General features: G+C 40.2%; 3 protein-coding genes and 2 long non-coding RNA genes across 10 annotated transcripts; 1 reads left to right on the top strand and 4 right to left on the bottom strand.

The window, feature by feature from the left end:
• Window positions 1–12,685: 12,685 nt before the first annotated feature.
• rrp36 (ribosomal RNA processing 36) lies at window positions 12,686–18,843 on the bottom strand. The gene is made up of 8 exons (XM_088610547.1): window positions 18,715–18,843; window positions 17,463–17,871; window positions 15,952–16,087; window positions 15,564–15,630; window positions 15,139–15,243; window positions 14,632–14,706; window positions 14,229–14,346; window positions 12,686–13,490 (listed from the first exon to the last, which is right to left on the bottom strand). Exons 2-8 carry the CDS (start codon window positions 17,863–17,865, stop codon window positions 13,339–13,341), a joined length of 1,056 nt encoding a protein of 351 aa, XP_088466673.1. The 5' UTR covers window positions 17,866–17,871; window positions 18,715–18,843; the 3' UTR covers window positions 12,686–13,338.
• A 1,133-nt stretch (window positions 18,844–19,976) lies between these two features.
• Window positions 19,977–28,639, bottom strand: npas4l (neuronal PAS domain protein 4 like). The gene is made up of 10 exons (XM_088610539.1): window positions 27,346–28,639; window positions 26,847–26,992; window positions 25,496–25,659; window positions 25,238–25,383; window positions 24,451–24,550; window positions 23,669–23,909; window positions 23,150–23,259; window positions 22,749–22,884; window positions 21,102–22,402; window positions 19,977–20,606 (listed from the first exon to the last, which is right to left on the bottom strand). Exons 2-10 carry the CDS (start codon window positions 26,969–26,971, stop codon window positions 20,578–20,580), a joined length of 2,352 nt encoding a protein of 783 aa, XP_088466665.1. The 5' UTR covers window positions 26,972–26,992; window positions 27,346–28,639; the 3' UTR covers window positions 19,977–20,577.
• Window positions 28,640–30,586: 1,947 nt separating this feature from the next.
• LOC148646099 (uncharacterized) lies at window positions 30,587–46,298 on the top strand. Its single transcript, XR_015927994.1, has 4 exons — window positions 30,587–30,752; window positions 39,533–39,705; window positions 40,111–40,194; window positions 45,982–46,298. It is a non-coding gene; the product is annotated as an uncharacterized LOC148646099 (long non-coding RNA).
• klhdc3 (kelch domain containing 3) lies at window positions 31,921–70,881 on the bottom strand. Of its 6 annotated transcripts, XM_088610542.1 has the most exons (12): window positions 70,826–70,857; window positions 70,582–70,665; window positions 65,161–65,403; window positions 64,015–64,191; window positions 62,903–63,018; window positions 62,186–62,257; window positions 59,072–59,285; window positions 57,250–57,336; window positions 56,093–56,201; window positions 38,854–38,927; window positions 37,774–37,852; window positions 31,921–35,501 (listed from the first exon to the last, which is right to left on the bottom strand). In XM_088610542.1, exons 3-12 carry the CDS (start codon window positions 65,312–65,314, stop codon window positions 35,435–35,437), a joined length of 1,149 nt encoding a protein of 382 aa, XP_088466668.1. In that variant the 5' UTR covers window positions 65,315–65,403; window positions 70,582–70,665; window positions 70,826–70,857; the 3' UTR covers window positions 31,921–35,434. The 6 variants fall into 6 exon arrangements, with proteins under 6 accessions (XP_088466668.1, XP_088466666.1, XP_088466667.1 ...); XM_088610540.1 differs by having other exon boundaries at window positions 70,582–70,881; XM_088610541.1 differs by having other exon boundaries at window positions 70,602–70,881.
• LOC148646098 (uncharacterized) lies at window positions 42,978–54,758 on the bottom strand. Its single transcript, XR_015927995.1, has 2 exons — window positions 50,669–54,758; window positions 42,978–50,126 (listed from the first exon to the last, which is right to left on the bottom strand). It is a non-coding gene; the product is annotated as an uncharacterized LOC148646098 (long non-coding RNA).
• Window positions 70,882–71,866: the final 985 nt, after the last annotated feature.

Raw genomic sequence — 71,866 nt, 5'->3', positions numbered from 1 at the left:
AAAAGGGGCCTCATTACCCAAATTACCATTCAAATGTGTGCTTTATTGATTTTGATCATTTCTCATTGGGCAGCACTTCAATCATTTATGTGTGATCCATTGCCTCTTTTTGAATAAGGTAATAATTATTACATTGGATGTCCAGTCATTATTGCCTGAAGAGGTCTAAAGATGGACAATAACAGTACTTAGTTAAGCAATCAAACAAACCCCCAGACTTAGTTACAGTTATCCAACCTGTACAGCATTTCATTCTTTAAAATTCAAGACCGCTACTGTGCCTAATGCACTGAAATCCCACTGTTCCACAACAATTTGAAAAAGCATAAAAATGGACAAATAGTTGAAAATAGTGAATTTCAACAAGGCATTGAAATGATGCAGCCCCAGATAGGAGTTGGTAATGGTAAGTCTTCTAAACCACAAAAACCTTCAGCCCATTCCAGACTTACTGTGAAGGAAAAGGTGCTTGTTAGAGGCTCTTAATGTCATGTTTTGAGGGAAATACTGTAAGAACATGCCTTAGGTTCACCTCTGTTGGTTTGGCTATATCAATTTGCTCTTGCATGTCCCGTCTGTGTACACTTAAAAGTGGATTCAGCTCTTCGGAGTTACAGCTCTTGCCCGCTCATATTACTGCGACAACAGTAAACACAGTGGACTGCCAAAATGATTTAGTATTGCTAACCCCGTTATGCTGGAACTGCAGATATTTGCGGCTCTGTGCTGCAGAGCCTCTGGGCTAAGTATAGTGCTGTCACACAGGCTGATTTCTTTCCTCTCCTGACTCAGTTTTACGAATGCCGAAGAAAATATCGCATAGTTTGGTTTTCAAATTCAGCATTGCCAGTTATTTTATCGTTTCCCAGTTTGGAAACTTTCAGATTGCATCTTTAAATCTTGGTTCTTGGCGACAGTCTGTATGCCTGTATGGGCACAGACACACTGCAAACCCTGCAGCAACATGCAGGAGAGTCACTGTCTGGGGGAGGAGGTGGACGTCACCGTCACCTCCCCCACCCCACATCACCTTGACCTAACTACAACCCTGCCCTCAGGCCCTGGGTGACGAGAGCTGTTGCTTGGGGAATCCATCTGGCTGGTGGCATGACTCCCAACATCTGGAGTTCCAAATAAGCCCAAGTTAGTTGTGACCCTCACAATGCTGAAAATGTTTTGGTCTCCCTTGAAAGTGCTGTATGCTATTTTCATAAAGGATAATTGTGCCTCTATTTCCCCTCTACCATATACACAGATGTTATATGGATATAGGGTCACACAAGTTGGTAGAAATACTCAGAGATGGAGGGCGAACCTTCAGGCATTTTCATTCACAAATACAGTCAAGTGCTGAAAATGATCCTTGCAACACTTAGAAAGTGAGCCAAGATCTGCATCACTCAATGCATACGGTAAGAACGCTTTGGGTTGCCAATAAGCTCAGATGACAGAAACACTCTCTCTCGCACCAAGTGTATCCTTTATGGACAATGACCATCCTTTGACAAGTTCTACCCAATGGTATACAGTTCAATCAAGAAAATGCTGGTCTCTCTTTACAGGTTTTTGCATTAGACAAGAAACAGTTCTAAAATACTACACAAAGACTATTTTAACATGAACACCAGAGCCAGTGTTAACAAAAGTAAGATCCAAATTTTCTGTTCACTTACAAAACTGAAGAGTTAAAATACAAGATCAATACACTACAAGGAAACTGCCCAATTGCTAAGGATCTGCGCCTGTGACTGGAAGGTTGCCGGTTCAAATCCCGCAGCTGTCAGAGGAATCCTACTCCGTTGGGCCCCTGAGCAAGGCCCTTAACGCTAACTGCTCCAGGGGCGCAGACAATGGCAGACCCTGCGCTCTGACCCCAAGCTTCTCTCCCCGTCTGTGTGTCTGTGTCTCCATGGAGAAAAAACAAATTCCTAATGCAAGAAATTCTATAGGGCTAATAAAGAAACATTATTATATATGATAAAATTGACACTTTTCAAAATGTCAATCTAATTAAAAGCATGTTTGCCAAGTGCAGGAAAATATAGTGGGATTGAAACCTTGATACTGTAGGTCAAGGTCTACAGCTGTTGGAGCACTAGGGAAAGAATGTGCAGATATTACAGGAACGGCAGGCAATTGCATATTATACAATATAATCAGTGTACAGTTTTCTGAAATGAACATTTCAATTTAGGTTCAGATTTCAACTAGCAGTCCAAATCGCTCAAGTCAAACTACAAATTATTCCATATTTCTATATTCAAAACAGGTGATGAGCACCTCGACTTAGAAGTGCAGTTTTCCCATCTGTTTGGAAGATGAGCTGCATGAAGAAACCTGTGCAAGAGAGCTTTTTAAAGTAGGAAAGCCATTGCACTGGGGCAGTCCCACTCACTCGACCTCAGAAGCCTGGGTACAACGGTACGAGTAGTCATCACGACTGGAGGCTTCCTTAGTTACAGTGGAAAGCCATGACGCCTTTCTGTCCCTTGTCATGCCCTTCGCTTTCCACGGAGCTTTGCAACAGTATAGTGTCTCATCACTGTACTGGGGCATTAGGACCCACACAAACTGCAGGGTGAGCGCCCCCTGCTGGCCCCACTAACACCTCTTCCAGCAGCAGCCTTAGTTTTTCCCAGGAGGTTTCATCCAGGTACTGACCAGACTCACACCTGCTTAGCTGCAGTGGGCTGCCAGTGAAGCTCTGTACATTGGTAGTTCATAAAAAACATTCAGTTACAATGCACACAAAGAGGGACAGTAATTTAACTATAAAAATAAATTACACAGTGGTTACATAATCGGTGACTATAGAGGAAAAAAAACTTGTATCCTGAATTGCAAATGGATGGGTTTTCAACATACCCCATTCAAGATGATTCAGATCACAGGATGTGTTCCAAATATCTGCCCCCTCCTCTATTGCAAGAGAATTAGATAAAAAAAATTAAATATTTAAACCTTGCTGACACACAGAAGATGCAAGCACTGCATTCTGAAAAGGAAGGGAAAAAAAAGTTAATTTGCTTAAGAATCATGAGGGTTTACAAAAAATTTAAAGCCTATATTTCTCATACAGCAACTTTCTACTTCATTTGCTGGGTGAGTCACCATCTTTCCTAGCAGCTTCACGCATTTAAATGACACATATAGCCAAGCAGAGTCATTGGTCCAAACAGCATGAACCCACAGCATCGATTACGTTGTGATAAATCTCTCATTTCACTGCTTATTGTTCACCATATTAAACCCCGACTGAATTCCGAACCTGTTCCATCACATTTGGAAACAGAATGGTTTATTTGAAATTATTCTATTGTGATCTTCATCTCTCTCGGGTTAGAGTTACACAGCAGCTGAACAAAGCTTGACCAGCTTTGACTGTTTAAAAGGTGCACTGTTCCTTGCTTGGCTGTGCCATACTGTTGGAATATAAATTACTATTGCTTCAGTGAATGAGGGAGCTTGTGACCTTGTTATAACATTTAGGTGACATCACTTTAGCATTTTGAACATTTTTAAAATGGCATATCAAGATCTTAATGGTCTTTGTGCCTGAAAAGCTGGGTTTCAACTCCTCTTAAAGTTTATGCATATCTATATGCCTTTCCTTTGCTTATTTTTTTTGTACTCTTTGCCCCAGTACCTACACAGAATATTTTTTTGCACATTAAAATTTGGTGGCTATATCCTTTGAGACAATGCCTAAGAGAATTTAATTTGGTTTTCAAATTAGATCTTGTTAAAAACAAAATGCACGCTTTCCTGAAAGAGCTTTCCTTTTAAGTGGGAAATGCAGTGATTAAACAAGTGCCAGTAAGGCAAGGTCACATGGAGGGTTTTCTACTTTTTTTTAAATAGCTTACCAGAAAGCACAACACAAAAAACGACCGTGTAATGAGTACCAGGAGTCCTAGTGGGGGAAAAAAAATAAAAACAACTGCATTCATCTTGCTTTTAAAAGGTTATGTTTGTATCAAATGATGTATTAAATGTAACCTATTCAGTGTGGGGGGAAAAGGAGGGGATTCTATCCATTTTTAAACATGATTGTGTTCATAAAATCTCTTCACAGGGCACAGCCCAGTAAACCTCCGGGCTATTGGATTTCTATCACGAGCGATTCGGACTGAAATTTATATTTTTTTCTAATCTATTTCAGAAAGGATGCAAGAAAATTGTGGAGCAACACAATTTTACACTTGTTAGCTGCTACTGTGGAGGAACTGACTTTTCCAGTGAATTTAAAATGAGGGTTATCATGCAGAGATACCGCATGGAAATACAACAATTATAAGTCTTGTGTGCACAAACAGTCTCTAAACATACTTAAATATACTAAGACAGTGTTTAGATGCTGCAAATGTATTGGAAGTATCTAAATGTAATGAATACATGGCAAGACAGTTCATAAGCAAAGATAATATGCAAAGTCATCTTTTCAGGAACTCTAAGCAATTGTTCTTTCACATTCTGTCAGATGTTCCCCAGCCATCAAAAGCCAAAGCTGAAGTGGAAAAAATGTTGATATTCATACAGACTAGAGCAAGTATAAAACAATGTTTTTTTCTTTTTGGAATGATCGTAATGCCCTCTCACAGAGCAGACATTCCATCTATCACTCCTGCAATTCTTAAATCACAACAGGCAGGTTTGCTGTATTTCATACAGCCTCCCGAGTGTTGAGCAGAACGCCAATAGCAAGAGAAAAAAAAACAATGCTTCATAAGGAAAGCATCTCTGAAACAAGTTCAGATGCAATACACTTTGTTATTTTTCATCTTTTCAGAACTTTTCTTATTAAAAGCGCACAGCAATAGCTGCAGTACGCGGCAGGTATTATATTGATCTGTGTTACAGTAAGGAAAAGGTCTGCTTCCTAAAATCTTTGCAAGTACTGTATATTGGCTTTGAGTTACTTAAGTGTTTCAACTGGTCATTAATAACCTGCTATAGAACAGCTCCCATGACGGGAAGAAGCCTTAAAAAGAAATAGAACAGCTGAAATTTTGGCAAGTCTGTTGAGACCAATACAAAAATCCTAAGGCAGGTTAAGAATGTTTTGGAATAGAGAGCAGAGAAAAGGGAGAACACTCAGACTGGAGAACAGTATCACAGGGCTCTGTATTAGGACTGCTGCTTATTCTAATTTATATAAATGATCTAAATTCAGGCATGTTAGAAAACTAGTGAATCTGGTAGATTAGGAGGATTAGCAAATACAGTATTTTAGACGCTGCAAAGGACATTTAAAGGAACTTTGAATTCTAACTAGGTAAACACCTGACAGAAATTTAATGCAGACAAGTGCAGAGTATTAAATGCAGATGGCAGAAACGAACTACTGTATGATAAAGAAGGGACACACAGAGCTCGATGAGTCTACTTCATCTTCTAGATAAAGAGGAGAAAAAGTAAAAGGTTGCTTTGAACGACATATCCTAATGCAGAAAGGAAATTCAGGGATGTTCTGTTAAAATCGTAGAAATGTATTTGAGACATTTAGAGACAATATCATGTACACTACAAAACAAAAAAGAAAATGGCCGATATCAATCCTGGACTCCAAAGAATTTTCTCCTTTGGAACAATTCCAGTGTTGAATATACTCAAAAGAACTGGGAAAGTTAACCCAATTGATGCCTTGCGAATTAACAGAAAAGCAAATGAAAACCATGTGGAACTCCATTAAAAACAAAGAACAAGATGCACTTCTTTAGCAAAGGGTTGTGGGAGACTGGCTTCAACAACCTGGGCATCTTCCGATACCACTGCTTCTTTATGGACTGTCTGTATGAGATTCTCTGAGCAATTAGCCATTAAAAAAGTGAGCTAGTTGAGTTATTAAGCTCTTCCCATTTGCAGTATGTTCTTATACTCATGAAGATAGAACTCATGAAAGGGTCATACTCAGCAGAATATCCATATTCATTCTGATTTGCAACTTTGAATTGGACTCTGATGCACTCAAATCAGAATGACTATTATTGAAATAAAAATTAAGGGACATAAAATATTAACCAGCATGTTGCGTTTACACATGGCTTTTGCTTAATCTGCAAGGGATGTTAATATAAAAGGATGTCTAGCCTACCAACTGCACTTTTACATTTATAAAGAAACATTACGAGTTTCTTTTTCACAAAGTATAAAAACAAAGGCATGAGTAATTCATCACAACTGAATGAATAAGACCTGAAATACAAGGTCAGAACCACAGTAACATTTGCAAAAAAAATGTTTTTCACTCTTCAGAATAATACAATCAGCTATGACTTAAAATTCTCTTCCAATTTCCTGAACTCAAGGAACTTTGCATCATGTTACACTGAGTCACACCAAGTCTCCTGTTATGAGAATCTCATTACATAGCAAAAGTCAGATAAAATGCTCAGGACTCCATGATTGCTGCTATCAGCTGGTGTAATGAATGTGCATCTCATTAAGGAGGGCAGCCCTGTATAATCCTCGAAACAATTATCCTGTCCAGGAAATCCAATTAGAATCACAATGACAACATAAGTTCAGTTGAGGGGGGGAGAGAGAGATTTCAGTTTAATTCGTCTCTTATTTTAATACTGGCCAAATACAGGGGATGTCAAGTAAGATCATGCAAGATAACACTTTACAAAAAAGGCCTCTTTTCACAAATCACACTGGACTAATGCTTCCAGTTCCTCTCTGAAGCCTCCCATGTAGTTTGTTGGACATGAAGAACGTTGCCTACAAGCTAAATCTGAATTGCAGAAATGGTTTCTTTGGATTTCCCATCCTACTACTTTCCACCTGCTTGTTTTCGCTAGGACACCATTCCGTTAAAAAATGGATTGATCTGAGGGGGCAGGTGGATTCAGTCAAAGATTTTATTGAAACCTGAAAATCTGCAGGTAAAACATATGTTTAAGCAAAACCCCCACTGAATGGTTTCCAAAGGACTTTACACGAGCCATTTTTTTTTTTTGCTGGAAAAGTCAACTTGCCTGAGCAAAAGCAATGGAAGACACAAAACACGAATTGTGCAGCGCTCACTTGCAGTGATGGAGCACGTTAATTAAAAATGACTTCATTTGCCTTATACTTCCCATGCCAAAGGATCCTAAAGCGTGTCACAGTAAGAAGGGACTCACTTCAGCCACCACTAAAGTGCAGCCCCGGTCTGGGCCATGGTCCGAACACAGTTATTATTGTGCCAGCAGTCCCACTCAAAGGATCAGGGGGAGAAGTGAGAAATGACCCCAGTAAACAAGTAAAAGACAGGACTCAAATGGAGAAAGCAGACATTGTATTTCTTTATGAGACACTATTTTGGTTTATTGTTTAACAGAAAAATATAGAAAAGCGAATACTAAATTTTGACAATGTTCCTTTAACATTCATGCTAGGTTACACTTCTCAAGTGATCTTGCCTTGGAAAACTTCTGAAAAGTCTTCAGCAGAAAAGAGCAGCCTTCATTGAAATGCAATCCTTGACAGAGAGAGAGAGATTATGGCATCTGTTTTTGAAGAACATAAATTGTCTATTGTTTATTCTGTGACAACTTCACTTAAGGAAAATAGACAGCACGACACCTCCAACACCTTTCAGATGACTCACTGTCATCCATTATTTCAAATGCTCATGCTTTAAAACAAAATCTACAAGAACTGCTAAAAGGATCCATCTGAGACACCAGAAGAAAGCAGCCAACAGTGGGAATTGTAAACTACTGTATTCATTTATTTACTGGTTTTAACAGGCGTATTTGAAGCAACACACTGAAGTAGGTCTAAAGAATTTAAACCTATCCACACAGAGATGCATACCTCAACCACTGTCAGCTTGAAACCACACAATACACAACATGTAATTGACGAGATGCAAATACTCAATGAATACTCATGTGCAAGCAGTCAAAGCTGGCAAAACTAGTCCATAATGGATTGAATACCTTTCTGCACCCACCTGAGTGCATTATCTCCTTGTAAAAGCAGCTAGATAGATGATTTTGTAATACAGTGCTGCACTGTACCTAATATAAAACATTCCAGTTTCTTGCTGATGTAGGCAGTTTGGCTTCACGGGCCCTTAGCACTACAGTTTATGAGCTTTTTGACACCAGGTTGGATTTTGCTGGCTTAGCTTCCACCTGGACTTTCATCCCAGGATTTACAGTCCTTTCGGGATGGGGGATCTGGAAAACAATTCATGCTGTGCTGTTGTAATCCAGTAAATACCTCCCCATCATTGCCCTTATGGAGAATCATGTACACCACAGCAACATGCTGGGAAGCCATCATTTTCTTTAGCTCCTTTGATCTAGCAGATTGTATTCAGGTCTGTTCATGCGGACGTGAAAAGGTCTTTTTCTGGATCTTTTCTTGGAGAAGAGGCCTAGCAAGCCTTCTGCTCCCCTTGTAACACTGAGTCCGTTACTCAGCAAACTGCATCACTACTTCCCGGATGGATATTTGCCAAAAGCATATTGACACTGCCATCAGCTCCAAAGCTGCAACAAGACTTTTTGAAAAAACAGATTTCTGTGTATTTTTCTCCGGCAGAAGGAGGTTTCGGTTTCGTTTCCTTTCCAACCCATTTCTTCCAATGCAGAAAGCGTGTCTGGTTCCATATGGGCTTAATGCAAAGCTGTAAATTTGCTAGCGATTATGAGAAGCTTTATTTTTTTATTTTAAAAACGAACATTTTGTATCTGCCTTCTTAGAACTTTGTTCATTCTGGTTATGCCATGAGTGCAGAGTTTCTGGAATGCAATGCATGCACAGAAATGATAAACCTGACAATCAGATTGGACTGTAACAATCTGCATCCCAAAGAACTTCTTTACCGCAGTACTGGAACATTCAAGAACAGTTCAATAAGGATATCTTGGATGCTTTTTCTGGACCAAGGATGCCTGTTCTTTGCAGGCAAGTGCATCCGAGACACAACCTGGCAACAAATACAGTCCTGCATCTGTTCCTCTGAAAACCATTTTGAAACAAAAGTTTTTAAAAATAACTTAGTAAAAACCCTGTATGCTCTAGTGCACAAGCAAGAAATTGCACAACTAATAAACTAAAGTAGTGCATTTCCAGATGGGACCCCATTGTCTTAAATCAGCAATATCAATTCCGGGCTCTTTCTCTTGCTAAAGAAGTAATTATCTGAAAAATAACGCTCATAGGACAGAATATCACAGCATCAATCTGGCTTACTTTAAAGGTGGGGAGGGCTGTGAAAGATCACATCTCTTCCAGATGACATTCATTTTAATGAAATTGATGCAGCATTTTCCTGAAGAATACGCTTTCCTGCCTCTATTATGATTGTGGTTATAAAAGCAAACAGGACAGCAATGTCCATCTTCAAGTCAAAATGTAAAATTACTATTGGAAAAATCTTCCCATGTAAATGGAAGATATCTTCATATTAAATATGAAAATAGACTTCCCAGATAACTAACTAGTATTTTTTTTTACTTTTATTGTACATTATGCATAAGGTGCTTGCTATAACCAAAAAACAAGAAAAAATAACAGCACAAAATGTACAGATGCATGCCCAAGTTCTTAAGTGGGGGGAAAAAGTATGAAAGTACATGTCATAACCAAGATGGAGAACTAAACTCATACCCATCCTCCTAGCAATTTAACAACTTAGAAACCTTCTATTGTAAGCTGGACACATTGCATGATCTTTCAAGAAAAATATTGCGCAAACGTTATTTCATACATTTTTCAATTAAGTCTTTGACAGAGTATTACACATCTAGACACCCTGCAGAAAAAGTCTCGAACTTTGCATCACTGTATACATGCTGGGGAGCTGGGGTTAAGATTTTCTCCATCAGCTTTCCACCCAACATCACAGCCCTGCCACTGGAGTTAATGCACTCTGCATGTAAACAGGCTGAACATTCTGCTCCTTTATCCCATGATGAAGGATTCCTCACTGTCTGAATTGTGGCCGTCACTGAGCCCTAGGGAAATTATCGCAGCTCTGGGTGACAGGCGGTGATGCAGAAAGATTTCCCTGTAACAGCTGCTTCCACTGGCTTATCAGTGAAGATATGTCAGACACCTTATTTTACTGCCTCTCTTTTCAACCATCATAACTCCTAATTAAAGCTCCCGGATGTCAAGCCTTCTGGGCTATTTATACATTGAGATCATTTGCAGCATGCCATTGTTAAAACTATATTATTTAAATGAAACAAATATATATATAAAAAACAAGAGAACAACTCTCAAAAAATAATACAGACGCTTGGTCTAATAATTACTAGTGTAATGCCAATTTATATGAAACTACAAGGCATTAGGTTTCCAAGTACTGGACTATGCAGTCGATTCCCATGCTGTTTTCTGGCACAACCAGGCCTTTAATTATTAAGTTGATTGATAATTAATTCAGTGACTTTATAAAACAACTGGCAGCAAAGGTCTTGACTGGCACATAACGAGGGAGAGAGAGAGATCACAATTAACGAGGCAAAAGACATCTTTAGCTTGCCTGCGTGTAGAGAAGCATCCCTCTGAAACACGACTACTAACCAGCATCCCCAGTCAGCCTGTACCGTGACCGTTAACCCGAGCAATTTAAAGCCACTTTAAAATCGATACAGGTCCCCATTTAGAGTGCAGAGAAAAAAATAATTACCAGCGCTGTCTCTAGAGATGTCCCTTTGAGAAATGCTCATCTTAGGTTTAGTTTGCGGGGGGGGGGGGGGCATGTCAGCGCCATGGCCAGCAGATCAGCCAAACTTACTGTACCGAGTTTCAGAAGACTAATTCTAATGCACTGGAGAAGTGAAGGGCAATTATTCCTCAACTAACCCAATGAGGCTGTCAGGGTTAGGAGATTTGAGGGTCCCAACCATGCTACAAGACACATCACAGGAAAACATTCCTTCTCAAATGCACTCGCACAAACACCCACACGATTACTCGGAAGCCATCAGATAACCACGCTCTATTTTGACAGCATCGTCATTAAACGTAAATTAAACGATTGATTATTCTCCCCCATCATATTAAGAATGTTAATGCTATGAATGTAATAAGGGGTGAAGTGATTTTCTCACAAATCAATCTCACGATATCCAAAGTCCTCCACTTTTGATTAATCAAGCTATTCAAAAATCCAAAATGGAGTAAATGAATGAAGTGTTAAAAAAAATACCAATCGTCTGCACCACAGATAAATTTCAATTATTTTCAATGCAGAAATATTGAAATGCACCGTTCTAATATAAGCAGGCTTTCGGACACTTACAACATTTATTTCATTCTTAGCCACACATTTTCCTGCTTATGCAACTGAAATTTATTAAGTGCACAGTAGAAGACAAAGACCTAAATGTGCAGTAATAGCGAGAGAATGGAACAGAACACCGTCAAGTTAATCTCCAGTTGGTTCAAACCTTCACGGTTCTGATCGAAAAACCGCCGTGCGTTTTCGTAAACCTAACCAATAGCTCCCTCTGGTGGTGATAGATTTTAAAACAAGCTTAGTTAAGGCCAATACATTTTTCACTCTTTATGGCACATATACTGTACAATTAATGTCACAAATAAACCAGTGTCTCGAGAAAGCACAAGTTTATTTGTATTCCTAGACCAAATTCTCTTTTTTGAAGATCTCAGGTATTGGAGTGGCACTCCACTACAAAGTTCCAATTCTAACGTTATGCGAACTTTAATACATGAATATTTTATTTCATAGTGTGAAGATCAAACCTTACGTAATTTCTCATTTTTTAAAAAAAATCACTCGATTGCACCAATTACTGCAATGGTCTTGCTCAGTTCTTGAGCACAGCACGTCTGAATTGGTTTGTACCGTTTACTTTCATTACTTTGAAAACCTTGCCCCCACTACACAGCAGCAGTGACCAGCTCCTCCCGACAGTCTTTTCAATGATAAGTGGGTTGTTCTTACCTCGCTTTTCTCTTGGTTTTACTGGAGCACATCCGAATTAGCACTTGAAGTCACGAACAGCGCACGCATACAGTTTAAAAATGTACGGGCAGTGTTTTGTGTGTGTGTGTTAATTTCTTCTTGTGCGCTCTTTGCGGCATTTTTAAAGGATTTGATACGACACGTACAAATAAAAAAGAACAAAACCATCCACAGACTACCTCCAACCTCGTATATAAGCACAGAACTAACGCGCCCCACATTCGAATGCTGTCTCTAGAAGCATCTCTTCGTGTTCCAGGTCCCACACCTGAGGAACAGCCCCTCTCAAAAACACCTGTTGCAAGAAATTGATTAGTCACTCCAATTAAAGGGTTTATCGGGTCCTGGTGTCCTCATTAAGAACTGAAAATCCAAAAATCAATTGTGCACTGTGAAGAGGCATGTATATTGATGTCCCATGCAACTGTAGGTCTCAATCTCATGTCTGATCTAAACACAGCGATTTATTTTGTAGTCATTTATACTGCACAGGAATGCTAATCAATACAATGACAGTTTCATACTCTGAATGGGTTCCACTAATGCAGTAAAATAAACACTGTATTAAGAGGATGATGTTCAAGTACTCCTCCAGCACACTGGGCCAGTGTATATTTGTGTATTAAGTACTGTACATTCACTGCTCTAACACAGTACACAAAAAAGTACCATCATCCCGTGTGGCACATTTTTTTCAATTCCAATTTGAATTCATGTTTGAAATAATAACATTCATAAATACAATCATGACCACACATTAAGCATTCATTTTTAATCAATTGATTTATAAATTTAAAATCCTGTTTTGGAAATACAAAAGTTGACAGTAGTACACTGATTCTCCAAGCTATTTTAAAGATTCAGCATCACACTTTAACAGTACATAAACGTGTAATAGAAAGAACAATATGTAATGGTACAAAAAAGGTCTTTGGTGATCCAAATGAAATCCTCACTATTACAATGACTGTCACTGTTACTTTAAGCAGGACTATAGTCTGGTGTTTCTTGTATATCCTTGTTAGTGGCACCACTAATTGGTCATTGGTTTCCGATAGACACAGGTGGGAATGGCAATGTATCACTCTCGCAATCCGTTTTTTCCCCTGTTTCACAAAGGTCCAGGGAGCTGCAGTACATTGTGTGCAGCACACCTGTGTGAGCACAGATCTGAAACTCTAAAATCGGTACAGGGATGGTATCAATTACAAATCCCATTCAACTCGCTAAGAGCAGAAAGCAAATTTAATATTTCCTAAATGGAAAAACTGAGACCAAGCAGCCACTGATCAAGAATGTGGCTGGCGCAAAATCCAGCAGACAAGACAGGTTCCCAATGGAGGACTATCTCTAACTGCAAGGCCCTCGATAGAGACCAATCAAATCGGAAATCAGCCTCGTTAATAGCTTGCATGGGGTTTCTGTTGAAATGGCAGTTTTTTCCGATCCTTGATGGCATTCCTCTTCCTCTTCTTACTCAGGAAGCTCTCCAGCTTGCCACTCTTTTTCAGCTCGTTGTATTTCTCTGCCAGCTCCAGCTTACGTATGCCAGCTGTGAAAAGGGAAGTTGAAATTGTGAGAAAAGAAAAACAGGTGTTACCCACATCGGGCATCCCGTGAAAGAACAGCGCTGTGCTTGGCAATAGCAGAGCAGCATCTTTCAGAACTTACACACGCTTATGAAAAGGGCAGCGAACTTCAGTTTTAAATAGGACCAAACACCATCAGGAGCAAAGATAGATCTGAGCCTTCCTAGTAGCATGAGGCTCTATCACATAGTTAATTTGCTGAGCAATGGCGAGCTACTGTGTGCGTGAAGTTTCGCAAACCACCCTTCACTCCAGTGCTGGTACAGAGGTCATACAGGAGCAAGAATTATACATCCATCTATTTTCAAATATTGAACCTTTTTCTAACTGATGCAGGGTTGCAGAAGAGCCAGAGCCTATCCCAGCAAGCAACTGGCGCAAGGCAGGATATAGCCTGGAAGGGACACACACAAACACAAACAAACACGCACACCCTCACACCAGGGTCAATTTTCCCAGAAGCCTTTAACTAACTTCAGTATGTCTTCGGACAGTGGTGGGAAACTGGAGCACCCAGAGGAACCCCACATGAACACTGGGAGAACATGCAAACTCGACAAATGTTGCACCTAAGGAACTGAATAGAGCCCCAGCTCTGCGAGGCACCAATGCTAACCATTGTACCACTGTGCTGCCCATGAGTACCATTAATATAAAAGGAAAAATTGTCCTAAATGTTTTTTTAAAATATAATAGCATACATTTCTTCAGGAAGAAGGGCCTCTTGCCCTGTTGCACGAGCTCCCTCTGCTTCCGCTTGAATTCCAGTTCCCTCTCTCTCTGAATCTGCTTCCTCTTCTGTGCCTCCTCTTGATTAACCTGCAAAGAATCAACCAAAGTGATTTTCTAAGTCATCTGTGCTGTGGATCCTATTTTGGATCGTGTGCTGGGAAAACCAGATCCTGGGTTTCTCTGTAAAAAAAACTAAAAAAAGAAGTTTAAAAAAAGTCTTCTCAATGACTCGGTTATTCTACCCTCTCAAAAAGTTCACTAACTCTCTGGAGCTCAGATTTACAACCGCAATACAATCTCAGCATCTGGGAACCATTAAAAAGAAAACAGGAGGGAGGATGTAAACGTGAATGACTGATAAGAAGAACCTACCATTCTCTTTAATAGCAGCTGCAGTCTCTCTTTTTTCTTTGGCTCTTTAACTTTCTTCAGCTTTTTCTGGATCAGCTAAAACGCAATTAGAAAGTGTTAAAAAGTAGTCTGTTAACACTGAAAACCTTTACTTACAGAGCTGACATTCTACATGGGTAATACATTCTTCTTACACCATCATAAACTCTTAAACACCTTGTGAATTACCTGTAACAAACTGCTACACAATTCCTAGAGATATAGACACATCAGAATTACCTTTTAAGAAGAAAATGTATTCCTAGCTGTTCAAATGATTTTTTTTTCTGCTTATTGCTATGCCAAGTACTTTTCCGCAATGTAAAGAAAGTCATCTATAAAACCGTGTCTAATATGGCTGTTCTGAGCATTCAATTTTAAAAGCATTCACTACTATTTTCAAACAAACACATTATAACAATGAGTTCTAATTGCATTTTATGACAATGACAACAGCAAATAAGCCTTAATTTCTAAAGATGATCATACCTCTTTTTCTTTTTTCTTAATGTCTCCTATGAACTTGTGAGTCTTTTCAAATACCTCCGGGTTGTACTCTCCTGACAAATCATCAAAACGAGGATCTCTGAATACCTGGAAAAATAAATCGTAGTTACTTGCAACATATATTCCAAAACCAGAAAATGCCCCCCAAACTCACAGGTTAAAAAAAGAAAAAATACAGAAGGAGAAATGTTTGATTTTTCATGCATTTTAAGATGATACTCATTGAAAGGACACCAGCAAATAACTTTACAGGGTGGGAAAGCAGTATTTCCTCTTGGAAAAAGGGAAATCTATTCGGTAAAATTTTAAAGGACAGATAACAGTGGCAGTCAATTGACACTATGACACAATGACTTCACACACAGCTCAAGTCTGAAATTTCCTACGAGGAGGGTTTTTTTTTTTACCGGTTTTTTGACTGGCACCACCCGCCTGAGAAAAGGAACAGGCTGCTTGGCTGATATCTCCATGGGCCTGACAAGAAAGAAAGAAGAAACTGCAATCTTTCTAAAAATGGATAAAGCAAAGCTGGCTTGGTTATCGGGGAGAATGCTGGGAGGACCTGCCTTGATTAGGAGCCTTCCGTGATTCCACACAGAAGGATTTCATAATCGCTCTGCTGCAAATGAACCTCCCAATAATCGCAAGATAAAGACTGCTCTATCCAAAATAAATGAATAAACAGCTCCCCAATGCTCCTCCTTCATGAGAAGCTTTTTGAAAAACCCTACATTCCCACTAATTTCACAACCCTTCCCAGAACAGTAAAAACCAGAAGGAAAAAGATTCTTTTACCTGTTCTTGTTCAGGCGCTTCATTCCTTTCTCCGATGAAGACTTTCTTTTTGACCCGTAAGCCACTTCATTGTAGATTTTAGTTCCAACCTTATTCTGCAGCTGCATTATCTCCTCAAAGGACATTGCGGAAAGTTCTGTACCAAGGAGGAAAAGAAATCTATTAATTGCCATCTTTCAGCAGAACAACAATACACCACACTCCACATCCAACGCATTCTCTTTTAGCGCACTATCTGAAACATCCCCTTTATGCACTTTTAACAGCTGGTTTGACCATCCTTTGGTAACAATGCACTTCTCCTGGGTTTGGTGATAAAGATTAGTTAAGCTCTTCATACGTATGGCTTGCCGGTTTCACCACTGTGAAAAAAACATATTGTCCACATTTTTTTATTTTTGACACTGAAATACAACAGATAGTTTTATTTTGTTTGTGCAGCTTTAGAAAATCATGTCGAAACTAATAACCACCCTCACTGGCCATGTAGCTTTTAAAGGGAGACCGACTCCTGTGGATGAAAAAGCAGAGCAGGAGAATCCGATATAAGGACCTTAACTGATCACAAACTCATGCGAGGATTACTGGGAATGCCTAAAATAAATTTAAATATATTTATTGCCATTCTGATAACGACACACATTTCACCTGGAATGTTTAGCTTTTGCTTATTAAAACATTGCTAAAGATGTTCATATAGTTTTATGTGAGAGCTAGGGTTTGCATGTTCTTTTCTTTTGCTCACGAAGCATTTAGTAATCAAAACTGCTCTTGCAATTCTCAAGGACTACAGCTGCCCTGTTGTCTGGGTTATTGCATTAAGAAGGAAAATGGATCAAGACCAGCACTTTTTTTCTCTGGCCTTGGGATGAGATTAGGTTTAAAGTTCCATTTTAGTGATAATGCTGCCAGGCAAGACTAAACCGCTGCTATTGTTTTGACAAGTGAGACACTAACACCTTTCCTAATCTCCCTGCAGACAGGTTTTCTTCCACTACAATGGTAAACATACTGAACAACACAAAAAAAAAAAACTGACTGCAAAGACATTTCTACTAGCTGACTTTAATCTTTAATTAAAAAAAAAAATCATCCTAATAGAGTTTCCTGTGCCTTCTCATTACAATTCAGAAGTTACCTTCAATCGCATGGATACTGGAATATCAACAACACACTTGCCTGCCTGCCTGCGTGCAATTTTACAGATATGTTAATGCATTTAGATTAAAAAGATAACCCCTGGTGAGAATTATGGAAAGACCAAGCTATTTAATAGCCATTTTTAGGATTTTTTATATAATATAAAAAAATATAATTATATAATTTGTATAATTAACAGGTAATTCAAACAAATCATAATAACGACCTGGATACCCGTTTATACAGCAGGGCCTTAACTGGAGCAAAGAGACTGAAGTATTTGGCTCAAGAGTACAGCTTCCCACTTGGGATTCGAACCCAGGACCCTCCGGTCCCAATCCACCACTCCAAGCTGCTGCCAAATACTATACCTCTCTGGATTTCTTCTCTAGTTTCCATTTTCCCACCAGTGTTTTTTAATTTTCCCAGGCCAGGCTGCTGATCCCCCGAGTCTCCATCTTCAGTATCGCAGTCGGACTCCTCGGACCCGTCGCTGGCGTCGCTCTCCCCGGTGTCTTCGCCTCCCTCGCCGCCGCACCTCGAGTCCTCCTCTGCCCCGGAGTCTTCCCCCTCTCTTGCCTCGCTGGAGTCCGGGGCTCCCTGGGGTCCCGGCGCCGCGAAGCGCTTTCTGATCAGAGAGAAGTTCCTCTCCAGCTCCTCCTGATCCGAGTCCTCGCTGTCGGAGCCCCCGGCTTTCTGATCCAGACCCGGGCGCACCGGAGCTGCCTCCCGGCCTTTACCTTTCCGAATCCCCCCCTTGGCCTTCGATGCCATCGTGAGCTGAAAGGAGAAAAAAAAACTAATCCAGACACCGAGCAGCTGCTTTACGTCAACCTACTGTACTTTCACTCTCTTGCAGTCTTTAGCAGAAAATAGCACATGCATGTAGCTCGTACACAATGCAAAATTAAAAATTACCGCGTTCTGCGCAAAAAAATGCAGTAACAACAACCTAATAATACGCATTTTAACAGGACTTTTTGTCAGATTCCCCACAATACGCAAATAATAACTACAGCAGTGTACTGTATGACTGTACTGTATGTTCCGTATATATACTGTACATAAGACTTCGTTTACTTTTCCAAACTTAACAGAGGCTGTCACTACCGGGAGGTACTATAGTAATTTCTCAGTAATTTCTAACACCGATAAAGGTCTACACTAAAAGGTAAACACTATAATACACTATAAACACTATAATAATAAAGACATTGTAATGCTTTTCTGTACTATTCTGCATTCTTCACTGTAAAACTGGAGTGAAATATTTCCGGGAATATCCGGAAAATATTGAGAGAGAAACCGGTGAACTATAAACAACATTGCGCAAAACAAGAAAGGGGACAAATGTGTGCCTTCTGACTTAAAATCTTTTATTATTACTACATCCGCAGGGAACCGCAGGGTTAATCTTGTGTTAAGCTGAGGCTCATGCGCTGCTTTCCGGGATGGCAAACTCACTCCAGTCCCCGGCTCGACTGAGGCCTTTTGTTTACACACACATACAACATGAGCTCAACATCACCGAGTTCCCCGCGAAGCGGATTGACGCTTCGTAACAGAAACTCCGCATTTTCCTTCTGTTCACCAAATACACAACATTAAAAGACAGATGCTTACTTTAATAAACACGCCGGACAACCTCAGAAACTCATCCCTCGCTGTGCACGTGGATGCCCCACTTCAATCCACTTCTATCACCAACGTGCTGAGACGGAGGCGGTGATACAGCGGCCTGGCTGCAGGGGGCGCTGTTGTTTATAAGAATGTGCAGTAGTTTGGTGCTGTCTAGTGCTGAAAGTGAGCAAGTAGAGAAGCTAATTTTGTAGAACAAGGGACCTGCCAATGAGTGCTTGCGTAAAAAAAAACTATTTGAATCATAATGTAATTTATTGTGTCATTATATGAAACAGAAGTGAGCTGCAGGGTGGCACAGTGGCTAGCAGTGCTGCCTCACAGCCCTGAGGCCTTCGGTTCAATTCCAGACCTGGGGTGCTGTCTGTGAGGAGTTTGTAGGTTCTCCCCCTGTTCGTGTGGGTTTCTGCTGGGGGCTCCAGTTTCCTCTGTCCGTCTGAAAATATACTGGTAGGTTAATTGGCTTCTGTGAAGTTTGGCCCTGGTGTGAGTATGTGCCCTACAATGGGCTGGTGTCCTGTCCAGGGTGTATCCTGCCTTGCTTGCTGGGATAGACTCTGGCTCCCCCATGACCCTGAATTGGAAGATTTATAACTGTTTGCAATACCACAGTATGTAAAATCTGGCTTGTCTATATGTTGTCAGTCATGGCAGACACTTGTAAGCATGGGCAAATCAAACAACAAGTGTTTGACTGAGCTTAAAATCCATCCCCATTCAAAACTAGTGCATTCAGTCAGTTTAGATCTTTCACTTTATTTGCAATACAAAAATACAAAATAAAATCCTAAAATATTTTTTCAGATTTACACCTATGTTACATTTTGGCACAAAATAAATGTACTTTTTAGCTACAAGAAAGGATAACTTCATTAATATTGCCAGAGGAGCAAGACTAATTTGTCAATGGCAAAACAGCATGAGTTTAAATAATTACATCTCAGTACCATGTTGCACAACACTTTTAATATGCTTTGTAATACAGCTGGTGTTTCTCTAACACAAATTCTTTTTAAAAGGCACACGTCTCCAAGTATGTTCACAATACTTAACTCTGAACATTAAGTTCTGTACTAATTCAGAAGCACTGGGCTCACATTTGTAGAAGCTTACCAGCCAATCAGACTGGTATAATACACAATGTTCTATAAGAAGCTCCTGTACTGGTTTTAATGTGCCACACAGAGGTACATACAGAGGTAGTTCAGTTTAAGTCAAGGTAAACAAGTTTTTTTGTTGTTTTTACAGGAAATGTTAAAGGATGGTTTTGCATTCTTGTTTCATATTGGTGATTGACTGTTTAATACTGCAGATGGGCTTTTCTTTTCTCACTGCCTTTATCATTTTCCTCAAATCTGCACATGTAATTAAGTGCTCAGGAGAAGTTATGCATACAGCAATATAGCAAGACTCTCAGTAACTGGTGTTGTGTACAATGAGATTTGTGGTTTGTGGTTTTGCAAATTATTGTTTTAAAACAGTACCATATGTTTGTAGAGCACTATAAGCAATACTAGTGCAGCACAGTGAACAATCAACAATCTAAAAAATAATACTTAATGCTCATACAAATTTGGCTACGCCTACTTGTTTGGTCCATCAAATATACATTTTAACAATCTTTAAATTAAATGACGTTCCATTTTTGGAAAATTTCTTTGTTTTTTTGAAGTAACAATTGCTTTTTGAGGCACTGGACCCCTCTGTTGATACAGTCTTTTGGACACAAGACAAAGAAAGTCCCCATAACAAATGCCTTCAAGTTCTTTGTTGAATCCAGTGAAGAAGCTTCAGGTTGTCATGACAATATGCCATACAAGGTGAAGTACAGTAAGTCACAGACTTATTTCAGTACATGGATTCTTCAACAAGTCCATCTGAAATGAATCAAGAGAAAAGAAAGAACAACATGAATACTTAGCTATGGCAGACAGCAATACAAGTTTGGAAGAATAAGCTTTTACGTAACTGTAAGTAACATCATTTGCAATGTGGCTGCAGTTAAGTTAAAAAAAAAAACTCCAGAAAGTTTCTGTTTAATTTTTGAATGTGGAATTTTAACCACATCTAGAAAACAGTGATCTGAAAACAGCCTTGCTTCAGAGCTTCTGGGTGTTTACTCCCACCACAACACACTGCCGTTGGACAAGAGAAAACCCATAAAGAGGTTATTTTTGTTTAAATTCTGCAAGGATTATTACCATTCGTGTGAGATTTTTAAATGCACTTAAGGATATTTTGCGTGATTCAGATTATCCCTTGAAAATGGCGAGAGAACAAAACAAAGAATGTTGATCTGGAGATAAATGCATGGTTACAGCTAGTGCTTTTACTGGTGGTGTGCTGATGGTGTCATATGAATTAAAATTTACCTTGCTGGAGGCTATTGTGCAGATATTCATTGAGTTGATACAACTCATTGGCATATCCGTTACAAGAAGACCTCCGGATGCAGGTGTCTAGCGCTGGATGAACTGTGGAGAGCTGATCCAGGGGCAGGTTGTCTTCAAGTGCAACATGTGGAAAAGATGATGTCTCCGTGGAATTACTGTGCAGGAGGTCCTGACTCCCCTCCAGTGCGCAGGCAGAGTCTGAACAAGAGGGCTGAGATTCGACACATCTGTCAGAGGTAGGGCTGCAGTGAGGAAGGCAGTCTTTTGCCTGAACCACGTCCAGCTCCTTTAAGATGCCGTAGATGACCTCTTCACTCAAGACGGCCTCTGATTCAGAAGGGCGCAGAGCGCTCAGAACGTGGTCCACGCACTGGCGCGTATCAAAGCTGCTGGCAAGCGAAGAGATTTGCCTGGCCAGGATGCTGATTTCGGCCTGTTCCTTCTCGCTGTAATGAAAGCTGTTCTCCGAGGTGGGTGAAGCGTCGGGAGTCGGCAGGCTTGTGGGAAGGCCGGCGCTACTGACAGAGCCATGAGGCACAAGGTAAGGGGGCACTCCAGCTGGGAGGCTTTCAGGAATGCCGAAGTCATCCGGGTGAAAACTGCAGTCTGACACACCTCCACAGACATCTGTAAGCTGCAGGCAATCGGGCACCAGGTGCACATCGCTGGAGCAGCTCGAGAGATCGTGGGGAGGGGAACCTGGAAGCTGTGGCGACAACGCCGACGCCACCCCAAAGCTGTTGATGCCGATGGCAGCGTCCGCAATGCCTGGTAGAGCCTCTGCCGCCGTGTGGTGGCTGGGTAGTGCAGAAAGGACGCTGTAGGGCAGGGACTCTGCTGTGGGTGACTGCAGGCTCTCTGGGAAGCTGTAGCTTTCCAAGAGGAAGTCAGAAATGGTAAAGGCTGAGGAGCTAGCTTCCTCTTGAAGGATAGGAGAGCCTTGGAAATCTGGGCTGTAAGGAGGGGTGGAAGGTAATTCAAGACAGTCACTCAACACAGGTGGAGGGCTGCCTCCACTAGGCTGGTTATTTAAAGTAGAATAATACAGGGAAATGCTGGGCTCTGAAATCCTGCTTGTTTTGATCCTTGGCTCTTCGGTCGGGTTGCCTTCATTCATCTGTCTCTTTAGGTTCTTCGCCGGGCTGTCAGTGAAGCTCTGACTGGTGTCTGATGCTTCAGGGCTGATCTGATAGTGATTTGAGGATCTGTGGCTGGAGGTTCTTGATCTGCAGTTGACATGAGCGTGGATTTGTTCACTAAGGAAAGTGGCTTCCGTTTCACTGTAAATGATATAAAGTACATGTATATTAATTCTTTTTTAGGGATGAATTTATACAATTGTAATGTGCCTAAGAATAGAGAATGTGCCATCTGTAGTGCTCAAGTTTTGCTGGTGTGGGATTCTAGTGGCATCTGCTGGTTCAGGTTGAAGGTGCACCAAAACAAAAACTTGCACATTAGCAGCGAAAAGCACATAGTGCAACATGAACACTAACCACAAATTTATGGCATAAATGTCTGCAAGATAATAGAAAGCACCTCTGTGTTTTTCGCTATGCCTCTGAAAAATGGGTCAATACTTCAAGAAAATCTCAGAAATCAACTGAATTACATTTTTTGTGGTACCTGATAATGTAGTTAGTGCAAGACACTGACTGACTCCGAGAATCCTTGACAGCCACAATATAGAAGCAGGTCCAAGAGAGATTCTTGCATTGCATTCTCAGAACCATTTCCACAGGCATGTCATCATCTGCCTTCACTGTAAACCACGGAGAGGAAGAAAGTTAACAAATATCTGCTGCTTTAGAATAAATGTGTCAGAGAGTCAGGAAAGAGTGGAAAGTTCTGTTTGTTTAGAACTATTTTGTTTATTTTTGTTTTCATTCTTGCCCTTAAAATTGGAAGAACCTTCTAAGTAAATAATAGATTTTTAGGACTGATGAGGATCTACTTTACACGTAAAAACAAATCCCGTTTTTCACAATACTCCAGAAATAATGCTCATACTGTAAGTAAAGACTTACACAAAATCTTGTGCTGAGCGGCGGCGAAGGCAAGATCATCAGGATGGAGCAGACTGTACCACGGTCGACAGATCATTTCCTCGTTCGAATAACCCAGATGGAGCACCACACTAGCAAGAAAGTAAGAGTTGAAAACCATGCTGCCACTTTGGCTTAACTGAACAGTAAAGCATCTTAAAAACGCTGAAGAAAACTGAATCATAGAAACCATCAGAGAGGCTGCACATTGATCTTATTTAGAAGAGCAATGATTGTTTTATTGTCATCATAATGGCAGATTTAAAAAACTTTGCTGCCTCCGCCTTTTTGCTGCCTCACAAAACTTTTCAAGAAACAAAGTCGATTTTCAGCACCAGTGTCAGTGTGCTGTGAGTGTGCTTCTTTCCTTCACACCAATATAGTGACAGCCACATTCGGCAGATTTGGCTGTTATGAATGACAAAGGTGCTACTCTAAAATGCCAATTTTTGTTTCCTTATTCAGAATCCCAGGATGGCTTTTATGTCTTTCGGCTCTCACCTGTCAGGGACCTCAGTGAACGCCATGTCGAGCCCGTGGAGGGACTGGAAATGTGGCACAAAGCAGCAAGCGTCTGTGTCGTGCAGCCAGCTGACAACCGGGGAGCAGAGGGCAATGAAAACCGGGCTCGAGCCAGGGGAGGCGCCCAGCTGAAACCTCCCCCGGACCAGCACGGGGCAGCTACCCCCATGTCGGAGGCGAAACGCCCTGGAGGTGTGCATCCGACAAACGAATGCAGTCTCTGGGAGCAGAAGGAGAAAACACACAGAGGGAATGAGACAACCTGCCAACACGAGCTGGATTTCTGTAGTGTAATGAGAGCATGAGTGAGTGATAAAATCAAGGTGGCCTACTGCCCTACTGCCCTAGGCTCTCAGCTCGTTACATTCGAAAGGAACCACAAAGGCGGTAGCAAAAGCTTCACAAGTGAACACACCGAGTCATGAGAGTGGACTCTCAGATAAGAAGACATTGTCTTAGAGCAGCAGAACAAAGCCCAGTGGAGAATGATTTTCTCATTAATGTTTATTTAGGAAACATTAATTACCATTAACTATTAATCTGTCACGAATATTATTGAAGTGAATCAGTATTAATTATGTTAATTAATTATTATTGGAATAATAATTATAAAGGGCATTTTTTTCATATTCTGAGTGCATCGGATTTAAAGCCTTGAAACATGAACTGAATGTTTTTAATGAAAGCAGAGTTTTCTTTTCTGTACACTGAACTACAACCAATGTGACACCCCCTCTTTCCCCCTGTAGAAATGCTCTCACCTGTTTCTGATGATGAGCCGGTCTGCAGGTGACTTTTTGCCGTCTCTACATCTGCATTTTCGACTATGTCATAGAAACTGTCTCCTTGAAGTAAATCCACCTAAATAACAAAGAAAAAATAATCTTTTTTGTATTTTCTGACTGGTAATGCACAGAATACCTTCCCTAAAGATTAAGACGTCTTTCATAGAAGGTTTTTAAATCAGGGGCGAACATGTACTGTAGCTACCGGCTCTCAAGCAACTTTAAATAATCCAATCATTTCTATTTCTATCAGTTATTTTACTCTTTATTTCACCTAAAACAAAAAAAAACTAATAATTAAATACAATGTTGTGACCTGTAAGCTGTAACTGAATGTTAAATAAAACAACATCATTAATTTCACACATTCTGAATGCTTGGCCAAACGCAGGGCCTACTGATGCTGGTTGCTAAAGCATGTTTTTCACAGTAAATAAGTAAATACTGTAAAAGACAATTGAACTAATACTTTTCCAACAAAATTGCCAAAATATATTTTAAAAAATGTAACCAAACATTAAACTCCAAGAGTAACTATTTCTGAAAACAATGTGTAATGTATATAAAATATATATATATATCAATATATTGTTCAGAGATGCACACTGACTCGGAAAGGAGTCATGCTGAAAGGTAAAATGGGTTTAAATAAATTTAACTAAATCAAAGCAATGCATCTTAAGAACAGCTTGATGAAGTTCTGTTACCAACATCCAAGAGAATCAAGCCTCTTAAAGTCTTACAGCAGCAGAGAATAACTTACCATCGAGAAACCAAGGAACTTGCTGACATTCTCCGAGATGTAAATCAGTTTTCCCTCACTTGTTGTGGCCACTATAAACCCAGGCAAAGCTTGCAGAAAATCCTCGTATGGGAAAAGGGAGCTCTCTCCAGGTTCACTGTGCAGCTCTGGCATGGATGAAGAAGAAAGAGAATTAGCTTGTGCTCAATTTTAAGTTCAGACATTGCCGGCGGTGGATAATTGTGGAACTGAAAACAGTGGATAATTGGGTTGCGTTACCTTGGAAGAACACCGATTTCCTTATGTAGGTGCAGATGGCGGACATGGTGTGCAGGTATGACAGGCGATCCTTCTCCTTTTGGGAAATGGGCAGGAGGGCCCGCATATTCCTGATCTCTGCGTTAATGTGGTCTCTCCGGGCCTTGGAGGCTCCCTTGGTGGACCTATAGAGCACCATGACTGAGAAATCAGCACACACAGCATGTAGGAGGGTGAGAACTTATTGCTCGGTCTAGTCAGTCTAGCTCAAGGGAGAACAGCCCGAACAAGTTCCTGCGGTGCATTTCCAGTCCCCTTTCAATCACCTCGTCTGTTTTATCTTGCCAGTACCTTTTTTGTTTAAAAAAAGTAGGAAACCACTTATCTTCAAAAGCTTACTTCTGCTGGTTTTTTTTTAGACTGTAGTGAATCGCCTACAGATCCTCCCCCCCCCCTATTTTTATGCAATGCTTTTCTCAGTGGAAGCTAGGAGAACGTGTTTCCATGGAAATTATTCATCTAGGAGTGGGGAGGGAAGCAAAAAAAAAAGAAAAGAAAAATGAAAACTGAAGTACTATACCCAGCTGCACAAGTTAATTGTCTGGCCTTTTGAGGGAACCACTACACTTTATAGGCAGTGCACCGAGTGGGTGTCAGAGAAGAGGCTGGACTTATTGTCCGCCTTGATGCCATATAAAGAGGATGTCCTCCAAGCTGGGTATCAGGCGTCACTGGGCAGAGAATGACGCTTTTTTTCTGGGGTCTCTCTCTCGCTCTGCCCAATTATGTCCAGGGGATGAGAGCTCTGAATCACAGCATCTCTGTATTTTTAAGTTGGGGCTTTAACAGCAGTTAGTTTCCCCATCTCTCTCATTTTCAACATTGATTACAGCTATTCAAAATGTCAGCGTGGATATCAGCATGAGAGTGCTATTTAGTCACTGAGGGGGAAAGCAATCTGTGAATCATCACCAGCAGTAATCAACGTGCCTGGCTTTGCTTCTGCTGCTGCTGCTGCTCCAGAGTGTGTGAGTTTAACTCGTAGCAGCTTATTATACAAGTTGCTTTTCTGTTGTACTTAAAATGCATTTGCCCCATTCATCAAAGGTATCCTACTACAATCCTAACCCGTACGATTGTGTGTGGGAAGCATGTTTAAAATTGTAGATACAGTTCTATAGAACTAATTACGAAATGAAAGTATTGAATTTGGTCCATCCCTTCATGTTACGAAAAGCGCCTTTTCCCGCAAACCCACGCTGCTCCTACTCGTTGAATGAAAGCAACACAACAACCCCCTCTAGAGGGAGCGCATCGGCGCAGAAATGGCAAGCCAAGCAGTAAAGCACTGCCGTGGAGAGGAGCTACTGACCTGAACCGCTTGAAGCGAAGCCCCGGTGTGATGCTTGCATCCGCATTAGAGCAGGGCGAGCTGCAGGAGAAAGTCCCGGGTCTGGCACCGAGAGCCTCTTTACAGTACTCGCAGGAAACCGTCATGATTTCCCCTCTTGTGTCACACTAAAACATGGAATCAAAAGTCAGATCCGGGTGTTTATCCTGACCAAAGAGTTGTGCACTCACATTGTACATTTTGGACAAGTTTTTTAAACAAAAGCTTAGCGAATGAAGTTCCAAAAAAAGCTGAAAGCAAACAGCTCAATGATGATTAAAGATAAAAATCTCGACAAAACGAGCATTACAAAATGCCAGAAATGTAATATTAGCAAAAAAAAAAACAGAAAAATGCATGGTTTACAATATGCTGGGCAAAAGCATTTTCTCTTGTTTTAAAGATCAACACAAAAGGGCAGACACAGGCATCACAAATGATTCAAGACTACGCGAGTAGGCGCTGTTGGCAGAGTCCTTACCTTTCTAAGAGATCTATCTCAAAGCAACTGTGCTTTGCCTCCGTCCTCTGCTTCCTTTTATATCCCCGTACAGGGTTAACCTGATATCTTTGTTCTAAACACTGACAGTGTGAAAGAAAAAAAAACGGGTCAGAAAACGGCTAGTGTTACTTGTTGTGACGCAATAACAAGAGAGTGGATATTTTTAGTAACGCGGACTCTAAAAATAACTCCACTCAGACTGCCCCAGAGGGGGGCAACCACACGGCCAGAGTTGCCAATAAAAGTTGGGTCTGGGCATTTAAGAACGGTGGTACCACAAAACGACTCGATAGCTGTGATTTACCCATTCACTTTTTTCTAATTGCTGACGGTTTATCTGAGTAATGTGTCGTATCGCCTTTCTGATCGGTTCTGTTTTACTGTGTCCCTTTGTTATCTTTTTTTTATTATAAGACTGAAGCACGAACCACAGTACAAGGCGACAAATAAGAATTGACCACAGAATGATCAGTCATAGTAGACCATGTAGAGACAAGCGTCCAAACAGGAGTTGAGACAAGTGATCGCCTCCTCACGAAAATAAAAGGCTGTTTATTTTTGCAGCGTGGAGATCAACAAAGTTCACGCACGGACTATCCAGAACGGGTCGTGAGCAGGCACACGGGACACAATAATACTCATTGCCGAGGATGGATTCCATTCACTGCCTCCTTAAAATGTTGTCTATTCTCTGTTTCTGCTATCACAACCGAGATTATGTTGCAAGGTTGGCCTACCCAGCATATTGAAACTTTCGTTCATTTTAAGTGACTGGTTCAGTTAGGATGGTTCATGTATTATTTGTATTTACCTTTCATTAACACGCCGCTCTTCCAGCCATTACTGGAAAGGCGCTGATTTCTGGCAAGTTTCAAAATAACCTACAGTCTGGGAGACAAAACTGGACAACAGCCTGGACAGGTCGCCCCTCTAAGCAGAATCACTGGAGGAAAAACCCCTGGAGAATATGCAAACTCCTGACAGAATGACACCCTTCCCCAGTCCAGAACCGAACCCCAGACCCTGGAGCCGTGCCACGCCTTGCTGCCGCTTTCTTCACAAGTCGGTTCATTCGCTCACACCGAATAAAGGTCAATCAGACATGCAGACTTCTCCAGAGCTACCGCACGGTGCTCTCTGTAGTGTAATCTGATTGAGGAGGGGCAGGTTTGTACCCCGTGTATAGAGAAAACCAGTTCAGCTCAGCAGGTGAGTCGAGTCCCTTGCAGTGCGTCGTAAAAAGCAGAAGAGACTTCTAAAAGTAAGATAAGAAATCAAAGCAACTTGCACAAGGCAACTGAGTAATACATTTAACTTCACACGGACTAGTGATAAAAACATTCCTAGTAGTACGCTGAATGATGCTTGCGTCAAAATAGCGCTCTACACAGCCTGTCTGGGAAGTGCTTCGCATTCGAAAGTCTCCCTTCACACTTTATGATGATTAGCAGTAGTCATAAGTAGTAACAGTTAACATACTAATAATAATAATAATAATAATAATAATAATAAACACAAAATACAGAAATGCTCATTATAAATGAATGGCAGAATCTTTACTACTATACTATTGGTAATGTGCAATATATGACCGAAAATATACTACTGTACATGTTTAAATGTGCATATTACTTTCTTGGAAGAAACAAAAGCTCATTTGTGTTTAACTTTGCATTCACGTATTTAAATAGAATCTTTGCAACCAGATCTTTAGTTTTGTCGGGGAGCTAACACACACAGCTAAATTGAGTATCTAGTGAGTTATTTGAGCTGGGTTTGATATCTTGTTATCCTCTGGATATCTAAGCAAAAACCCTGCAGATTCACATAATAGAGCATGCACATGCACTTAATACTAAAACAACAATAAAACGAATGCATTCTTAGTTGTATTAGACTAAAAAATAATGCTTTATTCCTACTGATTAACTTCTTTAAAAATATTTTTTAAATCCTTTTTTTTCTACACCATAGCAGTCCATCTCCCCTAATCAGTTATAATCTATGAGTCTGTTATAGAAGAGGTGTCTCAGAATCAAGTTTGCCCTGTAGTTTGGTGTCAGTGAACCTTAAGGTGCAGGTGTTGTGGTCTGTGCTGAAAGATATCGGACAGCAGGCACATTACCAAGAAATAATGACTGGATGGTTCAGAGGATGTCTAGACTTCACTAGTTCTTTACTAGGTCATTGCAGAAGATGGTGAGCCCATAGAGACATTCATTTGCATTATCTGTCATTACCTGTATGGATTTTAATATTTTATGATCATGAATAATTTGATAAACCATGCTTGCTTATCCTGTACTGTTGTGTGAGTTATTAGTTTGTGAAATTATCATTTTATCAGTGTTGTCAATGTTATTACTCTGTTATTGCTACTGTATGGTAAAAAGACGTCAAATTTGCAATTAGAATGTTTTTGAATAAGTCATAATATTTACTGGTAGCCATATTATTGATCACAATATCTCAGTTAACGTGGCAACACTTCAAAGCAGCAGAAAGTTTATAGGCATACAAGGTGATAATAACTTATCAATGGTTAATTTTTCAATTCAAAGAGTATAAATATTCCTGCAAATTTTATGCCAGGAAGGAATGGAGGAAAAATGAACATGATACATTTGAAAGAATTCAGACAGACTGAGAAGTAATCAATTTTTTTTTGTCTATAAAGTGTTAAAAGCTTTAAAAAATAGCAGTAAATGATTTTCAACTTCCTTAAATCTTCAATTGAACTGCCCATCTGTCCACAAGACATCACGCATGAACAGAGGTTAACTTTCTGCACCCCTAAAAAAACAACATTCAATTTCTTAACACTAATTGCTTTGCAGTAACCAATATGTATCATTATATGAAATGCATTAGCTAAAACATGCCTGCCTTTTGGCTTTCAAGACCAGGAATTGCTTTTTAAACCAAAAGGGAAATGAAAAAGCCATTTTCCAGCAAATCTCTTCAGTATTAACACTTGAAATGACCACTCTCTTTGGGTTTTGACTGGCCAACAGCGGACTGACTTCCTCTGTGCTGTATTGTATATGTGTTTGAAATGGGACAACGTGTCTCTTTGGCCAGTCTATGTGACCTCCCGTCTGCAGCTTGCACTTAACACTGGAGATAACATTCACTTTATAGCACAACTCTGGCTCTTAGCGTGGTGATAGACATGAACAAACTGTTCCTCTGAAATGGTCTGCCATTTTCTAACGGCGCATTTATGCCTACTGCTTGTGCCCTGTGTGAAATCTGCCTGGCCAGACAGAGTGGCTGTCTCCAGCCTGCCCCGAGACGAATATCTCTGATAATACAGCCCCGTCTACTGAAGAGGAAAACTGGGAAATTAAAGGGAAAACAAGGCCAGTAATCAATACGACTGGCAGGTAAGGGGTTGAAACGATTCAATGTCTTTGGTAGGCTCTTTGATGAAGCTTCCACTCCTGTACAGTTGCTGCAGGTGATTGCTTATATTACAGCTTTTTCAAGTTTTTATGGTCAATTTGGTATTCAGATTTTTTTCACGCTTTAATGGTGTTCCCCAAGAGGGCAGTAGCTAAGTATATTTTTGCCACTTATTTCAATCAGCATTGCTTTGCAATTATTCAACACCGGTATTATTAGGTTAAAGTAAAACGCCGAAGTGGACATCACTTGGAAACCCGATACTGCACGCAGTCAGGGGCCAGGGAGTCATGATGACATACTACTTAACCTTTGCCTTCACAATGGCAGCTATACTGCAGACGCTGGTCAAAATCCTAAAGACAACTTAATGGTTAGGTTGGTTCAGTTGAAGGTAACTTCACAACATAATGGTCCTTTCCAACAAAACTCGGAATGAAGCCGATCAGGATTCAGACCACATTTGGATTTGGATCAAGTCAGTCAGCTTCTTGCGCATTTATTTTATTGGCAAAAAAAGCATTTCAGCTGTTTATATTTTGTATACTTAAGCACGGTAAAACTGGCTTACTATTAGCAGATAAATCATATTTATGAAAAACTAAAAGCAAACAACAAACACAAAGCCTTAGAGAAGCTAGCTATTCATTTTCCCTTGGTCTTTTGTGTTTGTCTACTCTTTGAGAACCTCTTTACTGTTTCCCATTTATAAGCTGTTGCTGTATCAATATAAAATAGTTGATCTGGTTCCAGCACTCAAACAGCTGCTTTCTGTTTCTGCTTAATTCACATAACCCTCATAACTGTATATACAGTACCATCCAATAAGAATACAATCAACAGCCACACATTGATGAGAAACACTGTGTACTGTACATCGCAAAAAGAGTTTCAAAAGGCAAAATCTGTAAAGCAATGATGGATCAAGGATAAATTCACCTATAGGCATTTGTTCCTGTAGATGAAATAAAACTGTAAAATTCATGCATGTGCAGACTGAGGTAAATCTGAGACAGAATCATATATACTTGATACCTGTTGATATCTGTGATGTGAATGGTTTGAGTTGTAAATAATAAGTTCCTTATTATTATTATCCACGGAATAAGTTCCTGTCCCTCGGCACAGTACTGAACTTCAGAAACTCTGTTATTAAAGGTTTAACTTTAATTATTACATCAGTGCAGTATTAATCTAGACTCTCAAACCAATAGCTCAAAAGTCTCATAAAATTCCACACATTATGTTAATACATTCCATACCACCAATTTAGGAAAACATTTTTTTAGTATTTCTGCTGAATATTACCGTCTGAACAAAACAAGATATAGGGCAGTAGTGTATGTTTACTCTGCATTCATTACATTACCACAACCTAAAGACCCCACTGTCATGACAAGTTGATTAACTGTATTATGAAAATAAGCACAAACTTTGTTTTCCATTGAGATTTCCAGAATAATGACATACTTGTGAAGATGAGCTTTAGAACATTTAAATTCAGTTTGCATTTTTACCTTGAAAGATAATCTTAAATTATGGTCTATCCTGTGAAAAATGACCCCCTGACACACCCCAGCAAAAAAGCCTATTAAAATCAAATCTAAAAAACAGACAAACAAAATGAATGATATTCATTTTAGTAATCTCAAAGTTTTAGTGTATTCATTTTTTCATGTAAAATCCAATGTAAGAACTGAACCCATGAAGTCCTAAAAGAAATTGCCCCCGACTAATGCTGAACTATTATTTCCTCAAAGAGATTTTAGAGATGTGATAAATTAACGTTCGGTCCCTTTTAAATATTGGGATGTGTACTGTTTGACTCCAGTAACTGTAAAGCTGTAAAAACTAAACCAACTTTTTTTTTAATTCTGTGACAGGAGGTACTTAACATATTTTATTTCACTGTTAATGTGAAAAGCTGTTCTGAAACACCTCGTGCAATTTCTCACTCCTTCACCCACCTGATCTGGTGTGCAGTGGGGCTACAGAATTGGTACAGAATGGTTTCTGTGTCACCTAGGTGAGGAATACTCTTCAGCGGTGGATGATGTTGCTCCCACTGAATATGGAAACCGATTTGGAATCCCCTGGGTTGAAAAGCACTGTATAAATTAAATTAATTATTCATAAAATTCCACTGGTGAGCCCTACAGTAAAGCACACGTGTGCACAGTGGTCATAAGGCTGCCTTCAACCATTTATTTGGAACATTCTTATTCGATATTTGATACAGTTGTTTGACAAAAAGTTCAATCTTCTCTTTTTCATTTGTAAAGTTTTGCACACCTTTAAAAAAATTATAAACTACATACTTTCACTCCACACTTTGGGATGTACAATGCAGGTGAAATACACATATCCTCGTTTAGTGATCTAAAAAAAATACAGTGAACACGTTTGCTAGGGATTATTCGAACTACATAAAGTACATTTTGTGGTGAGAAAATAACTTGCATTTACTTAACACCCAATTACTAACAGCCCTTGAATGTGCATTTTAGTAACTGGATGTTAACACGGTTTACATAATTATGATTGTATATTAAAAATTAAAGGACCTGTAAAGGATGCCAGTCTCCAGGGAAGCAGACCACGAATTAGAAATTGAACACTCATGTGATTGCTAGCAGAAGTGTTATGATATTCCATACATGCCAGAACCTGCAAAGAAATAGTTTTTACCCCTCACATCGCCAAAACACCATTAATTAAAACATCTGTTAAAATCAGTCAATAATACAATTTGATGGAAACTATCATATTTTTACATTTGATCACTTTTTCTCTGCATCGGTGCAGGGAATATCTGTTTTTCTCCTCATTTTCTGTATTTGGACCCACAAGATGATCAGTCCAATACTCTTTCCTTTAAACTCATGGGGTTGAACATTTTATTTATGACACTCCAGCTGAATTTTAACTTCAAATGAATGAATTCTAGTCAGCTGAACATAACAGTCGTTGTCTGAGTGCTATTATATATACCTTTACCTATTAAACCATCATTAGAGTTTAGCATTTCTTTGTTTTCTGATGCATGCATCGCTTCAGGAAAACACACAGTAGATTGTGTTATAACCACCATTCTCTCAGGTGTTTAATTTGTGTAATCCAAAATGAGTGACTAGCGTCTTAGATGATTTAACGTACTAAGCAACATGGAAAAAAAACACACACTTTGGACAACAGTAGAGTCACTGCAGTCTTAACACAATATCTTATTGTTGATTAATAAGGTGCTACAGTAGGTACACTGCTATAGTAGGTGGTTAAATTCAACGGCGTCGAGAAATCCAGCACTTCTTTGACAAAAACATCTGGAAAAACAAACCCAAAGAAATACCAGTTCAATGAGGGCTGCACCTCAATACAGTACTATACAGTACTGTGCCAGCTCCCTCAAAGTGCCTTTGTTAAAAATAAAGTCTTCTGTGGTGAATTTCACATTAAAACATTTGGTATTAAAATTTACAAAAGAGGATTGCTAGACATACAGCTTATTAAGCCTCACAAAAGGTATTAAAAGAAGATAACACTTCAAGGTTACAAGGTACTTTGTTTGCATATAAAAATACTCTAGGTACAGTACACCCAAGGCAGATCTGTACACTCGGTGAACACATGGTAGCATGCATCGCTGTGATGTGGGTCACACACCTGCATGCGCAGGGTGCTTCTTTGCTGTTCCTCCTCAGCGTCATACAGCGGATGTGATGAGCTACTGTGGGGAAAAAATGTGACTCAAGAACATCATGGGCATTGGACAGGAAGGCGAAAGGACAGCAGTAATTTCCTTCAGCAGTGGCTGCAGTGCTCAGTGCAGAACAGAAAAAAAAAACACTGATGTAAATGTGCAGATTTCATGCAAGTTGAGGTGATATTTTGCACCCAAGACACATTTCCCAATGCTGGCATAAATATGCTATATGGTTAATAGAAAAGGAAGACCACCCAGCACTGGAAAGATTTTGCCTCAAGCATGTACAAAACAATCCAATAAGAAGGTATGTGCAGTTTTCCAGTCTAAAGAAGTAACTATCTGTGTCTACAAAATGAAATTAATCAACTGCATGTACTGGTTATCGGGAGGGGGCGCTGATCCTTCAATCTCAGAACCCTGCGGTTTGTGAGAATATGCTGATGCTTGTGAGAAAAGGGAGGAAACGAGAAGTGTTGCCTTTTTCTCTCGATAGAATGTTAAAAAACTTCCTTAAAGTAAATACTGAATTAGATATATGCTCTTCAACCTATTTGTTTCAGTAGTCATTTTCACCTCATACTTCTTTTTATTCAACCATACAAATTTTAGAGCCCTTAATAAACAAAACAATGGTTTTAAAATTGAGATTTGTAGGCGAGAGGAGACACAATGTATACTGTAGATGCATAACGCACAGTGTCTATAGATCAAAGGGATGCTAAAACACAAAGAGAATGGGCACTTTTTCTGCAGTTTGAGAACATTGGAACAGTCCAAGTGAAATCCAGATGGATCCATGTAGAAAATCTGTACTGCATTTTTGTAAGTTTCCGTAACTGAAGAGCAATTAGCAATTTTTCCCCGTGAACGCACCCTGGCTCTACAATTTACAGATAATCAAAAGTCCTGCTTGGGTTTTGTGCGGCCAGCAAGACCACGAGGTCTAGATGAGTGGACTCAGCCATGAGAGGATAAAATCGGTCGGCTGATGTTGCTGTTAGTTGTCATAGCTGTCAGCTCCCACCTGCAGGAGAGAGGGAGAACAAAACATGAGCACCTAAACTGTTTACCGCGACTACCAGGAGCACCATGTGTCAGGTCATCTCAGTTCAGCTGAACAGTGCTAAAGTCAAAGGAGTGCTCTAGATCCCACTAAAGCATTTTGACCACGCCAAAGTCTACAAAGACAGATTCTATTTACATATAACTGGAATGTCCATTATGTCTGACGTGTTTTCTTGTCAACCTGCAGTCTAGAATGTCAAACCCTACATATACTGCATTTATTAAATAACATGTAATCTTTTAAGAATGAAGGTCCAAAGGTCTGTCCCACTGTAGACAAACTCCTGGCTCAACTTTCTGGGAAAACGTTTTTGGCGGAAATGAATCACAGTTAATGCACTTTGGTTTTCCAGAGGCATTTTTAATTAACAGTACAAAGAAAAGTCATGTTACATTAGAACTGTACAATGCACTACTATGACCTCATTTAGAATATTGTGTAAAACTTGGTGCCAAGATGCAAAAAAGATAATACAACTCTGAAATTAGTCCAGAGAATTTGAATAACTTTACATTGACAGGCTAAAAGAAATGGACCTTTTTAGCCTTGAAGAAAAAAAGATACTGTACAAGTAGGGTGGTATGGTGATACAGTGCTTTACTGGGGTCCTGGGCTCTGAAGTGCTATTTGCGTGGAGTTTTTAAGTTCTCCCTATGTTCATGTGGCTTCCTCCCACAGTGTTAAGACATACTGGAAAACCTACTTTATTGGCTTCTGGAAAACCTGGCCCTGGTGTGGGAGTGCCCTGCTATGGACTGATGTGTCATCCAGGGTGTATCCACCTTGCACCCATTGCTTGTGGGGATAAGCTTTAGCTTGCCCACGACTCTGGATTAGATGAAGCTAACAGAACACGGATAGATGGATGATTCAACATGGTATTTAAAAATGCCTCAAAGGCATTGATAAAGTCAATCCGGTGGACTTCCTCAGAGTGAAACACAAACAGAGAACACAAGTGGAAACTACATGGAAGTGCATTAAAAACTGAGAACAGGAGGCACTTCTTTACGCAATGAGTGGTGGGAGTCTGGAGCCAGCTACCCTGCCATATTGCTGAAGTTGATATCCTGGCATGCTGGATTGCTGGCTCAGCTACTGAAAAACCATGTGAGCTCCAGACAAGCATAACAGCAGCCTCTTACTTGTAACCTCATGTTCTTAAGCATCTTAGCTTAGTTTTGCACATAGAGAACCTTAATAAAACTCACATGTGGCAAATACCATAGTACTACAGGAGGGAGAAAATGATGTAGAAGAAAACAAAGAATAGAATAAGAATGAGGCCAGACAAGATGAAATAAAAAAGACTTTCTTCTCTGTTACTGCTTTCTGTGAGAGATTTTGCACTTCTAATCATTAAAGAAGACTCGATATCATGATCATCAATACAAAATGTTTTGGGTGTGTACACGTGCAGAAAAAAGACTTAGAGTAAATATCTATGAACAAGTCTGGGGTTACGTTTTCCCCCAACAACAAAAAGCACCCTTAGGTTTCATTTCTGCCGAAGTGGGTGTTCTTTCTCGTGATGTGTAACTATTCTGCGTCATGAGGTGCAGTCTGTTTTCTTTCCCTGCCTTGATAAACAACTCAAAGATGGCGCAGCAGAAGAAAAACACACAGGGGGAAGCTGTTGAGTAGTGACCACTTTGCTTGTTGAATAACTATCTGTGGTGGGTTAGACGCATTGCCTCCCCGTCCCCATAACATTTCTGGAAAGCTTTAACATTAAGTTGCTGTAATCCGATAACCAGAAGCTGGCTGCTGACGAGGTCTAGTGGTGACCTGATGAGAGGTGAAAGGTCAGGCCTCAGATTGTTATCTATGGCTCTGGTTTCAAACTCCCTCACACTCACTGTGTGCACAGCAGCTCTGGGGTAAGAGGGAGTAGGTGCCCCTCAGTCAGGTTAGAGAACCCTTAATAAGGGCAACACAGTGAATTGGACTCTGACCTCACCCTCTGCCACAGCACCTAAAAGCTTCTTTAAGGCAGCAATGCAGTTTCTATCCCTGCTCTCAGCGAGGGAAGGTTAAGTTAGAACTACATTCAGTTCTTTTGTTGACGGTTGTAGTCAGAGACTCCTTTCACTTTGAATAAATAACCTCCTGGAGAGCTTATGAGGCCTAAAGAGACCAAACATTTTTCTAAATAAATAAGGAAAACCACCAATAGGCTTGTTTTTAATGAGAAAAAAAAATGCCTTAACCAAAGGGGAACAATTCTTACCTGATGTCATGTGGGAGCCCAGACTGGTCCAGACTGTACTGAATAACAGCTAATTTGCATAATGTCTTCAGATTGGGGCCTTATTAATAAAAAAAAAAGAACAGTAAGATGTCAGGGCTATTTTTATTGCAGTCTTATGGATTACTAAGTGAAGCCAATGAACAACAAGAATTCCTTTGGTATCAAAACAACACACAGAATTTCTTAAACCACTCAAAAACAAAAGCTTAGGTTATATTGTACATAATGGTGACTCCAGTGTTTCTCGTTTATGTACTGTAGCAAATTGCTGTCTATCTAGTGGTGCTGTCATTCCTGACAACTCAATACCCTGACTTGGTTACAGATAATTTACAGAGAACGGGATTCTTTAGATCTAGGAAATATCACTCACTTTCTCCATATACTCTGTTTCAAAGATTTTTTTTTCTTTAATATGAGACAAACAGGTGTTTTACCAAAGATTCAAGGACAAGCTATTCTATGACCTACTCACAGACATGACTTAGGGAATGTTTCTTCTAGATCACACCCATGTGGATACTTCCACATAATAAGACTGAAACAGAAGTCTGGCGGTTTACCAATAAGTGCAGTGAGTCGGAGGAATTCATTAATACCCTCAACTAAAAACACTAACCTCAACACAGATCAAAGAGATGGCTTGTCCCTTTTCCACCTCGTTGCACCTTGTGTTAGATTGTCTTTCAGCCTGCGTCAAGAATTTGCTAGCTGATACATGGATTCACTGCATGGATGTTCAGACTGGCTTAGCAAATGTGATCATTCACAAATGCTTTGTGATGGAGGGGGAGCTTAACATGCAGAAATATTTTAAAAGGGCCGAGGGTACAGTACTGTATGTAAATGAAGGCAGGGAAAGTTAAAAGGTATGGATCTCCTGCCATCCCTGAAATCTGAATCTAATTCCCAACTTCCGTGCTGAAAGTGTATCGTGTTATTACCAGAAATCCCATCTTATTGCCGGGAAAGCAAAATTGTGAGGGCTGGGGGGTGGGTTGTTGAAGATCAAAAGATGTAAACAGGAAAAGTATGTAGAAAAAGATTAAGATCACATACTGAAGTCTAGGATGTACAAGTCAGAATGATCCATGAGGTTGAATTCATCTCCCATTCCCTGTTCTGGACACGGGCTAAAGGAAAGAAAAATTATTTTGTCAGTATGTGATTTATAGTGATTACATTTCTTTCTCAAAGTCAGAACACATTTGTAAGCTCCAAAAGCTGTTACAACAGGAACCAAGTACTCTATTTTCCCCATTGTTTTAACCTACAGTAGTTCAATTTCTGTCAAATATTATCAGAAAATGAACTACTGTATGTAAACTGGAAATACAACTTTCAGAACAAAGCTTATTACATTGATGACTACTCCTGGCCAAAATGTTAAGTTAGCAAAAGATTATCACTCTCTCATGTAGTTGAACAGGACAACTCACCTGTATATGTTTAAGGGGTTCTGTTTTAATGTACACAAATGTCCACAGCTATATGGATAAGTACAGTACTTGTATCTATTGTCATTGAAATTATGTTGCACAAATTGTAATTGATCATAATGATGACATTATGTTAAAGAAAAGAGAAACAAATATTTGATTTGATTTGATATACCGCTGGTATGTAGATAATAGCATTTCAATGCTATTTTAATGCATGAAAACTTTTAATGGAAAGCAGGCAAAGTTTTTAAATAGGATTTCACACTGATGTGCTTCATGAGTCTTGTCTACATCAGCAGCCTCAGGATGTGAAGCCAATCACGAAGGGAATCATGCGGAGATGCAGTGTTACTGTCCTGCTGTTAATCGCGAAGCTGCTGCCAGACCCACACTGCGCACTGCAGAGCCTCTACAGCACAGCTGGCTCTATTTAGGACAGCAGGACCTGCTGGGAATGACGGTCTTGCAGGTAAGTGGGCGACATCAAAAGCAGTGACTTCACTCGCTCACAAAGGCACTCCAAGCCGTAGGTGTGGTCTCAATGAAGCAGTCAGCACAGCAAAAATAAAACAAAACGCACATTTCTTTCTATTTTTAGTGGCATGAAGTTATCTTTAACTATTAGGAAGCCATCAAGAGCTCACATTATTTCCCACCTATATCAAGTAAAGTAACGAAAACCAGCAAGGAACACAACCAGGAGTTATCCAATGACGCAAGACAAGAGACAGCATTGCCTAAGCACAAGTACGGCGTGTGTGTATGAATAGAATGTATGACATATATATCCAAAGATATGCCATCAACCCACGTTTAGAGTCACATACTTCTTCCACTAGATTTCATTCATTTTATCCCTCACCCTCATACTCAGAGACTGCAGCCAATGAAACAGAAAGTTATTCGCCAGACTGCAGGGCCTCTACAAAGACAGTGACACCAGGAGGACTGACGCAAGGTAAGGTGCCCCATTGAGCTTCCTGATGACATTTGGCTCCCCCCTGCACCATGTCACTTCGGCCTTTATCTCCGCAGTACAAATTCAAGAACAAATGTAAAACGAGCCTTGCGAGACATGTTTAGGCTCCTGGCCGACCCTCACACACAGATCAAATAGGCACTGCAGCAGCGTGATTATCAGGTGGACTGCTCATTAGGTGCTGAGGAAGCGAATGGGGAGTCTCACAGTGTAGACAGCCTGGCCATGCTGATAACACTCTCCCCAGGAGCGTGGTGCGTCTGCCCGCCACTGGGAATTAGCATTCTGCATCTGCTTCCTGTTGAAATGCAAGGATGGTTCCCCTTCTGAACACCTGCCAAGCTCAAGGAAAGGCTTCAAAATGGTTCTTAATCTAAGAGAAGGCACTTCCAGAGTAAAGGGGGAAAAGACACAAAACGATTGCCCACATTAAAGATTATTTCTAGAATTCCATGTATTATCTCTTACATATTTTTTGTGAAAGAAAGTGCTTGTGTAAATAAAGGGATATATATATATAAAGTTAGTGTTTCTGTAATGTCCACCCTGAAAGCTTTCTAATTAAATAGACTAATCATTAAGACCAAAGCAAAGTGCCAGTGAGCAAAGATAATGTTCCAAATCTCATGAAGCTCAACTATGGATACCAAAACACAGTCTGAAAGTCCTTCTAAAACCTCGCAACTGCCAACTTCAGACAATTAAAATTAAAAAGCTGGGAGCACTGACATTAAAATTTTGATCCAGAAAACTATGTAATATCTTGGCGTTAAAGTTACTTCAATCTGGAGGATTCTGCAATTTCCATTTATTATTGGTCACTTCATTAAACAACCAGCTATGAAATCACCATTTTGGGACAGAATACAGTAAGAAGCTTACCTCAATATGAAGCAACAGGCTTAGATTGTGTACAGATATAACACGTTTTTTTTCCTAACTCAACATCACTTACAATTACAAAAGCTGACCATGCAGGTCGAAAGGTCCTACCATGTCCTTTAAAACCTGCTGCCTGCAGAAACCACGCGAGGACACTACAGTATATGTAAACACTAAAGGCTACTTATCCATGAAACCCATCTGGAGTGTACGAGTCTTGGACCTAAAGCTGTCCTCTGAAAACGAAAGTTTGTAAAATGAAACACTGAAACAACCTCAGGTCCTGGGACAAGAGCCCTTCTCTGTTCTCCTCAAAAGAACCTCCAGCACTTTTCCAGGATGTTGTAAGGATTTAATGTTACTAATCTTTCCCAAACAAACAAACGGAGAGTGAAGCACACCTCCGAGCAGGGAAACACGACTGGAGGAATCCGAGGCCTCAGCTGGGGAACTCATTACATGCCCCCGGATACCCAGGGGGTCAAGCACCCTGGATTAAGATGGAACTTTTATCAGCTTTTCCCTGCTTCAGAAAAGAAACACTGTTTATAACAGAAACACAGGCCATATGATTGAAGGAAAGGAGTGGACTTTATCTTCTGTTTGGAAAACCCATTTTAAAATGTTAATTAACAATGACCTGTTTCATGAATTTAACCGTAAACCTTTTCTTCCCAACTTAAAATATACAGATGAACATCCCACAAGACATTATTGATTACTTTGTCTATAGACAAAATATTTTGTTTGCCGCAAGTATAAAAAGAATGTCCCTCACCCAATTAAAACTCAAACGAAAACTACCGCAAACACCACTGTAAATATAAATCAAAGATTCAATAATAACGCCTTCAAAGTCCCAAATGTAATTCATATGACATATGACTCTTCGAAATCAATGCCTAATAATTGTTGCTCTTTGCTAAATTCCTTCTACAAGCCTGTACTTACACATTCAAACTGAGACCACAACCAAAGATGTATCATCATCTGATCACATGTCCCCAATATAAAGAAGGAAGCAGCAGTGCAAATCACGGTGTTCAAAGGCATGTCACACTGTGACACAAAATAATGGAAATAATTTGATATTTAGGGTTGTTAACCTTATAGCACCGCATCATAGAATCTGCTGTACAGAATAACTGAGCTGCTCAAACCCATGCCTGAACATACACTATTCTGGTCCTGCTTCACAGCTTTCTAAAGTAGCCACCTAGTCCCGTAGTCAATCATAGCTTTGTGCTGTTTGAAAGCCCAGTATTTATTATCTGTGGTTATTTGTAGAGTCATGAACCTGACCTGTCCTCTGTAATGGGTTGACCCAAGAAAAGTGTTGTTGGAGCCTTGTTCTGTGAAGCTGTTTACTGTGTTTCCATCAGCACGGAGTGTGGTGTGTGTGACTAATGAGGGAAGACAGAGCGTGCTAAAGCCCAGCACCTGCCAGTGATAACCCCCATCTGCTGACAGTGGATCTTCAGCAGCACTGGACACGCTCAGTTTCACCTGGACACTCGGGCGAACGCCTTATCGCACTGTAGCGATGTGCCACAGGGGCGACACAAAAACAAAATCAAACAAGCTTGTTACAAGTTCCAGAGGAATAACATTGCCCAATCAGGAAACGCCTACGCTTTGGCTTAACCTGCATAGCTGAGGGCTGTAGGACCAGCTAGCTACAGTGGGATCCCCATGAGGGGTGAGGCGCTGCAAAGGTGGAGATGGGGTGGAGGAGAGAAGCAGAAAGCAGATTGCGATTCTTCTAGTGATTTTAGTATGTCGTCGTGGAGTGTTAGATTAGTGGAGGTGTTTGTCATCTCTCCCAGTCTTTTGCAAGAAACCTGCAAAACTAATCTGTAAAGCTGATGAGACCGTGTTCCTTTTTGTTTTAGTCCTCAGTAATGATCAGTTTAATCCCTGCCACCCAGACAGTTTATATGCCCTTTGATAGAATGCAGCAGAAAACCTGATTGAAAAAGTTCTTTAATTTACATCCCATTTCACGATATTCACCGATGCACACAATTATTCATATACATTTCCCAGTTGCAGCAACAACTTACAAAAGGCTACAAATCAAAGGGGGCCATTCAGCCCATCAAGCATTGAATAACAAAGTCAATTGGCAGAAGACTACACTGAACCCGAAGCAAAGGGGAGTCTATGTATTAGCAATAGAAGAAGGCAGAAATTACAGAAAAAGTGTTAGCTGAATGTTTTGCCTCAAGTCACAAAATCCTTGGGATAATCTTATTTTCGTTCCCTAGTCTCAGATGGGTCATTCCGCTACACAATCTGCTGAGTTTTATTAAGTGTGAATTTGCTTCTATTGGATCGATTAGCTACGCTGGGAATCAGTTAAAGGTCCCTTGACCCACTGGGCACCCTGAAGACACTCCGCACAAGGTCTCGAGTCACCTTGTGTTATAAAAATAGGGATTGCTTTTTAACACAACACTCTGTGTAAGGGTGTCTAATTGGGACTTCCAATTCCTACTGAGGTCGTTTTCCTAAAAAGTCAGTTTTATGTGTCTCATGGGACTCCATATTTGTAAGAGCTTTAGTAAACAGAAGGGGTATGAAGTATAACCTTGAGAAAGAACAAAATTGCCTTTATAATTTCTGTGACATATAGCACACATAGCTGCTGGGGTGTTCTGACATCCAGGTCAGATAGTTTCTCCTACAGCAAAATAGGATTTCAAAATCCTTAAAGAACACGGTTTCAGTAAGAACCTATTTACTGGTACAGCATAGAAATCAATATTACTGACATTGTAGTTATGATAAAATGGTAGTTATTTGTGGGATATGCTCGAGGTTAGGATACATACAGCCTGCAAGCTAGCCTATGAAAAATTAGCAAAGGAAAGTGCAATCATGTGTGGTACAGGATGGTGATTAACAATTAACAATCAACATATTAAAGATATGAGGACTGGTTTTACTGGACTTCACAATTGGCCAGACCTTCTTTCTAGAGGGGTCTTAATCAGGTCTAAAAAAAATCAGAGAGAAGTTTAGACAATTTGCTTTTGTGTAAAAATAAACATTCAAATTATCTTCCTTGGACATTTCTAACCAGCACTGACACAACCATCTGAATTGTTATTCCTTCTTGGATCCTATCTATTCCATCTTCATCCTCTGAAAGTTATCTTCCCCCCTTCCTGTACCTACTTCCTGATGACCTATAACCCTTAGACCACTTGGGCTGTAAGGAACTCATCATGTGCAATAACTTCCTGAAGAACAACTTATCTGCTGGACCAGATGCACACCCGGCCTGATAGCCCCCACACACTCTTTTCTGCAGGCTGGCTGCCCCTGCTCTCCACTCCCACAGGACTCCCCTTTGAAATGGTTTTAAAAAATGTCACAATCTGACACAATTATTATTATTATTATTACTAATAATCCTCACTCTCATACAGCGCTTTTCCTGGACACTCCACTCAAAGCAATATAATGGGGACTACCTTACACCACCACAGATGTGTAGCACCCACCTGGATGATGCAACGGCAGCCAAAACGCACAAGTACGCTCACCACACACCAGCTATCAGTGGAAATGATGCAGCCAGTTCATAGATGAGGATTATTAGGAGGCCATGAATTGAACAGGCCTGGGGGAAAATTGGCCAGGACACCAGGGTTAACACCTCTATTCTTTTCAAGAAACAAAAAGGGATTTGTTTTCATTCTACATTATTTACAACACCTCTTATGTATTATGTATTTTAACCTTGTAATAAGAATAAGAGTATTACTTCAGGCCAAATGGTTACTCTATGCAGATGCAGAGGACAGGATAGAGCAGGAAAACAGCAGTATAGTATTAGTAGGCGTAGCGTGAAAAAACGATTCCTTTAAAGTTGTTATCATTTTCATTAGCACAAGTGATTTTAAACCAGGAAGCAGCAAAAGGAGATTACATATTCTTCGAAAAAAAAAATACAAAAAAGTAGGAAAAGCATATCTTTGTGATTTATATAGGATATTCAGGCTGTTGTTTAAATAGTCCCCAATGGCCAGCTTCACACTCCAGGCAAACACTAAAGACAGGCAAAAGAAAAATAATGCGCTTCCTGAACAAAATACACTGTTCCAGCTCTTAACACGGTATTCAAGGTCAGCCAAAGGGAGGAAATGGAAACAAAATCCGTGATGCAAAACAGACCTGTCATTTCAAGAGCTTTGGCACCCAGTGTACTGTCCACTAGCCCATTTTCTGTCTCCCTTATTCACCATTAGGGAACTTCAGGGCTACTCCAGCTCTCCTTACTATACTGTAGGAGACTTTCAGATCATTTACTCCTCACTGGACTGTTAGGACTGAGAATGAGCAGCAAAGAACATCTTTAACTGTCCAGCAAAGCTGTCACCAAACCTCCTATAATACCTAATCTAGTTTAAAAAAATAAAAATGGAAACGTGGTTATCGCTTGGTTATTAGAACGACTGGAGACTGTGTTATTCCACAGATGGAGAAATGATCGTTTCATAGCATCAACAGTAATTATGGCACTTACAAAGATACATTTGCAAAGTCGACTTCGAACTGTAAAACCAGGATACAGAGAATCCCAAAATGTCAGGGATCTACAAAAGGACGCCTCTGATTTGTGCTTTATAGCCTGTGTTGATTTCTCCAGCAGATAATTGCCGCCTAACACAACTAAAAGGCCTAGTGAACAAACCACACACTGCTCAGGAGATACCCATTATGTGCATGTGGAGATACAGAGCACTCTAAAAGCATCTGAAGGCTTGTCAAACTTTGCTTTGAAGAATAAGGATAGCGACTCTCGCAGATAAGTTAAGGTTTGTTCTCCTGCGTGTCATGAACTCGAGTTTTTTTCTCTTTCTCGCTTATCTCCAGCTGCCCGGGGCCCCCTTGTGCCACGTGCGAGATGCCCCACATCCTGCCAGGGTCACCTCACATGTTTGACAAGCCAAATCTGCAGCGCAGAGGGGAGGCCCTACAAAAGAATGGAAACCTCTGGCATCTCCACTCTGACCTTGACAAGCGCTAAACGTGCAAATAATCCCAACCGGTGGAATCGCCTTTCAGAAGAGTGTGTCGGACCGTCGTCCTCCCAGGACACCTCATCCGAAAAACCCCATCTGCAGGATTAACAGACCGTGCCGCAGACAAACAGAGCTAACCAAGAAATAAAAATAAGAAACCTTATATTATCAGCCCTCTGCGCTCTCCTGTTCTCATTTCCCCATGATAAATAAATAGCGCATAGGTTTTTTTGAGGCACAACTGTTTCATTTTGTTTAAGCCCTGGTTAATGTAGCATGTGTTTAGTCTACCCTCTTGTTTCAAGGTTAACCTGATGATGGCACCAAGCAAAGAGACTTGAGTGCTGACCCCTTGGGTTGGACAACTAATTGAGACACCAATTTTAAATGCCATTAAGACAGGGAATCACAAAGAGAATTCTGTTTTTTCTTCTTTAGGAATGCTAATAATATCACCCACCTTGAACATCCTGGGTGCAATAGTTTAAAAAAAAAAAAAACAATTGTCTCATTTTATTTCCACTTACTTTAACACCTTCCTACCTGGGAACTGCAAAATGCACTGTAATGGCAGAACATCAAAGCGGTGAACAAAGCAATGGTATCAGGCTCTGTCTAAAAGGTTCAACAGACCTGCTGTGTTTATGGACTTTGCATTCTTATATTTTCATGCATGCGTGCTGGATGAGTGAAAATACTGCTTAGGAGCATCTAGGCAAAGTCTTTCCCTCCTCCCTACAGAGGGCAGTTATGCAGTGGCGGGGCTGTTCTGGGGCTAAGAAAAGCACAGCACTCCCTGTTCAGGGTGACCCCATGACAGACAGGGTAGGCGCAAGGCAAACAACCTGAACCTTTATTTTAAAAATAAAGCAGCAGAAAAAAAAGTTAATTTTGTGGTTTCTGCTGAGGGTCGGCTTGTTTTGGCTAACCGAAAGATTACGTCCACCCTGGTCCCTCCGTGAACTCGCACAGCTGTGTCAAAGGACACTGCCCCACCAGAGCCACAGGCTTCCAAACACTGTGAACACAACACAGGCTGTTTGGACAGAAATTAAACCCTCTAAGCCCTTGCAAAGGAAAACTCAATCACTCATTCCAAAAGGAACAGCAAGACTGAAGTTGCCTAGACCTTTCTGTACATATTAAAAACTATATTGCTAGAAAGGTTTGATCGCTTTGTGTAGTGTTGACATGTGTGTGGATGTCGGTGAGCTAGCTGTTTCTTACATACTACCGAGAAACATTGTCAATCCTGCACTTTTACAAACGCCGGATACTGTAGTTCCAGACTACACTGTATACTATTGCAGAGGGAAAGAATGCAAACATAAATGAGAGGCATGTCTCTCATTTTCACTGCCACTTGGAAATGAAAAAAATCATCAGACTCTCAATAACTGTATTTCTAGAGATATTACAGAATACTGTTTAATTATGGGTGAATCAGTTTTAAAAGGCAGCACAGAAAACTCTTGATATGCAATTCTCAAATAGGGTAGGTTGTATTTCTTTTAGATACCAACCACTCAATCTAGGCTTTTTATGTAATAACATACTGTAGGGTGCAAATTAGAACTGATTGCTAGGTGATTGCGAGATGCTTATGTAGTTAGGAAATGTTATGAAAAATAAATAATACATAATAAGAATTTAGAAACAAAGCTGATGAACTTTACAGGTGATTAAGATACAGAGAATACTGTGAAATACTCAGCTTCCATCTGATAATCCCCATAAATGGCTTTTAAGGAAAAGCCTACACCAAGGTCAGACAGGGAGTGTTAATGTCAGAGAGGAGACACCACATGTTCTCTGTAAAGTGCCTGTCAGGACTTCTGATCGGCTGCAGAGCTCTGTATTTACAGAGGAGTCTGTCAAACACTGTTACAAACAGATTGGAAAGAAATTGACAATGGCATGTTGACAACTTTTCATCAGAGAACATTCAGAGGATATTATAAAAAGTGTAAAAATAATTTCTCAAATGGAATCAAGAAATTTTAATAAAATACTGCAACTTTCTTTAGAGATTTATTTATCTATTAAAAAAAGGGAAGAACTAATTGCACTGTTCACCTTTTATAGATACATTAATGCAAATGTAAAAAGTTTTACAAAATGTATAACCTCTTCCCACACATGAAAAACACTTAGTGATGAGTAACTCCTTCCACTAATGTGATGTTCTTATTACGGCTAATCTCTCTTACACAGCATGGTCCTGATGTCCCAGTGTCTACTGAACAGTTTAATTGCTGCTTACCATACTTATATTCACAAGTGAAGGACACACCACACAAAAAGCTACATATGTCACCTTGTTTCCAGTTATCTTTAACTTTATCTTTTTCCAGTTTATAGAATTTAAATCTGTTAACTCTCCTAAACCTAAACAATAAATAAAACACTCCAAATGTTAAAAGCACAGAGGCCACTCTTTTACTAGCTGTTGCTAATGTTTCTGGGATTTAGTCATTTGCAGTGGTTAAGGTGGTCAATTTGTCGACTGTTAAAAGCTTTTATCCTTTAATCCACCATTAAGCCCTGATTTCAGACTCACGAGCCACACACAGAGAAGTAGCCACTTGACTGAAACCTAATGGTTAACAGCAGAAACTACGCAGGCTAGATTAATTTCAGACCCCTGATTGTTCAGGACATTATTCCAGTTTTTCAGTGCAGACCTGACATAGGATCTGACAGATACAGTTTAGAGGAGAGAAAAGAGATATTATGAATTAGAATTATGTTAGAATTGTTTCAGAAAATTAAAGTAATATTACTAACTATACATTTCCCAGGTGAATCACCTCATCTCTAAAGGACCTCTTAATGAACAATGAGACCCCATCAGTGTGCTGGTGGTGTATGGTATCCCTATTTGGGTAAACGAGGTGCCCTTTGGCTAGAATCCTTGGTTAAGAAATCCTAGAGTAAAACTGAAATATGATGTGAATCTTAGAATTCTGTAAATTGAAAAAAAAAATCCTAATGAGATCAACACTTACTTCAAAATGACTTGGAAACCACACATTAAAGTCCCAAGCTCCTTTTGTTAAGCACAACAACATAAGTTTAACATCTAATAGTTTGCAGAAAGCCTTGAATATGGCCAAAGTGGATTTTCAGGCACTTGAAAAATATTTCTACACATATTAACTACACTGCCCCCTACCAAACCTACAGCATTCCTAAACTGCACTATTTTAATTCCTCTTACAAAAGTGTTACGTAAAATTTAGAAGTACATCATTTCTGTGTGTTTAATGTGAATTTCAATCAGGACAAACAGGGCAGAAAGGTAATTCTGGAAAGACATAGCTGTGATGTTTCCCCTCCTGTGATGGCAACCACCCTATTTCATAACCTCATCTGACTGCTCATATGACAACCATTCCCACTGAACAATGCTCCCATTTTGGCTTAGAAGAGAACATATTCAGCTCTGCTGCACAGCATGGAAGCCCAAAGAACGAAATCCGACTTGTGGGAAATGCAAAAGCAACTTCAAATTCTTATCCAGAAATGCTGCCACATACAGTAGAACGACACAGAAGGAGAAAGCTGGGCAACTCAGATCTCCGCTGCAGCGTTTCCCAACATTTTCAATCGAACACCAATCTGAACCGGTGTTTCTGGCCCCCAGTGCCTGGGGAAGCTCAGCCCAGGTTGGTTTCGTTCAGCAAGGCTCCGGCCGCCACCAACAAGCAAGATGGTCTTAGAGGCAAATCAGCACCTGGAAGGTCTGCTCAAACCCATCTGATGAGACACTGCCTCAGCTCTGTAGGAGGAGAGGCCCTGCAGGATAGCTACACCTCCTTGCACAAGAGAAAGTAAAGGTCATTAGTGTCACCAATACAGACCTGCCAGCTCAGAAGATCCATAAGATGTGGGACTTACTGTAGAACTACAGCACATCGGAAAAGTAGATTACTGTATTCACTACCTGACCCTTCTTGACTGCAGTGGTCACTGAATGATGGTATAAATCCGGAACTGTTGGAACAACACAAGTCAATCAGACCTGTAGAGCGGTCCTACTGACAGAGCTGTGCTACTGTAGATATCACAAGACTTCTGTCCATTTGCTACATGTACTACAGGTGCTACATGTAGCTGCTCATCAGTTGTGATTTGTGACAGCTTCATTAATGCTGTTTAAGCCATAAAACATAAAAAAAAAGACCTGAACAGGCTCCGCTGTAGTATGCGTTTTCACTGTTACGATCGGCTTTATCTATTTTATAAAGGCCAATTTCATCATCATTATCTTACTGGTTTTGCTTTGATGATAATATTACTCACGAATAAACACAAAATTCAACACTGTCGGCAGTTCAGTTGCTCAAACCGATAAAAACGGAGGTCCTGAGCACTTAAGTCATCAGAGTTCCCGAGGCTCCGTTTGCAAGAGCAGAAGGTGTTAAAACCCGGATGTCCAACCTAAATTCCACTCTGCACTTGTATGAACTGATTTAGCTGAAGTTTCCCCATAATTCAGCTGGGGAAGCAGTTTCTCGCTCATTCACCTGACCTACTGTGCAGTGCAGCTGCTAGTGCAGAGGGGTGCTGTGTGTCACCCAGGTCTGGTGCTTCACTTCTGTGGTGGGTGAAGTGAGTTCTCTCCCCTTTGAGATCCTTCAGGATGAATGCTGCGACATAAATGCAAGGTACTCTAATTATTATTATTAGGATTCTTACACAGTCAAGAATTTTAATATTATCTGTGGCTCTTTGCTGGATTTATCTCGCTTGGGAGTTTCATTACTAAACGCATAAGGAGTATAAAATCTTCCAAACCTGCTGAAGGCTCGGTCAACTTGCTGACAACAGTGTCCCCTGTACTGATAAGTGACCTCAATGTCAGGACACTTAGCAGAGCATTCCTAAACACAACCCTCTTTCCGGCTTGGGATACTCTCTGCACAAGGACTGCGCGGTCTCCATTCCCATTCAGCAAAGTGCAATGTTACCAGTCCAATTCATTACAAATCAGATGTAATGTTAACGACAGCACTGATGACTACCATTATGGTTTTTGCGATAAAAACAAAACTGTAACAGCGCGTGATAATAATTCTGACACGGAAATGGAGGGATGAGTTGTAAATATTTAAAACCTTGCGATACGGCGCGTGGCAAACGCCGGAAGATTGTGAGTAGCTAGCTGCCCTAAACAGAGTACAAGCCCCGCCACGTGGATATTTCTATATGATGCATATGGACAGTCTTGTGGTTAATCAGACCCCTCCTGCTGTGCACAAACCCATCTTGTAAATGAGATAAGCAGAGCTGCAACAGCCGGGTAAAGTTACAGATCCTGTGATTCTAGGCTCCCCAAGGTAATAAATCAGAGGTCCCGGAGAATTTCACGCCCCTCTGCAACCCAGCAGGGCTGTTTACACTAGTGTAAGTGGCGTTGAATGGCCAGGGCCCAGGCACGGAGCTGCCATTAACACAGGGCCCGGCCCTCCCGGCGCACAGCCACTTCTGGAATGCGAAGTAACTCGCCGCTCGCGCCGTCCCTGAGAAAAATACCGTCCGCGCCCAGAACGCAATGATCCAGATGGGAGAACCCCCCCCCCCGAACAATTCCAAAACTGAGGGAACTGTGAAGTCTGGCCTTCCATTGAATTCGAAGAAGGAAATCAGAGAAACAGAACGACTTCAGCATTGCCATTTTTAGATCAACACTTGTGATCAATATACTGAACTAGCCATATTAACTTATTAACTCAAAATCTATACATCTGAAGTTGGGAAATTGTCTGCCAGCTGGCACAGTAAGACCACCATAATTCAAGTACAGACTTCATGTTATATTTAACACAGTACAGAAAACATCTACAGCATTCCCATTGATACAGAAACACATGAAGAACCAGCCTAGAGTAGCGCTGCCTTTTACCTAAATCTGACCCCTTTGAACACAGTATGCTTTAAACCAAAACCGTTTTATTGTGCTTCACTAAAACAATAAATTACATTTAACAAATTCCTCCACTAAAGTAAATATCATAAATGGTAAGAAAATATAAATGAAGATGCCTATTTGAGAAAGAATAATAGCAACACTTTCTCAGGGTACAAAAGAAAGAATATATACATGCACAAAATATTTTTTGAGCATCTGTTCTTGTATGTTGGAACTTTGGAGAAGTGTTAAGTAGTGTTAGAAAAAATAAAACTGCAACAATTTCTTGTCTTGAAGGACCAGAATACTACTAGAAACTACTAGGAGTACTATAGAAAAGACTTGACACAGAACAAGGAATTAACTGTGTTTTTTTTTTCTGAATAAAAAAATGCAACATGTAGTAACTGTAATATATAATATGTTTAAAAAATGTAACAGTAATATTCCTTTAAATATAGACTTCAAATTATGTGTTATTGCCTTTCAGTACCTCTCTGTGAATTATTAAATACAGCTGAATGGTTCTTAAAGCAAGGCAGCTACAATCATATCCCAGTGGTGTACTAACACTTAGGAAAAGTGCACCTTGTATTAGGAAATAAAAATTTAATGGGTGAAGAGAGCAAATGAATTTTATTATTTACTAACACGGCAAACTTGAAATGAATTCATATCAAAGCCCAACTGTATTACTGTATATGGTAATGTAATAATGATCAATGTTATTTTACTATTGCGGTCAAATATTAGTAATGGTTAAGATAATTTTGCTTCTAAAACTAGAGAAAGGGATACTGCTGTGTTTCCATAAAGAACACACAAAACAATCTGTATTCATTTGGTTCCACCCTAGAAAAGAAAACACTGATCTTTCATCGAAGCAAGAAAGACACCTACTGTATCCCTCTCCGAGTGTTATAAACTAAACACAAACAAACAAGACAGGACAGCAGTCCGCTCTGCCTCTGTGTGGTCCTGCTCTCCAGTGCTTGTAGGAATCATGTTCTCATTTGTACAGTAACTGGAAACACACCTAGAGCAAGCTCTACACAAGTGTATGAAGGACCACACATCCGCCCAATACATTCTGAATCTTAACAGTGATGCTCTATTGAACCTCAACTTAGAATCAACAACCAAAAAATGCATGTGACAAAGTTGTATCAGGACCAATGACCGATCATCCACACTAAGCCTTCAATGGTATGTACTTCCCAATTCTGTCTATCCTCCTTTGAAAAACGATGTAGCTGTGTTTCTTGATCTGATCCTGAAGACGATAATTTGTTTAATGTCAGCAGGGAGAGTATTTCATTTCTCTTTGTGACACTGGCTATAATTTATCAACACAACGAAAGCCTCTTCTTTCGAAAAGCCAAGGGCTTCTGCTATCTCTTGTGGACAGGAAATCATGATTCCTGAAAGCAAACACTAGTTTAATCCCCAGAGGAATGACATCTAGGCACGTCTGTGCCAGTTAATAATAACAGTCTTTTGTACTCACATTGTCTTCCGCAAATAACTCTGAACGATATTCAATAATCCTTCTAGAAACGTTTTTTTTCCTCAGAAATTAAAAACTCTGATTAGCTTTTCTGTTTGTTTTTTTTTCTTTTCAGGCTGTGCATCTTAAAATCTGTTTTTAAAAGTATCAGATTAAGGAAATTGATAAATCCATATAATAGACGTCACAGATATTTCCCCTCATCTCTTAATTTAAAAATGGTCTGGGCATGGCTCTGTCCCCATCACTGCTGCATGGCATGAAAAAGGCCATCTCAAAAATACTCCATTCCCCAAGTGCATCTTAACATCACTACTATAAATGTAATAATCTGCTTCAACACTTTTTACACGTGAAATAAACACAGAAAGGCGGGGGTGGGGGGGGTGGGCAGTGTGCAAATACAACAAAATCCTGCCTTTTCACAATAAAAACATCTTTTTCGGTCAGCAGATGGTCATCTGGGTTAATAAGCTAGGTCATACTGGGCTAGGCAGTTAAGGTAGAACACATAGGTGCCAAGACTGTGCAGTTAAAGACGTGGCAGTACATTTCTTTATAAAGCCGCTTCATTCAGGCTATCAGAGCAATGCCCAGTGGGGTTTGCGTGATAAGAGACTAGCTGGTCCTCAGACAGTTGATAAGTGTCCCTTGATGGGGCCTGATTCAGAGGGACAGGTCTGGTCCCTGCTGTTAACTACCTTGTTACGCAGCTACTGTACTATCAGAGGGACTCCGAGATGAGCACAAGTCCACTCTCCCAGACCTTGTCAGCTGCCTATCACAGGCTGGTATCTTCAGGGCCTGGAGATCCAGGAAGCACTACAAGCCTGAAAAGACTTCAAGTCTCCGTTCTGATGAAAGGAATCTCTTTCCTTCCTTTGCAATAAACGGCACAAATCAAACTCTGCAGGGTGTGCTGTGCCACTGCCTGTCCTGCTCCCCCAATATTTTCCATTTAGCGGAAGGTAGGATGTAGGGATTCAGTTGGGCTATAATGCAGGAACATACAGTACCTCCTCCTGCAAATGTATTTGTTCCTAAAAAAAACACATTCCCATTCCTGACACACTCAATTGAAATGTGTCTTTACATAAAGATACTAATTATTCAATCACATTAAATGTTCTTTTGTATGCATTGAGGCTGAAGTGAAATTTAATTCATGATGCAAAGATTCATTCTGGGTTGTAGTAAATGCAGTTTTCAAGTTTTTTTCTTCTTTTATGTATTTCAGAATACAAAACAAAAATTATCCTAACCACACAGGTGTTGACTTAGTAACTATCAAGTGAAGTCTAAAGTATCTTATTTGTAAAAAAAAAAAGACTAATATCTATATACAGTACTACATGTAGCATAAACAGCATAGCACTGCCAATAGACTATCATATGTCAGACAGATTGCGCGTAAAGTTCAGTAGCTTATTGGTAGGAGTGAACCTTTAGATGAATGAAGATTTATGCTTTTATAAGCCTCGTTCTGTCAAAGCAATATCATAAGGTCATGAATCAGAATACAAGATCTAGGCTTTCGGAGAATATAAAGACTTGCTTACTCAGAACATGCTTTTATCCTGAAATGTTAAACATCCTGAATGAAATGCAGATTTTGCAGTAACTCGCTATGAAAAAGTACCCCTGGAGGGGCAGCAGGCAGACGGGTGGTTCAAGCTTAGATTTTCACTATTTTTTACTACACTTGTGGCAAATTTTTCTCATTTAAATACATATTTTTGTAAATTAAATTACCTCGATAGAACAAATTACAGAAATGGCCATTTAAGAGGTCAGACATTTTTAAAAGCAAATCAGTCATACAAAGTAAACTCATTTTTTCACACTTCTTTTTTTTCTAAATTTTTACTAAGGTAGAGGTAAAAAATCCTTAACAGGTACTATACTATTCAGAATTACATTTCACAAAAATCAGATGCAAGTGTGCATCATACCTAAGCATGAACCTATTTCTCCACAGTAACCACAGGCAAACAAATTGGCAGCAGAAATAATAATTTATCTGAATTCTGTGTTTAATTAGGAATTGCTATATCTGTGCTGCAGAACTGTGGCTTATTGTGTATGAGTTCCACGGCAGATGCGTTTAAAGCCACTTTAAAAAACATCCGCAGTCCTTTCACTTGCTGAGTATCCACATCTAGTTTTATATGAGGTAAGTGATTGGGATTAAATTGTTGCAGGCCTTTAGAAATCTATTAAAAGGTACCCCGTAAAGCCTGCAGGATGGGGTATGTTCAGTGCTCTCTTGGCTAAAGGCTATGCTTCACTGAAAGTGAGAGTGATCAGGATAGCAACAGTACTGAAAGATGGTTTACTCAATGTTGCTCTTGACTGCATTGTTAAGATGAATACCTCTTCCCACAACCACATAGCTCAGTATGATCAAACTAAACAACATTGATGACAACGTCTCATTTTAGTATGATCATTGCGATGCATCTGTAATGCTAATACCAGGCTGCAATACAAGTGTACTTGGTTCAGTGACTAAATGACTTTCCCAGACTTGATTAGGATTACCTGGTGCCTCCAAAGAGGATAATCTTGTCTCCCACCATGCAGCAGCACTGTCTTCTTCGGGGACACGGAGCTTTTCCTTTGGGATCTATCTTCTTCCAGGAGGAGCTCTCTGCAATGTACATATACCACCTCCTTATTATTTTACTAATAAACCACACACCATGACAACATTCATCTCCGTGTCCTAACGGACTATACAATATACACATTATAAAGAGCTGTACTCTACATATTTCAATGCCATAACAGAGATTCATGTTTATTTTCATCTAAATATAGTTATAAAAATGACCTTTTAAACCAAATATGTTTTTACATACACAATCATAAAAACAATAAGGCATTCTAGCCTTATAAGGTTATGTTAGACTCATTCTGATCTAATATAATCTTTGATATCTCTCACTGTTCCAATTTCATCCTCAAATACTATTTTAAGAAAGAAGACAAAAGCAAAGAAAAAAAGGGTCTAATTGTTACATAAAAGCAATTGCCCATGAAATTACACACGATAAATGAAAATGAGGCTTTTCTGATCCATTTCTGAATGGTACGACTGGTGCTCATTCATACATTCCATATATAGAAGAGACCACTGTTACTTATTACACTGATCAATGTGAGCAACTGCATCACAGGACTTCTATGGCAACAAGCACTGCATCCTTTGTCAAGCTACTTCACAGTATGTCACAGACTCTGTGTAGGATGTTAACACTGCCATCTTTTGGCTAAATTAATACATGAAAAGGTTCTTTGCATTCAAGTAATTCACCAAGACTGATTTTCTCTAACCACTTAGTTATTCTTAAAAATGTCTAAAGCTGTACTGAACTTTTATAAAAAGTTTTTTTAAAGGAAAGCTATTATCTTGCGTTCTGTAAAGACTACATTTTTAGATGTGCTAGTACTTAACTGGTTTTACTTAAGACCCATATATAGTAACAGTTAATGAAGGAACACAGCATCAGAAAGAGGAAAATGTTCAACAGAAGAAAAAAACAAAACTGCCAAAGAATAAAACATTAATGTATTAATGTTTCCCATCAGAATTGGGATTTAATCAACAACCATACAACAAGCAGTATCATTTCAGCACTTAAAAGTAGCTTTCAACAGAAACTGGTGAAACCACACACTGAGATCAAATGACTTACCTGGATTAAACTTCCAGAGATCACTGAAGTGTCGATCCAGCCGTGCGTTATAGCCACCAAATATGTACAATTCACCATTGTAGGCAACTGAAAAAAAATTTTCAAGAGATTTCATTTTCATTTTTAAAGAAAAAATACATATTATTAGCAAACATTCATTTGAGCAAACTGTCTAATGTTCCGTATGTATCAGGAGAAATAAAAGTAGTCCTAAGAAGTGAAAAAAACAACAATCGATAATTTAAACATTCTTAATACCATTAATGAACTGATTTATGTTTATTGAACACCAAATGCCGAATGTGTGTTTAACACGCACCTCTGAAAACCCCATTTAAAAGCTTGGGAATTATTGCTTTTTAATTCAGATTTCTTGAAATTCTACAGACCAATATTTTACCCCTCAGTATTTTTCACATTAAGTAAGTTCACATTATTTTAGAAACTCACCAATAATGAATTAAATATTTCCAAACAGCTCCCTGATATAAATGGGAATTCTTTACCGATTTACTGAAAACACATTTTCTTAATCAATAATTAAGTCTTTTCTGCACCACAAATCACTTCCCTTGCTGTAATATTACACAGGAAGTAACAAAATGGCATCAATGCTCAAACCTCTGTTTTCCAACAGGCTCAGATTTGTCCTTCCAAACATCCTGCTTATGTCTAGTTTCTAGTGAGTTTCATCTGATGAGGGTTTATCAAAGAGGGAACTACAAACATACTGTAATACAAAGCGCATGCAGAACCTTTTGATTTTGGGACCAAAGATTTGGGCCAAGAATGACGTCAGTCAAACAAGATTTATGGTCACAGAGCCTTCAATCACTATGATTAAGGAAAGTGGTCTCTGTACTGAGAGGAGCAGGGTGCAGGGCTGAATGAACAGATCTGTGTTCTGCTCTGGCATTCTCTCAAAATCTCCTTTTCGTGAATGAAATGATGCCCTAAGTATGTTCTCTTCACACCTCAGGTGTTAGCAAGGTCACTTATTGGTACAGTCTACTCAAATAAGCGTTAATGCCATGTCGTATGTACAGTATATACGCACATAACACAGCATGCAAAAATGGTATTCAAAGGTCACAATGGAAATCACAGCATGCTAGACTGCATACATTATGAAAGAAAGACAGCTGGAAAATTAGACTTCAATCTCTTGCCTGTTTACAAAAGATTCTAAGACCTGTTGACAGCAGTTTACAACAACTTTTGCAGAGGCCGTCCAAAGCACTTCACACCACATAAAAAGAAATACTCCTTACATTGCAGGACCTTGCTACAACATAAAAGCAAAAAAGTTTTGGATTTAAAACCTGTGAGAAGTTTGAGACTCCTAAAATAATGGTAGAGCTCCACAGGAAAAGCAAGCGAGCACAGAAAATGCACTCTTCAGTCAAAAGCTACTTTTATAACAACAAGTTGGAGGAAAATAATTTTAACAAAAGGGGTCTATTAAGTACATGTAGTTTTTGTGGAAAGTAATGCATTTCATTATAAAAACACTTTCTCCACTTGAGATGTCACGTAAAACACTAATTCAAAAGCCTGCTGTGTGATTCCTCTGTCTGAGAGTCTGGCAGCCACTGCAGCACAATCACACAACAGTACACTGCGCATCGCTAACCGAGACGCAAACTTCAAGCACAGACCTGTATGCTAGGACAGATCGACACAGTCCAAACTGGTAGAATCCCATCACAAAAGGCAAAACGTTATGCATTACATTAGGATTTTTAAGTGTTTAAGTTTTAGTTGCTTGAAGCCAGGAGCTCGTTGCCGCAGTCTGTGTGTGCACAATGGGTCCAGTACTCACAGGCTGAATGGCTTCTCCTGCCCTCTGGAAGGAGCTGGGTGTTTGGGGAGTCCAGCCAGCAGTTGGTTTCTGTGTCAAACACTTTAATCTTATTGCAGTATATTTCGTTGTTCGAGTGGAACGGTCCGAACCGATCCGCCCGGCCACCGAACACGTACATTTTCGTGCCGATGACGGTGGCGGAGTGGAAGTCCCTCCAGCGAGCTGGGGTGCCCTGTGGAAAAGCAACGGCATGAAGGAACGTTCAGGAGGGCAGAGCGTGTCTGGATCTGAGCATGGCCAGCCACCACACCCCGGCTCTTCACAGCAACCATGATCAAAAACAAAGCCACTTGTTCCCAGCACAGGGCGCAAAGCAGGACTGGTGGGACCACAGTCCTTCACAGGGCACCTAGGGGCAACTGTACAGACACCAGTTAACCCAGCCAGCATGTCTGTGAGGGCCACCTGGTGTTAACACACACCTAACCAGGGAGAACACAAAAGCGTCACTCTGAGGGTGCCCCAGGTCACAAACGAACCCTACAACCAGGTTAGTGGGAGAGCCCTGCTCACCACTCACCCTCCCTCCTCCCTCTCATTCTGGAACGTGCGTTAAACCACATTCAGCTTTGTTAACATGGGACGCGCTCCAAACCAGGCTCTTCAGACTCGGGAGATTAAAGATGTGATTCTGGGCAGTCTGTTTCTGAAGATGCGCTGACTTCATTGAGACATATCTGATATGAGCAAACGCATTGAAAATAAAACCCAAAAATGTGACAAAGTTCCCTTCAAGCCTAAGAATGTTATGGAAAATAACACAGAAGAGCCTGGTTTAAGACAGCAGGCCAGTAAAAAAAAACTCTTGTATTTTGTCCAGTATTTGATCCATTTGTTTGCCTTTAACACTGGTTCTGTGAGGACACCTAGTGGTAGTTTTAACTCCCGTGGGCTTGATATAGTAAGCTCCCGATGAAAAACACGAATTCACAAGCCCAGTAGCAAGCCTGGATCTTGGCTAATAATGGCTGACACCCAATATCCTAATCTTAAAACCAGCACATTTGTTTATTTGACCTTTTATGGCCTGAAAGTGCTGCCAAGAGAACAAGGCCATGAAAACTGAATCTGGGCTTCAGGTCTGGCTAGACTGCAAATTCATGTCGCAAGACATGAGAATGCAGAATGGAGGCGGGTGCAGATCAAAGCTTGTCTCCCAGATGTGAATTGTGAGCCGCTAGAAAAAATGAGTGTTGGTCAAGGTGCACACTTTGCAAAGCTTTCCTCTGAATTCAAATCTGAATTTGTAGCAGAATCATTACTATTATAAATGTACCTCACTCATCATCCTGAAAAAAAAAGTATGAAACCGATTATTTTTATAGAGTAATTATATACGCACATCTTGTATAAACAATAATTTGACATTCAACATGGATTGTCCACTGCCTATAAATATTATAGAGCAACAACAAAAATTAGTTATTTTTTATCAAAAGAATTATTCCAATAATATATGAGCTCCTCTGTTTTTACACAAAAACAACAAATCAGGGCAAAGGTTAAACTACCACATTTCTCCTTTGACTTTTCATAAAACTGAACAGTCCTTTCTGTTATGCTCTCTGACAACCGCTAAGGTTAAAAATAGAGCATAACACCTCAACAGATTCCCTCAAGCGGAACAGTAAGACAATAATAAAATGGCAGGGATCACCCTGTTTATTTTAATGAGCTCTACAAACCAAAGGAACTACATTAGCATTAAAACCTGGCCACTATTAAGTAAATGCTAACTCAATATTGACTTATTAATTATGGCTCAGAACTACTTCTTGGGCTGAAAAGCTATGTTCTTTTTAGTTCAGTCTTGACTGTCTTTGTATGTTTAAAGTTATGTCTAATCATGATAGAATACTTCACGCTAATATGGGATACCATAACATTTTTGGGATGGCTGAAACCACTCATCTAGTAATAGTTATTCATTCCAAAAAAAATAATTTCCACAAATAGCAAGGTCAAAATATATTTCATGAAAGGTCCTACGTTTATACTGGTAGCCTTACAAAGTAAGCAATGAGCTTTTATTTCCAACCAAACATTCGAAGGATTTTTCTTTGCCAAAGTGCTTTATTTTTTTAACTAAGCCTTTATTGTAATTCCATGGAAATTTAAACAGATGATGCAAATGGAAAAAGAAAAAAAATTTAACAGTGACACCTAATGGGCTAAATAAATACTGCTTGTAATACTGTAGTTACAGTGCCCAATTCATTTAAGGAAAGACAGAGATCTACTAGCATTCTACTGTAACTGCAGCTACATATTTGTCAACAGCTGAATAACTACAGTCTGATATAAAAACAGTATTTTATACATGTACAGTGGGATACTTTATCCTTTATATAAAAACTGTACAGTTTGACACTTTTTTAAACAGGCTCAACACGGGGAAAGGAAGGGTTTACTACAAGACAATGAAGAGAGAACAATATGCATCAGGGACTATTTGAACTATTACAAGGAATGCAATATATGATTCTGTGAAGTACGCACAGGAAAAAATGATCCTTTTTATATTGGATTCAAACCAACATAGAGGCATTTCTTTACACACATGCGTCAGGGGGATATGGGATAAGCTATTCAGCCATGCTGCTGAAACATACCCTGCATTCCTTCAAGAAATGGCTGGATTAGATCCTAAATTTAATGAGCTACTACCTATCAAATGGGCCAGATTGGCTGAATAGTCTCCTCTTGTGTGTAACCATTCTTATATCACTGTTCCTTAGAAGTATAAATAGCTGTCAATTTAATACAGGCTTCTGTAATTTAATTCCCTTATGGTGCAACACCAGACACAACATGTCTATATCAAGCTTCGTTTCTGTTCTGCACAAGTCAAGGAACGAGAAAGAAACAGATTTTAAAAGACAGAACATGATTATTCCAAAAGAGACAATCCTGGAAAGTCTTTATTTGTGGGTCTTGGGACTACACTATTTTCAACTGAAAACACAGAGCAAACAGCATTCCCCTCTGACAGCTATTAATCAGACTTGTTATCACCTCAGCACATACAGCCAACAGGATAACACATCCAACAGAAATAGCAGTGAAGCTTACCCTTGTATTGACTAAAGACCAGCACATTGTCATCGTGTCCAGTTTATGGATATCATTCGAAAAACAGTCGGCCTAAAAAAAAAAGAGATTAATCATACCACTGAGTCAAAATTAATGAACTGCTTGTTTTTATTTTGAAGACATCAATGTGAGACTTCACAGGAACAAACTAAGTAACTAAATGAAGTGAGCAATAATATCTCTTTACTATAATAACTTTTTTCACCCAATGATACTTCATGAAATGTTATTGGATGGATAATTATGAAAGTAACTACACTTCAATTGACACACAACTGTCTGGCACCAGCAGGAAAGTTGCCTGCTGTGGAAGTTATAAGCCCTCCATTTAAAAAATGAAAGATCATCTGAAAAATTAGAGAAACCTGAAACCTAAGGAATAGTGCAGAGCAGGATTCTTGAGTAGCAACTTAACTTTGTTAATGGTTTTCAAGGAACAATTTGTTTACAAATGACAACAAAATGTTTGTGGGTTTTTATGCAACCTGTGGTATATAACATTTCATGGATAACATTCTACGGCATGTAAGTTTGGGCTTTCAATTTACGTAATATTACTGAATGTTTCTTTCTCGTGAAGGTTTTTTGTTTTACATTATCTCTGGTGGCAAATGTGTCTCAGCAGGAGAGAGGACAGATGTCTCACAGGAGGCAACAGCAGGACCATAGAGGACATGGATTTCAAAATCTACCTACAAGCTGCTCGTATCCCCCGAAGATGTACATGGTCTTTCCCAGGACGCAGGCTGAATGACCATCTCGAGCTCCTGGGATCGTTCCCGAAACCTTGGGCGTGTACCACCTGTGGGTGTCTTAAACACAGGGAGAAAATGATGTTAAAACATGTCTGCATCGTGTGTATTGCCTTCTAGGATTTCATTCTTTAATAAATCCATATAACGCGGAAAGACATGAATTTTGAGAGCATCTCTCCTGGTATTCAGCATGTTTTATGAATGAGCAACTGTGTGTATATATCAGTTGCAGGCCATCTACCACAATTAATTAAACTGCTTCAAAAGGAAACTCAAGGCGAGCCAAGCCACATCTTTAAAACTTCTTATTTGACTAAAGCCTTAAAAAGAAAAACAATCTTGGAAGAATATCATTTTTTTGTACTGAAATATTTTCTCAAATTAAGTCATAAAAGTAAATGCTGCTGGAGAGAGCATGGGCATCCTTTTAATGGAGACCACATCTTCATCAGCTGCCATTCCCTCCAACAGCAAACTCAGCCAAACGCTTTATAATTCCTGACGCGGGTGAAGTTTAAGACTTCAGACAGGCCAAAAGACAACATCTTGTTAAATTTCAAAAGTAGGGTCTTTAAAGAGGAGCAAGATCACCGACTCAACGCTTTATTTTTATACCTGCTCCTTATCACTATCGCGGGAGTCCAGAGTGCTTTAAAAAAGTCGAGGCTTCTCCGCTTTCCTAAAAGAAGCTGTTAGAACCCTGCAGTGCTGTCATCGACTTCATTCACAGTGACAGAGCGAAACCAGCATGTCGGGCCTCTTTCCCATCCTACTGTAGCATGTGAAGCCAGACGGAAAGAGAATCAGGGGGGCATTAAGGCCTGCAATAAAGTGAGGTCTATCTAAAGGACGTCCAAAAGCAGCTTCATGCCCTAATATTTCACATGCACTACACAGTAAAAATGTGACAGTGTCTAGGAAGCATTTGTTTTCCAGCTGCAAACACCCTTCATGGAAATGAAAGGCCCAGCGCTGGCCTGGACCTGGGTGAAAGGAAGCACAGCCACATGTCCGGGAGCTGCCTGCAGCCGGAGGGGAGCGGACTGGACTCACTGACGTCGAAGGCGTACAGCACGTTGCAGGCCCCTTCCGTGTCGTTCCTCCCTCCCCAGATGTAGATGGTGTCGTCCACCAGCACGGCGGTGTGGCCGTATCTCATGTAGGGAACCTCCCGCGCGTGCTCCCTCCCGCCGGTCCTCACGGGGGGCAGCTTCGTCCAGCGGAGAGACACTGAGGCGGGACAGACGACACATGGTCACCCGAGGAGCCGAGGTCGGGGGAGAAAAGCGGGCGGGCTGGAGCAGGGGGGGGGGGGTCTTCTGCTATCAAAAACGGAAGGCACTCGGGCAAGAGCAGGACCTGGGTCTGGAGCGAGCGCTGCAACTTCCGACGAGGCACGAAGAACAGACTGCAGTCGTGTTCAGAACGGCCCAAGTTCGATTTATGGCAAAGGACATTATTTTTCAGGATATTTCGCCCAGTGCAGTATTTATACACTTGCCTCTCCAGCTGCTCTGTTAGCAGCATGAAACCAGTTCTGCCACATGAGTGACAAAATAACTGAGGCACGAACTAAATGCGGAACTCAAAGTACACGACGCGCAAACGCCCAAAAGCAAGGCAGGAGTCAAATTTAAAACGGTAAAAATACAGGTCCCTCAACTTCTGCCATTCATTTTCCAAACTTTTTAAACGTTCTACCTGACGCTTGAATATCTCTTTGCCTGAATATCTCCTTTAACTGAAACGGTTAAATCAAGAACTACTCGATCCGCATAAAAGAAACCTGCCAGATGGAAACGCTGTCCGCAGCGCGGCAAGCAAGCTCCACATTTTGCACCGTCTCACACGAAAGTCTCCCTTGCGTGCGAGAAAGTAAATTAAGGCAAAAGCAGATGTTAGGCTACAGTAACAAAACCATAATTAGGTTCAGCTCATTATTGCAGTAATAAAAACATTTGCGTTATTGTCCACATCGGTTCCAGGCCCCAATATACAGCTAAGACGCAATGCTGTAAAACGGGTTTTTAAGACTAAGCTCTGGCATATGACGCCTCTTAAGAAGCACGACTCAGCGCTTCGCAACCGAGTGCTGGAGAGAAACTCCCTGGCAATGACCCGAAACAGGAGCCCGCAGCTACAACGGGGCCATTACACTCCCCCCGCTGGCCCCGAGGGGCCCCCTAGGGCCCGGCCCACCTGCGTTGAAGACGTGGACGTCGATCTGCCGCAGGGTCTCGTAGTCCTCCCCCGAGCAGTAGCCGCCGAAGGAGTACACTTTGTGCCCCACGGACACGGCCGCGTGGTTGACCCGCCGCGGCCCGCCTTCCAGGTGCACCGTCCAGCGCAACATTCCCTCCCGGAGACGTCCCCGCCCAGCCGCTCTAGAGCATCGCGCCCCTCGCCGGCCCGGCCGCCATCACGCCGTGGTCATGGCCCGTCCTGCAGCAGTGAAATACAGAAGCGTTAGAGGCAATGTGCGAGTTATATGGGATAAACATTATATATGACCCCCTCCTCTCGCTACACTTGAGCCCGCTGCTATAGTTTACAGCTTCAGCCTGCAGCTCACAGCTGGCCGCCCACCGGAGCTCAGCAGTGTGAGCCTGGTCAGTACCTGGATGGGAGACTCCTGGGAAAGCTGAGGCTGCTGCTGGAAGAGGTGTTAGTGGGGCCAGCAGCTTATGTGGGTCCTTATGCCCCAGTATAGTGATGGGGACACTATATTGTAAAAAGGGTGTTCCTTCAGATGAGACGTAAAACCCAGGTCCTGACTCTCTGTGGTCATTAAAAATCCCGGGGTGTTTCTCAAAAAGACGAGGGGTGGTACCCCTGTGTCCTGGCCAAATTTCCCCCTGGTCTTTACCAATCATGCCCTCCTAATAATCCTCATCTCTGAACTGTTCTCCTCCCCACTGAGAGCTGGTGTGTGGGGAGGGTACTGGAGCACTATGGCTGCTGTCGCATCATCCAGGTGGTGCTGGTGGTGGTGGAGGAGGGGAGCCCACATCACCTGTAAAGCGCTTTTAGTGGAGTGTCCAGAAAAGAGCTATAGAAGTGTAAAAAACTGTTATTAAACCGGCATTCACAGCGATCTGTTCCAAGACGAGTCTTTCTAACCACCTCCAAGTCCTCTACAGTCGTCATAATTATACAGTATATAATATACAGTATGCATTGGGCCTATATAATATATAACTACATATTATATATAATTATATATTTTTATACATTATAATTATGTAATAATTATAAGTTATTAGCTTGATGTCACTGGTGAGACAGTGCCAGTGAGTCCCCAGCTGCTCCTTCTCGATAAAGACTCCCTAACTACTGCTGATCTGCAGCCACTACTGTTTTGGATGGAGACACAGCTGCCCTCAGATGGCACTTGCTTGATTTATTTGCAGAAATTAATGGAAACAGGACTAACGGAAAGAGGTAAGATCTGAGGAGGCAATGCAGTTAGATGCATGAACTAACCTCCAAAAACCCTGTCTTAGTATCGGATTTTGTGTGTATAACTACACTTTTCGTCTTATACAATTTATGAACTAAACAAAACTGTGTTCAGAAAAAAAGGACATGTATCCCCTACAGTTACTCCGCAGTTTTATGCAGAAACCTCCCGTGGGGCTTGCTGAATTCTGCTTTATTTTGTGAGAGCACCACTATTTTAAGAACAAGATGGACTCATTTTGCTGGCTCAAGTGACAAGACCCCTGGCTGACCCAAGAAACAGAAAAATGATAAGGGTTGGACTAGTAGAAGAGCAGCAAAGTGCCCCTGCAAAATGGTAGAGCATGGATTAAATTACAGTAAATTAAACATGGATTTGCATTAAGTTTAAAACCACAGTGCTCTTTTAAAGTGTAAAGCACATTACAAACTAACAATATTGCACTGAGCTAAAATTATGCAAGGACAATAGTACATACAGGGACTGATCCTGGTTTGTTCTATGTCCTTCACTGTTAAACTCGCCACGTATTTCAACGAGCTAAACTTGACATACAGTATTGCCTCTGGGAACTGCATTCATGTTTAGAACAAATCTCCAATTCCTGTACCCCTCCAGTGAAATTTACTTCATGGTGAGCCAGTTTTCTGCAGTGAAAATTATTTTCTAAAGCTATATAGGATACAGTATGTTCTGCTTTTCAGGATGTTATATTCTCCAAATCCTTATTTATATATAGAAAACACCTGATAGCTCTTCAATCTGCAAGTGTCATTGCAATTCAACATGACAGCCGCTGGCATTTCTACTCTGTCCATGCTGGCCAAACACTATCACTGTTATCCATGGACTGTGGACACCAGAGCTCTTGTTTCCACAGTTATTACAGTCCTCGCATTGTTAGATAAAGCTTGAATATTCACCAAGATCCCAAACTGGTTCATTACGGCAAGAATCTTTTTTCTCTTTCTCTTACTTTTGAGAAACTGTAAAAATATAGTTCTCCCAATTGTTAAAATTAATTTTCCCTGACTGTTCTAAAACACAAGTTTTCCATGACACATGCTTACTGTCATACCTAAATAACTGACTCTCAGTTCCTTTTCAGCTCCTCCAATTTACCTGTATAGTAGCCTAATTTAAGCCTCACGCATATTGGGACTCACTGATCAGGACCTGGACTATTTCAGCTTCCAGTTAAACAGTCCCCGGCACTTTCCCAAGCTTGCAGTGACATACGTGAACACAGTGTTTTAAGACATTGATGAACTTTATTACATGATCAGTCACCAATGAAAATGTTTATGTTCAAATAAAGTTAAACACATGTTCCACATAGATATTGAAGAGGTGCCACAAGTATCAAGTACATTTGTGAATGAGGTTTTACTGAATAACGCTACAATAAAACAAGACTAGCATGAATTAGGAATTAGCACAAAGGTCCATTTGAACTGACCCCGATACCAGCTGCTTGCAATGCCTTTAATATGTCAGAGTGCTGTCTGAGGAAAATACAGTACATCCTGCTGGGAACACCCTCATTTAACCACAGCTAAACAAGAATCTGCCTCACATCAGACATTTTTATTTTTCTAGTTCACAATTTTGTGTGCACTACACTGATATCAAAGGCTGCATAATCAGCGCTTTCTAAGAACTTTACTTTCAAAATGAAGTAATCCAAAATGTGCTTCATTCTCCAGCTCCCACACGAACAGCAATGGTATCCCTCAAATTACATTTTCGTTCTCAGAAGTTATAGTTAACTGAAAAGACCCAACAGACTTTGATACGTTCTGAGAGGTGGATGACAGGGAGTTGGTTCTTTATGATTAATGATTCACTGACACATGGAATTATCAAATGAATGCTGGGGGTGTGTGTGCCAGTTTCAGGGTACGCAGTCACTGCATTCAGATGAAAATGTGCATTTCTTGGATTGAACGTTAATCCACAAACTGAACATCTGTGAATTTCTCACTCAAAATGTATCTTATATTAAGGGCTATTGAGGCATTTTTTGTTAAGCAGTAAAAGAAACATTAAAAACATTTATTTACTGAAACAAAAAATAAGAAAGCTGCATAATAGAAAAAAGCTGTTTTATAATGACGAAGCCTAACAAACACTCTCGATAAACACACATTCAAGATTAGGGCAAAGCAGAACCTTCTTTTATCAATATACTATTTTCTGAAAAAACGGTAAGAAATTAAAACAGTAAAACTCCATAAAAAAGTACAAAATATATTACTACACATTTAGGAGTGCATTATTGGCACCATTCCTGATAGATTACTATAATAATTAGAATTGACTGCAACGTACTGATTAATACTTGGACTACAGAACTTTCAATAATCAATAGAATCACAATAACACACAATCTCTGTACAGTATGTCAAATCTGAAGGCAGTAAGGGGACCTTATACTTTACAAAGAAAAAAAGTCTGGCACACAGTTTTGTTAAATCAACAGTGATTGATTATTGTAATACAAGGATAAGGTGCCTCCACCTTAGTCGGACCTAGAAATTGTCAGAGATACAGCAGCTCTGATGACCCAAAGCCAGATCGTTGCCACCGCTCTGAAAGAACAGATATTACAGCAGGTTCAGAGCAGGTGGAGATCCTCAACATTAAACAAGGGCAGGAAGGCCAAAGTGTCAGTGGTCTGATTAGTAATAACTGAAACAGATCAAGTCATCTTCAGAGTAATAATAAAAGCAACAGCTGATGCGCAACACTACAGGTCTTTGATGTGTTACGCTACAGTGAAAAACTGAACGGGCCAGGCCTTGAAACACTAATAGTTCGTATTTGCTTTTTTTGCTGCTTTGATTTGTTAACATGGTCTTATAGATAAATCCAGATCTTTGACTGCATACTGAGAGTGCATACTGTATAAAACCACTTGACCCACAAGGTTAGTAAGAGGTGAGATTCAGCCGAAAAGAATGCTTACCTTAAGAAAACAAAATTGCACCTATGAATCGTAAATCAGACTTCACAAATAATTATATCAACATCCCATTAAATGCAGCCCAGTTACATACCCAAATAGCCATTTCTGCTGCCACTGTTCATGTGCTTCTGAGCCTCTTCCTACACCTAAAATAAACCTCAGCACTTTGTATTCCATATAGACTTCTCTATTTCTGGCACATACTTCATCCAGCAGTGAACTACATAGCACGGGGCAGGCTTCAACCTGACATCTGACATTTACTAAACACAGCTCACCGGTTCAGCTATTAGATTAGAGGGGATGCACTAATGTCACTTCAAAGGTGGTACTTTGATTTTATTGATTAACTCCCCCCCCCCGAGAATACTAATAATCATTTTCATGAGACAATCGCTAAAAGCTATGCTATGTACATGATGAGCCCACAGCGTGAACCTTCCTGCAAGACTAACAACAGATGGGTCCAACTCAGATATTCAAAGGACCAAAGTCCAAGGCCGGCAAATCACAACTGATTTTGTGTACGGCAGATACACACACCCACAGAAGCCAGCGATACGGCAATTCGAAACCGATTAAATGGATTAAAAAACTACCAAAGCACGTATTTCACACCCATGTGGTGATGATTTAACATTGCTCACGGTGGCGAACACCTCTTTCTCCAGTGGCTAAATCAACAAGCTGTCAAAAATGTCAGATTGAATGGGGTGACCGTTGTGTTTATTTACTGTAATGGCAGCAACATTGCTAAGTGACCTACAATAGGATAAAGATTAAAAATCACAGCAATCGTCACTTGATCACTTGAGTCAAACACTTTGAAGAATCGAGTAATTAGAGGTTATTTTTTCTCTTTTGTTTGTTGAATTTCTACCAAGGTGGCAAGTGCAAAGTAAGCTAAAAAAACATCCGGTTTTCCAATACTGCCTGTGTGGACGCTACACTGTGTCAGCAAGTAGTAATTGGAATTAAAAGAAAAATATCGAACTGATTTTATGCAGAAGGCAAAAGGTGCGAAAGTTGAATCGAATAAAGGCTTTCATTATGTTTTGAAACAAACGTTTATTATGATCACACAGCTGATCGTGAGCAGTGGATATTGTTCAGCGAAAAATGAGCTTTTCTGTTAAAAATCCTAACGCACGCAGGTGTGGAAACAGATAAAGAAACAATGTGCATCCCCTACCTTTGATTTTTGCAACGCACCTTTTTTTCGGCCTCCTTAATTGCCGTTTGTTGAATACTGAACAGTTTGCAATATGTGAAGTTGCTGTCAAAATCAAGAAAAAAAGCGTACAGGAAGCTGGTTTAACCTTAGCTTTCCTCCATGATAACACGGTCTGCAAACGGAGATTGGTCTGAAACTAAACGTAATTCAATACATATTTACTATTTAGCACAGGCAGAGAAAATAATCATATTTTATTTACTTTTTCTCCTGCAGGTCGTGATACCTCACCTAACGCCTACGTAGCGAGACGTGAGTATTGCTATCTGGGTCTTGTAGTTTTAACAGGAGCATCGTGGTAAGAAAGCAGAAAGAAGGCGGCTCGGTGGAAAAACTACAAATCCCACAATGCACTTAAACCACTTCCTCCGCGTGCTAATAGGTTTTTGTGGTGGCAACGCCTCTAAAAGTCATTCAATTCAAGCAACGAAGTTGAGACGCGTAGAGTCGATTTAAACTCAGCAATTCGGTAGCTGCTGAGTTATTTAGCTAAAAGCTGGTGCAGCCACCTGATTATGAAGACTTTTACAAAAAAATATGCATGGCTGTTGCATCGAGTCTGCAGACAGGTCACTGAATTGTAAATGTCGAAACACACAGGAATAGCAAAATAACTTGTAAAACTTGACAAAATATTAGACGTCTTTTAAAGCACTGCAACACGGACTAGTAGGTGAACATATAAACATATATTTATAAATATGACACAATATATACACATTATTACACAGAATATTTTGGTAATGCAACACTGGAAAATAGGATGGTGTAGTACAGATTTTACAGTTCTGTCCATTGGAATGTAGCGTAGTATACAGAGACTTGACTCCACATTATCAACTACAAAGCATTGCGCGAGAGTGCCATTTTTGAGTGATTTATTTATTTTTAAATACTGATTTATATTTGTCAACACTTAAGCATGCAAAAGAAAATGACTGACAATTTAATCAACTTATCCTGATCGTTTCCAATAGCAGCATTTCAAACGTGAGTTAATTTAATGATGATGGATTTTTGTAACGATAGGTGTCTGTAGAGTGCTATAATCAAAGGGAGACGATCTGCGATGTGTCGTCAGATCTGTTTAGCCGAGAGTTATTATGTTATTTATAACAAATCTGGTTTAGGCATGAATTATTTACCGAATATTAAAATAAGGAGCAAAAATACAAAACAGTAACATTATTATTAGTTCCGAATAACATAGTATTCTAACTTAAGCATGCTTGCCCTCTGGAAC

The sequence above is a fragment of the Lepisosteus platostomus genome, chromosome 17 (genome assembly GCF_059453375.1).
Source record: "Lepisosteus platostomus isolate fLepPlt1 chromosome 17, fLepPlt1.hap1, whole genome shotgun sequence".
In the NCBI taxonomy this organism is placed as follows: domain Eukaryota; kingdom Metazoa; phylum Chordata; class Actinopteri; order Semionotiformes; family Lepisosteidae; genus Lepisosteus; species Lepisosteus platostomus.
The sequence above is the reverse complement of the archived record's forward strand: the minus strand, read 5'-3'. Positions and strand labels throughout refer to the sequence as shown.

Excerpts from the sequence above, each read along its gene's own strand:
- rrp36 (XM_088610547.1), bottom strand. The coding sequence starts at position 17,865 with ATGGCATCGAAGGCCAAGGGGGGGATTCGGAAAGGTAAAGGCCGGGAG. Across the intron at positions 15,631-15,951 it reads AAGCGCCTGAACAAGAACAG|GCCCATGGAGATATCAGCCA; the intron begins GTAAAAGAATCT and ends CTTTCTTGTCAG. Across the intron at positions 14,347-14,631 it reads AGCTGCTATTAAAGAGAATG|GTTAATCAAGAGGAGGCACA; the intron begins GTAGGTTCTTCT and ends GATTCTTTGCAG.
- npas4l (XM_088610539.1), bottom strand. The coding sequence starts at position 26,971 with ATGACGGTTTCCTGCGAGTACTGTAAAGAGGCTCTCGGTGCCAGACCC. Across the intron at positions 24,551-25,237 it reads AGTTCCTTGGTTTCTCGATG|GTGGATTTACTTCAAGGAGA; the intron begins GTAAGTTATTCT and ends TTTGTTATTTAG. Across the intron at positions 22,403-22,748 it reads TGCACTAACTACATTATCAG|TGAAACGGAAGCCACTTTCC; the intron begins GTACCACAAAAA and ends TATCATTTACAG.
- klhdc3 (XM_088610540.1), bottom strand. The coding sequence starts at position 65,314 with ATGTTGCGCTGGACGGTGCACCTGGAAGGCGGGCCGCGGCGGGTCAAC. Across the intron at positions 64,192-65,160 it reads CGTCCACGTCTTCAACGCAG|TGTCTCTCCGCTGGACGAAG; the intron begins GTGGGCCGGGCC and ends GTCCCGCCTCAG. Across the intron at positions 37,853-38,853 it reads CTTGTACATCCTAGACTTCA|GCCCCAATCTGAAGACATTA; the intron begins GTATGTGATCTT and ends TTTATTAATAAG.